The sequence below is a fragment of the Lithobates pipiens genome, unplaced genomic scaffold (genome assembly GCF_037356315.1).
Source record: "Lithobates pipiens isolate NorthernLeopardFrog02 unplaced genomic scaffold, aLitPip1_a1.2 Scaffold_22, whole genome shotgun sequence".
NCBI classification, from domain to species: Eukaryota; Metazoa; Chordata; class Amphibia; order Anura; family Ranidae; genus Lithobates; species Lithobates pipiens.
Window position 1 is genome coordinate 194,079,015 of NW_027507784.1, and position 72,089 is coordinate 194,151,103.

General features: G+C 43.0%; 2 protein-coding genes across 2 annotated transcripts; both read left to right on the forward strand.

Annotated features, from left to right (window-relative positions):
- The first annotated feature begins 1,988 nt into the window (after positions 1 to 1,988).
- Positions 1,989 to 31,311, forward strand: MRPL28 (mitochondrial ribosomal protein L28). Its single transcript, XM_077448779.1, has 6 exons — positions 1,989 to 2,127; positions 9,914 to 10,212; positions 17,057 to 17,209; positions 19,334 to 19,468; positions 28,690 to 28,776; positions 31,074 to 31,311. Exons 2-6 carry the CDS (start codon positions 9,925 to 9,927, stop codon positions 31,170 to 31,172), a joined length of 762 nt encoding a protein of 253 aa, XP_077304905.1. The 5' UTR covers positions 1,989 to 2,127; positions 9,914 to 9,924; the 3' UTR covers positions 31,173 to 31,311.
- A 7,971-nt stretch (positions 31,312 to 39,282) lies between these two features.
- LOC143925706 (uncharacterized) lies at positions 39,283 to 53,893 on the forward strand. The gene is made up of 3 exons (XM_077450165.1): positions 39,283 to 39,676; positions 53,300 to 53,548; positions 53,631 to 53,893. The coding sequence occupies exons 1-3, from the start codon at positions 39,283 to 39,285 to the stop codon at positions 53,822 to 53,824; spliced, it is 837 nt and encodes a 278-aa protein (XP_077306291.1). The 3' UTR covers positions 53,825 to 53,893.
- The last annotated feature ends 18,196 nt before the right edge of the window (positions 53,894 to 72,089 follow it).

Below are 72,089 nucleotides of genomic sequence, written 5' to 3' on the forward strand. Positions count from 1 at the left end.
CCTCCTCTTCCTGATCCAATGCCAAGAGTGGTTGCGCATCGGAAATGTCTTGATATGGATCGGAAAATAATTCCTGTGACTCAAGCGGAAGGTATACGGTGGTGGTGGTGGTAATGTCTTTGGGGGTGCACACAGCAGAGAGTGAAGAAGAGGGTGCAGATCGAGAGGATGAGGAGGGTGCAGAAGACTAAGGCTGAGTGAGCCACTCAGCCAAGTCTGGTGCATCCTTTGACGTAATCACACGCACCTTCTGCAATTTGCCACTTTGGCTCAAGCCTGTTGCTCCTGCCCTACCCCTACCACCCCTGCGGAAGGGCCTGCCTTTTCCTCTGCTTGTCATTTTTTAAATGACCCTGTGACAAAAGTCTCTAGAGAAGTGTAGTATGTATGTGGAAGAAGGTATATAACATCCCGCTTCAATCTGTCATTTTTGGGGGCCACTGGTCTATCACACCAGTTATAATACTTTTTTTTTATTGCGTTTGTCACTCTTTGTAGTATCGCTGCAGAACCGCTCAGCAGTCACAATGCTGCACAGTGGAAATGCACTATACTATGCTTTCTATATGTGCAAGTATTTTATACGTGTATTACACACCTATATACTGCACACCAAATAGTACACCTATACCAGTCCTTACAAGGACCTTTGTGGACCTAGTAGCTAGTGATTTGCAGACTGTCCCTCAGTCTCTACACTGATAAAAGACTTCTGCAGAAACCAGCAGTAATCTGCAGCACAGCCCTGCACCGGCACCCTATATATTGTACACCTATACCAGTCCTAAAAAGGTTTTTTTTTTTAAACGCACCCTGTAAAGCAAAGGCATAATGAGCTAGTATGCATAGCATACTAGCTCATTATGAATAACTTACCTGAGAACGAAATCCCTGAAGTGGTCCTTCGTCTTCCTCTTCGCAGCTGCCATGTATCGCGGCGCTGTGATTTGCCGGAGCCACGATGTCGTCACTCCCGCGCATGCGCACGGGAGCCGACACTCGCGGCATAGTGCCGCTATCTGCAGCCTGCCCAGTGTGCCGCTATCTATGGCGCATGCGCCATAGACAGTGGTGGCTGTCTTCAGGTAAATATCTCCTAAACCGTATAGATTTAGGAGATATTTCTTGGAGCTACAGGTAAGCTTTAATCTAGGCTTACCTGTAATGTCAAAGTTGGTTGTAAGGGTTTACAACCACTTTAACCCCTTGATCACCACTAGTGTTAACCCCTCCCCTGCCAGTGACATTTATACAGTAATCAGTAGCTATTTTTATCTCTGATCACTGTATAAATGTCAATGTTGCCAAAAAAGTGTCAAAAGAGTCTGATCTGTGAGTCACAATCTCACAGTCCCATTAAAAATCGCCGCCATTACTAGTAAAAAAAAAAAAAATAATAAAAATGCCATAAATCTATTCCGTATTTTGTAGATGCTACAACTTTTGTGCAAACCAATCAATATACGCTTATTGCGATTTTTTTCACCAAAAACATGTAGAAGAATACATATTGCCCTAAACTGATGAAGACATTTTTTTGGGGATATTTATTATAGCAAAAAAGTTTTTTTTTTCTAAAATTGCCCTTTTTTTTTATAGCACTAAAAATAAAAATCACAGAGGTGATCGAATATCACCAAAAGAAAGCGTTATTTGTAGGAAAAAAAGGACATACGTTTTGTTTAAGTACAACGTTTCACAACCGCGCAATTGTCAGTTAAAGTGGTGCAGTGCCGTATCACAAAAAATGTTCTTTAAGGGGCAATTCGTTCCGGTCCTTAAGTGGTTAAAGTTCTTTTAAAAATAAAAATGGTGGAGTTGTGAAGGGCATGTTTCCTGGTGACAGTGGAGCTCCAACTGCAGAGATTCACCAAAAAGTTCAGGGGGGAAAAAAAAGAGTGGAGTGGAGGTCACATGTTTCCCTGTCAACTGTGGAGCTCCACTCTGCAGTCACACCCTCTTGCTTAGAAAAGCTGCTACTTCCGGCTCATGTGTAATATGTAATAGCAGCGCGACACAAGCGGAAGTCACATGACCAGCTCCGGGTCACCTTACTTGCCAATGTAAGTAAGGGACCGGCGTGTTCAGCGCCCGAAGACGAGGCTGGTGTGTTCCTTCCTGGACAAGGTGAGCGTCAGGCAGACCCTACCTTCCTCTGCTGTGCTGCGTCTGCATGCCGCATGCCTGACATTGAGATCAGCAGTCTCCCCGACGATGGAATCATTTCTTTACTTCACATTGAATGTTACTCCAATAAATATACATTGCTTGTACGATCAGCAGGCAGGCCCATGGATTGTACAGTGTGGCTAAAGGATGTGAGAGGTTTGCTGTAGTGAGACATACTGTACACCAATCATTTATGTAATAATAGTCATTGTATACCTTCTTTTTTCACCCACTTGCCCTCCAGAAGGTTTTTACCACCCCCCCCCCCTTCATGACCGATTCATATTTTGCTTTTCAGCACTGCGCTACTTTAACTGGTAATCGCTCAACCATGCAACACTACGCAAATTATCCACGTGACTTCCCGAAAGGTTTAAAGCCCCCACCCCCCTGCATGACCAGGCCATTTTTAGCGATACGGCACTGCGTTACTGTAACTGACATTGGCGTGGTTGTGTGCGACACAGTGCCTAAATAACATTTAAGTCCTTTTCCCCCCCACAAATAGCTTTTTTTTTTTTTTGTTCGTGTTTGATCACGTCCTTTTTTTTTTTTATATTCTGCACTATAAACAAAAATAAACATAACAATTTTAAAAATCTGCAGGTGCTGGTGCACATCCAGTACCTGGTACCTGCCAATCGGCTCCCGCTGTGTGCCCCCTACTCATAAGTAGGGAATCATATGTGTGTGTATATATATATATATATATATATATATATATATATATAGTGTGATCCTGGGCACAGCTGCTGCCCTGTAGCAGTAAAACTGCTATAGGGCGGTCAGCAACCAGTTAAGTTTGATCCTTTTTTTTTTTTTGTTTTACACACAAATAGAGCTTTCTTTCGGTGGTGTTTGATCACTGTAGGCAGTCCCCAAGATAGGGTTTGTAGGTTTGTTCTTATGTTGAATCTGTTTGTAAGTCAGAACAGGTACATTTTTTTAAGTGTAGCTCGACCGAAAAACAACTTTTCAGCTTTTTAGATGGCATAGGGAAGGGTTAACCCCCTGTAACATTTGTTTTGCTGTCTGTGCCCCTGTTCAGAAGATTTCACCTCACTTTCTGTGCCAATGATAATTGGATTTTGAAAATTGTGGGTTGTTGTGGAAACATGGCCTGGCGATAAAGCATCAGTGGAGGTACCTTTCCCATAATAACTCTTACAGGAGTGAATTTCCCTTCCTAGGGTTAGATTTCCTCTCACCTCCTGTTGTCTCCCTCCGTTTGTAAGTCGGATGTTTGTAACCGCCTGTACTGTATTTTTTATTATATAAACAAAAAAACCCATACGTTTTGCGGAAAAATAACAGTATTTTCTACTTTCTTTTATAAAACATGTCCAATAAAATCAGATTTCGTCATAAATTTAGATCAAAATGTATGCTGCTACAAGTGCTGATGGTGATCGTGGCTGATCCTGCTAACGCTGCGCTTTTGGTGATGCTATACTGTTGGGTATATATATATACATACAGGAAGGCACTATACTAGTAATGCAGGGGTTGACAAATTTGGTTTGAATTTAGGAGCCAGTTAAAAAAGTTAGGAGCCAGTTTTTTTTAGAGAGTTTTAGAGTGGTAGGGATTGTCAGCTCCCGGGGTACGGCCACTCATTTTCACCCCCTATCCCTAACTCACAATGGAGCACCCAGTCAATAACTCCATTGAAATGCTGTTACATCAGGGTTATGGGCTGACCAGAAAGAGTAAGGCTGGCAACAGATGGAACTGGCTGGCACTGGCAGGTGGCACTGGTTGCCACTGGCAGGCACGTGGAACTGCTAGATGGAAGTGGCAGGTGACACTGGTTTGGAAGTGGCAGGTGACACTGGTTTGGAAGTGGCAGGTGACACTGGTTTGGAAGTGGCAGGTGGCCCTGGTTGGCGGTGGCACTGATTGGCGGTGGTAGTGGCAGGTGGCACTGATTGGCAGTGGCACTGGTTGGCACTGGCAGGGGGCACTGATTGGTGGTGGCAGGTGGCACTGGTTGGTTGCAGGTGGTATTGATTGGCGGTGGCACTGGTTGGCACTAGCAGGTGGCACTGATTGGTGGCAGGTGGCACTGACACTGGCAGGTGGCACTGATTGGCGGTGGCACTGGCAGGTGGCACTTGTTGGCGGTGGCAGGTGGCACTGGTTGGCGGCACTGGTTGGTGGAAGGTGGCACTGGTTGGTGGTGGCACTGATTGGGGGTGGCCGGTGGCACTGATTGGCGGTGGCACTGATTGGCGGTGGCAGGTGGCACTGATTGGCGGTGGCAGATGGCACTGACTGGTGGCACTGGTTGGTGGTATTGATTGGCGGTGGCACTGGTTGGCACTAGCAGGTGGCACTGATTGGTGGTGGCACTGATTGGCGGTGGCACTGGCAGATGGCACTGGTTGCTGCTGGCAGGTGTCACTGGTTGGCGGTGGCACTGGTTGGCGGTGGCAGGTGGCACTGGTTGGTGGTTGCAGGTGGTATTGATTGGCGGTGGCACTGGTTGGCACTAGCAGGTGGCACTGATTGGTGGCACTGGTTGGCGCTGGCAGGTGGCACTGGCAGGTTTCACATGGACAACTCTGTTACTAAAATGTAACAGAGGAGCTGTCAGAATTGAGCTTAATGTCTGAATGGGCGGGACCCAGCCGGGGTGTGAAACTGACAAGTAACAGAGAGGCGGATATGTCAGATTTGAGCTTGATGTCGGGGTGGGCGGGGCCCGGCCGGGTGGGCACGACTCAGCAGCTATCAAACACCAGCCAACGATTGGGCTGCTTAAGAAAAGGGGCGGGCCACATACACGTAGCGGCCCGCCCAGATCCCATTGGCTGGTGTTTGATAGCTGTTGGGTCCCGCCCACCCCGTCCGGGTCCCTCCCACCCCGACATCAAGCTGAAATCTGACAGATCCTCCTCTCTGTTGCTTGTCAGTTTCACACACTTAGCGTGGCGCCGCTGAGTGTGGAGGAGGGAGGAGGACGGCGGCAGTCAGTATTAATGCTGCTGCATGTCTGGGGCATCAATAGTGAGTGGGCTGGTGGCAGCTTAGGCGCCAGGTTGCGATTTCTGGTCGCATTGGCGACCTGGCGCCTGGGGTTTGTCGAGCCCTGTAGTAATGAAGATAATCAATGACTTTTATTGCAACTGTGAGTGCGGCGGACAATCTAGCACTGACATTGGCTGCAAAGGACACTGACATGATTCAGTGATAATACTGTACGCTGACACTGTTCTAATGGCACTGGATAGGTGACAGGGGATCAGGAGGACAATCAAGGGGGTAAACTGTGTCTAACAAGTCTATGTGTGCTGTTTGTACTCTTGCTGGGTTTCTCTCCTTGCCTTAATTTCCAAAAGGAAAATCCAGCCAGAGCCTGTGTTTACAAGCACAGAGATCTGTACTGTGATTGGCCACAGCGGCTCAGCAAGTATACAGCATAAATGATTGACTGTAACCTGCTGGCAGACTCGTGCACTGTCCAATCACAGCACAGGTCAGCAGGAGGTGCACACACATTAAGGCCCCCGTAAACCATCAAGTACAACCTGGCTGTGTTGTCTACTTACTGTTAAATGTACTGTGGGCAGACGGCATGTGGCTAATTTACACCATCTTTCCCTCCTATTTACACACCAATCAAAGTACATAGTTAATTTGGCTGAAAAAAAAGACAAAAGTTCAGTTCAACTCACAGAAAAAATATACCAAAACACACACAGCTCGAAAACCCTCCATATACACAATCCGTTAGCATCGTACAACTTGACAAATTGGTGTGATTCAAAATGAATGGGCTCAAATTGCACCCCACTGAATGGCGCAGGACTGTGATGTGGTTCCTGTGCGATTCATTTGCGGTGTACAGTGTGAACCAGGGCATGCATGATCCAAGTTCCTTCCTGATCCCCCAAGAGGCAGTCGCATATTCCCTGGATCAACTTTACCTATAAATATTAGTATCCAGTTATATTATGTACATTTAGGAGAGAATCCAGGCTTTTCTTAAAACAGAGGATGGCATGCCGCCATAGTGACTCCCCTGCCCATTCAAATGGACAGGGAATGCAAACCCTGAAGAAAGACCGGGTGAAGATGGAAGTACAGGCAGTAGTGACAGCTCAGCACTGGAGGGCTTTGTTTGGAAGGTATATCTGTCATAATGTAATAGTACACAATGCATACTATGGTAAAAACCTGCAGGGGGCCCAAAAAAAATATTTTAAAAAACGTAGTAGAGTTTACTACTACTTTAAGCTGTATAGCAAAAGTGACAGATGTTGGCTCAAACTGGCTTTTTCAGGGTGTACATTCCCATAGTTTATAGCTAAACTCTGGGAAACCTGAAAATTCTCCCTTGCAGTGGTGCTACATCTGCAATGCAAGGGTTTGCTGCTCATTTAGTCTAGGGCAGGGGTGGCCAACCAGACGAAGACCAAGAGCCACATTTTTTACCGAGTTACCGCAAAGAGCCACATCATACGCATGGGCACACATGAACATCACCCGATCCCTTCCTCATACACACATACTTTCACACACACACTTCACACACTATTTTAACACTACAAAGACCACAGGCCAGTCATTTCATCAAGTCAGTAATCTTCCTTTGAAAGTACATCCATGTGACAGAAGACAGCAGCTCATCTAATTTCCAAAATACAAATTGTCTTACAAACAGTGAACTGGTCAGGATAACAATAAACAGTTAATGGGTCTTCTAGCCTGAACTAGCAGTAAATTCTTCCAAAAAACATCACAGAAAGCATGCAGCACACACAGAGCTCTGGATAAATAAGTGAAAAGAAGCTGAAATGGTTAACAGCCAGCCGTGTGTCACACTATCAACAGACAGAGAATGTGCTGAGCAGATCTTATCAGTGTTCAGGTGAAACAGTTATTAAAAAAAACAAAAAAGTACAGAGCAAGACAGAGGGAGAAGGGAGGACAGATCAGTAACCTGCACACTTGTGGTCATACCTTCTTGTATCTCATCGGCTTCAGATACAGCGTGTTTCTCCTTCCTCTGCCCCCCTTCAGCCTCACTCCAGCGCCTATGTATTCAAATGTGGCGGGCTGGGGACACTACATGCTGATTGGCTGTTGATATGTGGGAGGAGCGGAGGAGTGCAGAGACTCGGGCTGCCTGTCACTAAACCAGCCCACTGAACCATCGGCCCAGTCCGAACTCAAGGGCCGCAATGAAACAGCCCGAACGCAAAAGCCGAATGAACCAGCCCGAACGCAAGAGCCGCAGGAAACCGATCAAAGAGCCGCATGCGGCTCGAGAGCCGCTGGTCTAGGGGATAGTAGAAACAATTTTACTTATCTGATACTCCTGTTCATCCAGCAGATGGCACTCCCCCATGCTCTGGCAGTGGATTGTCCCTTAGCATTGTAAAATCCAGTGCAAGGTTATGGACCAGACATTGGTCTTGAAGTTGCAAGAGGACCTTAGATGGCAGGAGAATGGGGGAGAATATGTTGTAGGACCAGTTTAGCAGAGTGAAGGATCAGTTACAGCTTATTTTCCATACCCCCAAACCTAAATAAGCAGTTAATCTTTCCAGTGCAGGTGTAACCCTATTGCAAGAGAGAATTGTAAGAGTTTCCTAGAGTACAGCTTTAAGGCCCAACTCTGTTTTAGTGAACTTTTAGGAGTTAGTTTAGACCAAGGTGATCCAAACAATTTCTTTCACTAACCCATGTAGTGGCTATCAGCACTGTATGAACGTATGTAGCCTCAGCTACATACAGCGCTGCATTCTGGCACCAAGATGGGGACTTCTCCCACTTCCAGAACAAAATCAGGTCGGCTGAGCACCGTCAGTCATTCACAGGAAGCCTTGTAGTTTATGACTGAATACAAGGCTTCTTCTGATTGTCATCTTCCCACCTCTCTGCCTCAGTCTTCATGGAGGGGGCATTTCATGTTCCCATTGGGTGTCAAGGGAGAGAAAGGAATGTAAGTAAGTGCAGGTTTTTCCCTGCCTAGTAGCAAGTAAAACAAGACTATCACCTAGGAGCAAAATAAAAGGCAATGACGCTCCATTTATAAAAAGCAATAAGTAAGGTTTTACTAGTCCATTCAGTGCACAGACAGGTTCACCTCAACCCCCAGCCGCTAACGCAGTTCAGTCAATGCTCATAATAATCGTAGAGACAGTGGCAAGTTTGAAAGATTTCCCTCTGCTTTTGATTACAAAATTGCGTGAAGCAGAATGGTATCAGTAAACTAAATTTTTAATCATCTCCTGGTTTTGTAATAACCATTTGACTGAAATTTTGGTGGAAAGTAACGAATCTTTTGACTAAATTTGTAAGTTACCAAAGTTTTCAAGTGTACAGGCAAATAGAGAAAATATAACTGGTCCTTACTCCTCGTGGTCTTGGAGTCTATTTTTTTTTCTATTTTCTATCTATTTTTTTTTGTTTGGGTTGCCTTATGTAGATTGTGTTGTTTATAATCTATTTGCTGCTTCTTAATCCTTAAAACTAGGGTTGCACCGATACTAGTATTGGTGCCGATACCAAGTATTTGCAAGTATCGGTGCTCGAGCAAATGCTTTCAGGCTCGGCTCTTTGAGCTATCAGTGGGTCTCCCCAGTTTTAAAGAAGTCCAGTAATTGGAGCTGGCAGAAAAAGGCAATGTTTATCATTGTTTCTTTTTATATATTTCTGTTTCTTCATCTGCAGATCAAAGGGATGAACAAATGTTTCACTAGTTAACCCCTTAATAACTCTTAATTTACTCTAATCGGCCTTAATTATCTCCCTATTCTCCTCCATTTAATTATTATTTCCTGCTTTTTTTCACGTCTATTTTATAAATCATAAACAATCGACTTTTTTTTTTTTTGGTTTACCTTGTTAGTGTGTGTGTATATATATATATATATATATATTATTTTCACTAATATAAAAGTGGTTGTAAACACTTACAACACACTTTGACCTACAGGTAAGCCTAGATTAAGGCTTACCTGTAGGTCCAAGAAATATCTCCTAAACCTACACGGTTTAGGAGATATTTGCCAAAAGACAGGCACCGCTGTCTACGGTGCATGCGCCGTAGACAGCAGCGCACCGAGCACGGCATCGTCAACAACGAAGATGCCGCGCGTGTTGGCCCCCGTGCGCATGCGCGGGAGTGACGTCATTGCAGCTTTGCCGAATGACAGCGGCGGAGCAGCGAGACCCCACAGAGAAGATGAATGCGAATATTCTGCATAGTAGTCCATTATGCTTTACCTTTGCAGGGAATGAAAGAGGAAGTAAACTCATCAGGGTTTACTTTCTCTTTAACATATATTTACACATTTCACATTGAAAAAGCGCTAAATTTAAAAAAAAATCTATTTATTTCATTTGTAAATAATTTTTCAATGCTTTGTACTATTGCTCACAGCTGAAGTTACTACGAAACAACAGTTGCAGTAGGTATCGGTAATTGGTATCAGCGAGTACTAAAAAAAATAAAAAAATAAAAAGTATCAGTACTTGTACTCGGAAGAAAAATGGTATCAGTGCATCCCTGCTTAAAACGGATCAGAATGAAGCTTCACTGTAAATATCATGTCTTATTTACAAATGGTTTACGTCATCGTCTAGATTGTAAGCTCTAACGAGCAGGGCCCTCTGATCCCTCCTGTATTGATTTGTATTGTAAGTGTACCGTCTGCCCTCATATTGTAAAGCGCTGTGCAAACTGTTGGTGCTATATAAATCCTGTATAATAATAATAATCTTATATTTTTAGTTTCTTACGTGATGCCACTGCATAAATATCCACCTGCCATCTGGAAATCTCTGAAGTTGAAGGAAGGTATTTATGCACGCCTGCCTGCCCATTTTCTGAAATCCCTAAATGAGACAGAGAAGCCCGCTGCAGTACATTGGAAACCACATGGACTTAAATACAGGATGAATCCAAAAACAGGAGAGCGAGAGCGTGTTGCTGATGTTCCAATACTTCCGTACTTTCCTCCAGAAGCCAATGAAGGACTTTGGGGTGGAGAAGGCTGGATCACTGGCTATCGTTATGCTAATAATGATAAGGTAAAATATTCTGTTTAAGGAAGAAAGAGAGAGGCCCCTGGAAGTCGCATATCTTTGGTGTCCTAAAGAGTTGAATGGAGTGGCAACCTCAGCCTGAACTCCGACAGGCCACGCCCCCAGAAGTCATCTCTATAGGACACCAACGATGTGCAATGTCCAGGGGTCTCTCCCTTTCTTCCTTGACCTTTTGCAGGAGCCAGGATGGGCTCCATCCCCTGCCATCACCCTAGCAGCAGCTGCATATGCGCTGCCTACATCAGGGCTCGACAAATCCCAGGCGCCAGGTCGCCGTTGCGACTAGAAATTATGCCCTGGCACCTAGGTTTTTGTCACTGACAGGTGCCTCTACAGGGCTGGCTGTGAGGTCTTGGCTGGGAAAGTGGAGGCCCTCCAGACACAGAGCACTGTCTGGTAGTCAGGATGGAGCAGGAAGAGAGCAGTTCAGCGGCCGCTGACATCCTCCTCCCTTCTCCACACATTGTTAGCAGAGCAGCGCTGCACCGTGTGAAACTGTATGTAGAGAGGAGCTGTCAAAATTGAGGCTGGATGTCGAGGTGGGTGGGACCCAGCTATCCAACACCAGCCAATAGGATCTGGGTGGGCCGATACATGTACGTGACCACGCCCCTTAAGCAGCCCAATCATTGGCTGGATAGCTGCTGAGTCCCACCCACCTCTGACATCACGCTGAATTTGTCAGCTCCTCTCTCCTTAGTTTCATACGCTGCAGCACTGCAGAGAGCATTCAGTTTCAGTTACACTATCAGCTGTGAAACCTGTCAGTGCAATCCAGTGCCACCTGCCAGTGCCATGTGCCAACCATTGCCACCATCCAGTGCCATCTGCCACTGCCAGTTAGTGCCAGCTGCCAGTACCAACAGTGCAATCCAGTGCCACTTGCCAACCTGTGCCGATTAGTGCCAGCTGCCAATGCAAAGCAGTGCCATTCAGTGCCACCGGCCAATGCCAGTTAGTGTCACCTGCAAACCATTGCCACCTGCCAATGCCATCCAGTGCCACTTGACAACCTGTGCCAGTGTCATATGCCAACCATTGCCATCTGCCAGTGCCAACCTGTGCAATCCAGTGCCACCTGCCAATCAGTGCCAACCTGTGCCACCTGCCAGTGCCAATCAGTGCCACCTGCCAATACTAGTTAGTGCCATCTGCTAATGCCAGTTAGGGCCACCGGCCAGTGCCAGTTAGTGCCACCTGCTAATGCCAACCTGTGCCAGTGCCACCTGCCAGACATTGCCACCTGCCAGTGCTGCCCATCAGTGCCACCTGTCGGTTCCCATCAGTGGCACCTCAGTGCTGCCTATTGGTGCCAATCGGTGCCACCTGTCAGTGCCCATTAGTGCAGCCTATCGGAGCACATCAGTGAAGGAGAAAAAAACTTATTTGCAAAATCTTATAACAAAACAAGTGTTTTGTTTTTTTTGTTTTGTCCTTTTTTCTCTTGGCATCAGGCATGAGCAATTCTTATTGCCCGATGCCCCAGACATGCAGTTCTGGGCGCTGGGCAGATGATTTAAATAACTGGCTCCTAACTTTTTCAGCTGGCTCCTAGAGTCTAAGCAAATTTGTCAAGCCCTGGCCTACATACCCCCTCTTTATCGAGTTTGAGCCGCACACAAAAGTACTTTGGTGCAGTGTTTTTTAGCCAGTATGCAAAAGTAGACTCTTCTTAATGCAAGAGCAATAGCTTACCTCCCGTCATTAAAGGGAATGTATAGCTTTTTTTTTTTTTTCTTCATGTAAATATGGAATATTACATATAAGTTCAGGGCTTCTTTTCATGTGTTTTTCTAAGCCATACATGAATTGCCTGTTTAAAAATGTATAAACTTTATACCAGGGGTCAGCAACCCATCGATTGTGATTTACTAGTCGATTGCAGACAAGTGACTGGTAGATTGCACCCTGGACTGCCGACCCAATCAGTGCCACCCTGGGCTGCCGACCCCACCATCCGAGAGCATCAAAGCGGAGGGTCTATTTGTATAACTGAGCCAGCGTTGGCTGCAGAGGAAACAGATGCCCACAGTTGGAGCAGACGGCCACATAAGCCAATACTTACTCTGTAGTGCTGGCTGCAGTGTCGGGTGGAGTGATATCAACTGCACTCCTCCTTTTATGCCTGCAAGCAAGCACACAGAGCGGCACCAGCAGCATCTAACACACAGAAAAGTAGATTTGCTTCTTAAGCAGTTCAGTGGGCATAATTGCTATTAGGCTGCTTTCACACTGATGCAGTGCAGTATACCTGCAGGTTAGCTGTACTTAGCCATAGACTTCTATTTTATTCTGCGAGTTAGGTGTACTTTTATAAAGCCATCCAAACCTACAAGATATAATAGAAGTCTATGTATCCTCAGTGCAGGTAACTCACAAGGCATCCGTGTGAAACAGCCTTATAGGGGGCTCAGGACAATAAGGGTTAATTTACCATTTGTGTTTTTTTTTTTTTTTTGGGGGGGGGGTCAGTAAAACACCATAGGTGAGCCTGTTTTTACCACCACCCCCTTTAGCTGCTTTGGCCAGGGGGGTACACATGTCGCGGCTGCAGCAGAAGTTATATGCCCTGTTGTGCTTGGTGGGTGTAGCACCAGCCATGCATGACCCATTCAAGTGACTGAGCCCACTCTGCAAGCGCCCTGCAACCTTAACTAATACAGTTATCTTATATCCTAAACTTTTTCATTAAAGCACAGTGGGATTAGAAGTTTTGTGTATGTATGTATGTGTGTGTGTGTATATATGTGTATATATATATGTGTGTGTATACACATATATATATATATATATATATATATAAATAAAATATTAAACAAAGATAGTTTTATAGAGAGTATTTTAACTGACAGTATGGGGGTCCAGGATCTATTTTATAGTGTATATATACACGTCTCTGTTTCCAAAAGTGTATCGGAAATTTCTTTGTTCCCAAGAGGTTGCACTTGAACTTACTATGGATACACTATGGCTTTTATGGGTACCAGATTATTTGCCCAGCCAGGGGCTATTATACTGTCTATTTGCTATTATATAGTGTAATACCTTCATGTGTATATACTAGATCATACAGCTCAAATGTCTGCATCTCCAATAGTGTATACTACAATAGCCGTTTATGTGAAAAAATCAGTGATACCCAATTGTATATAATTAATATTCCATGATAAAGTGCAAAAATGCTTAAAAAAGTGCTTAATAATAAAGTGCAAAAAGTGCTTGAAAAGCTTATATACCCTAAACGTGCTAAAATATAGTGCAGTAATCAAATAAGAACAGCAATAAGAACCCTAGCCTATAAAGAAAAAAAATTGTGTGAATGCCCTATATAGGACAATTAATATTGAATAATTAAAGGCAATAAAAATAAAAAAGCAAGCAAAGCAAAAATAAAATTAAGTTAATGTCCACAAAACATAGTTCTTTGTGCAAAATCCAACAGAAGAATATTTTCATAAAGTGACTTTCGTGCTCATGTACTCTTTAAAGCGGAGGTCCACCCTAAAGTGGACCTTCCGCTCATTGGAATCCTCCCCCCCTCCGGCGCCACAATTGGCACCTTTCAGGGGGGAGGGGGGTGCAGGTACCTGTACAGTACAGGTATCTGCACCCATTTCCGGGATAGCTCTCTGCGGAAAGGGGCGTAGATTACGCCCCTTTCCGAAAGTCCCCCGCTGCCTGCTGGGAAACACACAGATCCCAGAGGCAGCGGGTCCATCCTTATTGCGCAGCGCGACTCGCGCATGCGCAGTAGGGAACCCGGAAATGAAGCCGAAAGGCTCCACTTCCTGATTCCCATACCCAAGATGGCGGCGGCAGCACCCGAGAGACGATCGAGAGATCGGCTTTGGATGCCGACATCGCGGGCGCGCTGGACAGGTAAGTGTCACTATTTTAAAAGTCAGCAGCTGCAGTATTTGTAGCTGCTGGCTTTTTAAAAAAAAAAAAAAAACTCGGACTCCCGCTTTAAGTGACTCGAGTGCTCCCCCACAGGCGTCCCCACTCACCAGATGTCTACACCCCTACAAGGGTAGTGTGCATGTAAATCAGCTCCTTTAAGTGTATCAACTCGGCTCTCTCGGCTTCAAGCACCATGTGATTCCAGGAGTCAGATCCAAGAAAGGTATATTCCTCCTTATAAATATCAAACTCAATAATCCTCCAGTGTTTTTCCTCATAAAAAAAACAAAGAATGGCTTCCATAGTGTAGCAGTTGGAACAAACCATTTCTCATTTATTAAAAACGTTAATCAAAAACAGATACAAAAACAAAAAAAATCCAGATATTTTGACACTAATTATTGGTGAAGCAAAAATTATATGAAAAATTATAAGAATATAAAAAAACGAAAAAAAAAATTAAAATAATTAATTAAAAAGACTCTCTTCTCTTATACAGAAAAAACGTCCCCTCAGCTCATGTATCCGTCTTAGTACGGAAATACAATGTTTTAAAACTATTCCAGTGTATCAGTCTGGATAGTTTATATATCCATTTTGAGCGGAGCCATAAAATCAAAGTTTTCCAGAGGAAGAAATAATATATGACTTATAGTCACCTCTAGTTATGTCTTTATGGGGCTCGGTTGGTGGATGCGCAGCGTGCACTCCAACTGCGCTCCACACACTCGAGCTACCTGGAAGTGACGTAGTGTGCGTGGCTCCATCGTACGTGTTTCGTCATAGACGTCTTCAGCGGCGGTGCCACGCCACCACACACTATGTATTTTAAAGAAGAGGAGAGCATAGTATACAATTCACATCCCCTTTATTTTAGCCAATCAAAATTAAAAGAACAGAAGCAGGAGGGACTTTGTAACATTAATAAATAAATGTTATTAGTAATAAAGGGGGCATGAATTGTATACTATGCTCTCCTCTTCTTTAAAATACATAGTGTGTGGTGGCGTGGCACCGCCGCTGAAGACGTCTATGACGAAACACGTACGACGGAGCCATGCACACTACGTCACTTCTGGGTAGCTCGAGTGTGTGGAGCGCATGCTGCACATCCAACGACCGAGCCCCGTACAGACACATAACTAAAGGTGACTATAAGTCATATATTATTTCTTCCTCTGGAAAACTTTGATTTTATGGCCCCACTCAAAATGGATATATAAACTATCCAGACTGATACTCTGGAATAGTTTTAAAACATTGTATTTCCGTACTAAGACGGATACATGAGCTGAGGGGAAGTTTTTTCTGTATAAGAGAAAAGTGTCTTTTTCATTTTTTTTTAATTTTTTTTTATTAGAATTCTTCATATAATTTTTGCTAACTAACTAATTGCTTCACCAATAATCAGTGTCGAAATATCTGGATTTTTTTTGTTTTTGTATCTGTTTTTGATTAACGTTTTTAATACATGAGAGATGGTTTGTTCCAACTGGTACACTATGGAAGCCATTCTTTGTTTTTTATGAGGAAAAACACTGGAGATTATTGAGTTTGATATTTATAAGAAGGGATATACCTTTCTTGGATCTGACTCCTGGAATCGCATGGGGCTTGAAGCCAAGAGAGCCGAGTTGATACACTTAAAGGAGCTGATTTACATGCACACTAGCCCTGTAGGGGTGTAGACATCTGGTGAGTGGGGACCCTTGTGGGGGAGCACTTCGAGTCACTTGAGTACATGAGCATGAAAGTCACTTTGTGCAAAATCCAACAGAAGAATATTTTTTATAATCAAAGAACTATGTTTTGTGGACATTAACTTAATTTTATTTTTGCTCTGCTTGCTTTTTTGTTTTTATTGCCTTTAATTATTCAATATTAATTGTCCTATATAGGGCATTCAGACATAATTTTTTTTCTTTTTAGGCTAGGCTTCTTATTGCTGTTCTTATTTGATTACTGCACTATATTTTAGCACGTATAGGGTATATAAGCTTTTCAAGCACTTTTTGTACTTTATTATTAAGCACTTTTTTAAGCATTTTTTGCACTTTATCATGGAATATTAATTATATACAATTGGGCATCACTGATTTTTTTTCACATAAACGGCTATTTTAGTATACACTAGTGGAGATACAGAAATTTGAGCTGTATGATCTAGTATATACACATGAAGGTATTACACTATATAATAGCAAATAGATAGTATAATAGCCCCGGGCTGGGCAAATAATCTGGTACCCACAAAAGCCATAGTGTATCCATAGTAGGTTCAAGTGCAACCTCTTGGGGAACAGATATTTCTGATACACTTTTGGAAACATAGAGACGTGTATATATACTATAAAATAGATCCTGGACCCCCATACTGTCAGTTAAAATACTCTCTATATCTCACAAAACTTCTAATCCCACTGTGCTTTATTGAAAACGTTTAGGATATAAGATATAGGACCATTTACCAGGTAGCGCTAATTACCCCACTTTAGCACATTAAATAATCTTTTGTAGAGACTCCAGTTGGGAGTTTTTATCTTTAGAGGAGGCTGCATGCAATTTTGTGTGACCCAAGAGCGGCTTTCTAAGAAATAAAAAGTTAACTAATACAGTGACCAAGAGGTTAAAGCAGTCGGTGAGGAGGAACCCCGCAGAAGCATGCAGCTGCAGTGTGCTTACAGAGTGGCCTAATTTATTTGAATGGGTTGTGATTGGCAGGAGGAAGTGGAGATCTTTGATTTCTCCCAATTTTTTTCAGGTAGATCTCCACCTCTCTAAGGTTGCCTACCCGTCTTTATACCATTGTATTTTCCTTTTTGCAGGTAACCTAAATTGGATGGAAAACATGTATTTGTAGAGGTAATCTGCAGTGAAAGTCAGAGGCTGGCATAGTTTAATTATGTTTTATGTGATTTCTACTTTGTAGCTCTCAACCAGATTAAAAGTTAAGTGGAAGCCTCAGCTCTTCATTCGTGAACTGTACAGTGAAATACTGGACAAAACATTTTCTATAAAGGTGACAATGAGAACTTTGGATCTTATTGATGCTGCTTTTGGATTTGATTTTTATATAATCAAGGTAAGAATATGAAACCCACTACACGTATAGTATATATTGTTTGTTGAAAAAGATTGCTCAGGTTCCTCATTTAAATATAAATATATACACAGTATCTCACCCCTCACATTTTTGTAAATATTTTACTATACCTTTCTTTGTGACAACACTGAAGAAATGACACTTTACTACAATGTAAAGTAGTGAGTGTACAGCTTTTATAACGGTGTAAATTTGCTGTCCCCTCAAAATAATTCAACACAGCCATTAATGTCTAAACCGCTGGCAACAAAAGTGAGTACACCCCTAAGTGAAAATGTCCAAATTGGACCCAAAGTGTCAATATTTTGTGTGTCCACCATTATTTTTCAGCGCTGCCTTAATCCTCTTGGGCATGGACTTCAGAAGAGCTTCACATGTTTCCACTGGAATCCTCTTTCACTCCTCTATGATGACATTGTGTTGCTGGTGGATGTTAGAGATCTTGCACGCCTCCATCTTCCTTTTGAGGACGCCCCACAGATGCTCAATAGGGTTTAGATCTGGAGACATCATTGGCCAGTCCATCACCTTTACCCTCAGCTTCGCTAGCAAGGCAGTGGTCTTGGAGATGTATTTGGGGTTGTTATCATGTCTGAATACTGCCCTGCGGCCCAGTCTCTGAAGGGAGGGGGTCATGTTCTGCTTCAGTATGTCACAGTACATATTGGCATTCATGGTTCCCTCAATGAACTGTAGATCCCCAGTGACGGTAGCACTCATGCAGCCCCAGACCATGACACTCCCACCACCATGCTTGATTGTAGGCAAGACACACTTGTCTTTGTACTCCTCACCTTGTTGCCGCCACACATGCTTGACACCATCTGAACCAAATAAGTTTTTCTTGGTCTCATCAGACCACAGGACATGGTTCCATGTCCTTTGTCTGCTTGTCTTCAGCAAACTTTGCGGCCTTTCTTGTGCATTATCTTTAGACGAGGCTTCCTTCTGGGACGACGGCCATGCAGACCAATTTGAAGCAGTGTGCAGCGTATGGTTTGAGCACTGACAGGCTGACCCCCCCACCCCTTCAACCTCTGCAGAAATGATGGCAGCACTCCTACGTCTATTTCCCAAAGACAACCTCTGGATTGACACTGAGCACGTGCACTCAACTTCTTTGGTTGACCATGGCGAGGCCTGTTCTGAGTGGATCCTGTCCTGTTAAAGCGCTGTATGTTCTTGGCCACCATTTTGCAGCTCAGTTTCAGGGCCTTGGCAATCTTCTTATAGCCTAGGCCATCTTTATGTAGAGGAACAATTCTTCTTTTTTTTCAGATCCTTAGTTCTTTGCCATGAGGTGCCATGTTGAACTTCCAGTGACCAGTATGAAAGAGTGAGAGCGACAACACCAAATCTAACACACCTGCTCCCCATTCACACCTGAGACCTTGTAGCGATAATGAGCCGCATGACAACGTGGAGGGAAAATGGCTAATTTGGACATTTTCACTTAGGGGTGTACTCACTTTTGTTGCCAGCGCTGTAGACATTAATGGCTTTATTTTGAGTTATTTTGAAGGGACAGCAAATTTACACTGTTATACAAGCTGTACACTCACTACTTTACATGGTAGCAAAGTGTCATTTCTGTAGTGTTGTCACATGAAAAGATATAATGAAATATTTACAAAAATGTCAGGGGTGTACTCACTTTTGTGGGATTGTGTGTGTGTGTGTGTGTGTGTGTGTGTGTGTATAATATATATATATATACACACACACACACACACACACACACACACACTGGCCACTTTATTAGGTACACCCCCTTTTTGCCTTCAGAACTGCCTTAATCTTTGTGGCAATATGTTCAACAAGGTGTTGGAAATATTCCTTCCATTCCATATTGACATGATAGTATCACGCCGCGTGGCCGGCTTAAAATAGGAAAGCGGAGGGACTGGCGGGATCACCAGGTATTTCACAAAAAGGAAGCAATACAAACCAATAAAGATACTTTTTAATACAAGTGCATGGTATGACATACCCCAACATTTCATATTCCTGATATGCGTAACGTATTCTTTAATATACTACCCTTAATTTTATGTGCTCTGTTTGTTTTTCTTAATGTTTTTTTTTTTTTCTTAATATGTTTAGACGCCACAGAGGGATTTATGCTCCAAGTTAGGAATGGAGCTAAAAAGAGCTATGTTGATACGTCTTGCAAAAAAAGACCCAGATCTTCACCCTGATGATCAAACCAAAAGAGAACAGATTTACAACAAGTACAAGGTTTGTTTTTTTCTTTTATATGGATATTTAGCTTGCAGAGTCGTCAGCTCCTCAGTTTTCACAGCGAGGGAGTCATACAGCTGTTGTTTTTTTGTTCTTATAAAAATTGAGCTTGGATTTATTATACCAGTGCCTAGTATGTTTAAAAAACAAAACTGATTGACCTCAATGACACGGAAATGTATGAACTAATTCTATTAAACCATCCAGCTCTGGAATTACTTTATCTGAAGCTATGCCCATACTGGTCTCCTATTACAGATGGTAACCATACATGATGTAACCAAATTCATATCTTAAGTTTTTTTGATAGAAAATGACTTGGAACCCCCAAACATAATATTTTATTTATTTATTTATTTAAAGCAGAGGCCCTAGAGGATAAATTGGTGGGTTTTGGAATTTTTTAATGTTACACGGTTTTTTGTGCAGCTGTTTTTTTTTTTTTTATGCAATTTTTTAAGAAAAATACACTATTTGCATCTAAATGCAAAAAAAAAAATACATAACCCATTTTTTTTCAAGAAATAAAAGATGATGTTACGCAGAGTAAATAGATACCAAACCTGTCACGCCTTAAAATTGTGCGCGCCCATGCAGCAGCAACAAACAATGTAAATTTTACTATCCATAGGCGATGCTTTAAAAGCATTCACAGGTTACTTTAGATATACAGATGGTCTGGTGCTAGAATTGCTTGCCATGATCTGACGTTCATGGTGATACCTCACATGTGTGGGACTATCACCGTTTGCTTGCGTGCGGGACCGACGCATACGTTTTCCTTTGCACGCAAGCACAGGAGGGTGCTGGCAGTTGAATTTTTTTTTTTTTGTTACACTGTTGCTTTCATTTTATATTTTTTAATCACTTTTATTGCTGTCACAAGAAATGTAAACATCCTTGTGACCACAATAGGCAAGTGACAGGTACTCTTTATGAAGGGATCGAGGGTCTATAACCCCAAATCCCTCTTCTGCCCTTAAAAGATATGAGACACAAGATGCACCCTAGGATTCTGGTAAGGGGGCAAATACAAGTAGATGTATGCTCTCATGCTGCATTTTACACCCTAAATATTGGTAACATGTAAAACGTAACATGAAGCAAAAGATGAAGTTATCCTTTAATACTTTCTCATTCACTGATCTGGAGCAGGAACTTTTACCAATATATATTTCAGGCATGCAACAAGTGTCCTGTTTAACAAAAGCAGAATTCTCTGCGTCTGTGTCACAACTTATAGGACAGGATACAGCTTTAACGCAGCCATCTTTGTCGAGCTCAAAAACAAACGGAAAAAACAGCGCCAACCTAAGTGCAGTATAATCAAACACAGATAATTATTCACAAGGTAATCCACTCACTCTCTATTGGAGTAAATCGGGCACATCTTATGTATGGTCATCAGGTACATCACAGGGTTCCCTGGGGTAAGCTGTCCTCTTTGGCTGTGGATTCTCGTCCGGTGGCGCCGGTGGTTCCCAGCGTCTCCGGCTCGGTATCACATCGTTACGGGGGTCAGCTGATGGATCGTTCGGATCGTTCCGGGTCGCGCTGTGATGACGTAGTTGCGCACGCGTTCGGAGCATGCGTGCTCCTTCATCAGGCATACCGACCACCATGTTGGTAGTGGTCAAATAGGGAAGGGGCGGTGTTGATTGGTCAGTGTGCTGACAGTACCTCCCCTATGTGGGGCGGGGTTATCTCGCCCAGAGCTTAGTGTTTATTTTAGTAAACTATGTTACAGGCTGGCTGGGGATAACGTGGGGCCGAACTGTGTATATCTATGTGTAAACATCAGCTAGAAAAGGTTCTTTTTCATATGTGAAGGTTAAAAAATGAAATTTTATTTATTTAAAAGCTAAAAGAATTAATTAAAAAGAAAAAATTAATATAGTATATTAAAAAAAAAGGGAATGCAAATGTCATAGAATAAAAGAATGGGTCGATGGTAAAAAGATGAGAGTATATATGGAAAAAAGAGGAAGGAATTTTTTTTTACAGGGATTTTTTTTTTAAAAAAGGAAGGAAAATACAAAATGCAGAATGAAAAATATATAAAAAAATATAGTAAAATTATAAATTTTAATTAAAAAAAATTATATACATTTTTATATATATATATATATATATATATATATATATATATATATATATATATATATATATATATATATATATATATATATATATATATATAGTATATGTGTGTGGAATAAGAGAGGATATATGAGAAAATATATACGAAAAATAATAATGCTATTAAGAAAATTGAAGAAAATGATTTTGATCATTAAGAGATATTTTTTCAATGAGTAATAGTAAAATCTCGAAAGAGAACGATAGACCCAAATTATTGGCGTTACAATGGGATACGAAATTGTCTATGGGTGGTCCGGTACTGTCCCATATGACGATAATATCGTCTATGTAGATTATGTTCTCTAAGTAGGGGTTACTGTTCCAGATGTATAGATGTTCCCAGAGGCCCATTGTCAAAATTGCATAGCTGGGCGCAAAATTGGCGCCCATAGCTGTCCCTTGGGTCTGTAGATAGAATTTTTTTATTAAAAGTAAAGTAGTTGTGAGTGAGGAAAAAATTTGTGGAGTTTAAGATAAACTCTGTTTGTACAGCTTTTAGGGATGGGTCCAGGGCTAGAAAATGTTTTACCGCTCGGAGGCCTACATCATGAGGGATGGATGTATATAGAGAGTTGACATCCAGAGAGACCCACTGATAAGTGGGCTCCTAGGAATAGGTTTTTAGGATGTCTAGCAGATGTGTACCATCGCGTATGTAAGTTTGTAGGTTGTGTGCCAAAGGTTGCAAGAAATGATCGATATAAATGGAGAAGGGGCTGTTTATGCTTTCCATCACGGCTACAATAGGTCTACCTGGGGGATTTGTGGGGTTTTTGTGTATTTTAGGGAGATGATAGAAGTATGGGGTGTTGTAGTATGTTTTGGATAGAAAGGAGGCTTCTGCTTTCGTGATAATCTGGTCCCTCAGGGCTTGTTTTATGAGTGTTTCAGCTTCTAGAGAGAAGAGGGGGAGTGGGTCGCTTTTCAAGGGTTTATACGTGTTTTTATCGGAGAGTAGTCTGTTGGCTTCATTTACATAATCATCGTAATTTTGGATTACCACACCACCCCCTTTGTCTGCTGTTTTGATGACAATAGAGTTGTTTTTCGTTATGAAGGGCCTTGGATTCTTGGGGAGTGAGGTTATTTTTACAACGCTGTGAGGAAGAGGTAGTTTTACAAAGACGTTTTATGTCTGCATATACAACCTGATAGAAACTTTGTATATGGGCCTTTAGCTTGACTGGGGTTGAATATGGATTTTGGCCGAAATGGAGTTTCACTGGAGGGGAATCTAACTGATAATGTGTGGGATAGGGAGTGTCTGAGACCATGGTGGTGGTGGCATCGTCTTCATTCATATTGTACAAATCTTCTAAGATAGCTAAACAAGGATCATCTGTATCTACATTTGTTGTAGACAAGAGTGAAGTGTTATTAACAATCGGGTCTGTGATATTGGTGGGATTCTCTTTTTTGGATTTGATATTAAAGAAACGTTTTACTGTAAGATTTCGTACAAATTTATTTAGATCTACAAATAAAGTGAAAGGATTGGGATTTGTGGTAGGTGCAAAATTGAGTCCTTTGTTTAACAGGGAGATCTCATCTGGAACTAGGGTATGAGAAGAAAGATTAAAGATTTTTATAGTTTGACAATCTTTTCTTTGGGTTCTGTTTCTTCTGCCCCCTCGTCTGCCTCTTCTAGTTTTCTTTTTTGTGCAGGTTGAGGGGTTAGGACTAAAAAAGACTGATCATCAGTTGGTATGGGAAGATGGTTGCATGATGGTTGAGGATGGGTTTTAGACTGGACAGCTGTAATGTTACCGTCCTGTAAATCTTGGGAAGGTTGTTCTATAGAAGGTTGTGAGATTGCTAAAATATATAAAGGTGCATACAAAACTAGTGCTAAAAATATAATTAACTAATTAGTTGCACGTGGCGCTGTTACCTGTGTGCCTTTCAGTCAACACTCCCTAATCTTCTAGAAAATCATATCCCACATCATACAAAATGTGATAAATAATAAACACTTAGGTAAATACCCAAATTTACATTTAGATTAAGTGTACAGTGACATAAATGAACAAACGTGAATATAGTCCATCCGCCAAATACCAAAAAAAAATCTAAAATGTATAGAAAAATATATTATCTATAAAAATAAACCAAAAAAAAATTATATATAATATCCAAATAATAGAGAGTCTTTTTATAAAAGCGTGAGCAAATCTCCAGTGTTTAAGTCTCCTTATACACGTGACTCCTTCACCACACCATCCGTGCTTAATGACCCCCCTTCGTGAAAAAACTCACCAAATGCTAAGCCTTACACTCTCGTGTGAGGCAAAAGGGCTTGCAACAGATCTCTCAAGATGTAATTTGGATATCAGCACATCCGATTTTATCTTCTCCAATTGCGTACTTCAATGTGTATATATGAATACCTCAAAGAAAAATCACAGAGGGAGACCCCAATAGTGTAATACTGCAATCACTCTTTAATGTAAAAAATCGCACTCTTTATGCACTCACATGAACTTAAAAGGGTAAAATCACTTCAAAAGGATAAAGAAACTTGCTTCACAAATCCACTCCACAACAGCATTCTGAATACGTCGGGGCATTGGTGGTCACAGCGGACTTATTAGATACGGTACTGGATCACTTAATCTCACCCCTCCTCGTGCGTCCCGCCTGGTCCCACACAGCAGGTCCGTTCGAAAAAGGCGCCTTCAGATCAGATGATTCAGTTCACTTAGTCCTGTACCTCCTTCCCAGCTCCGTGTATGTCAGCTCAATGTTCACCAGATAGCCACGCCACTGATCAGAAAATGGGCATTTTGCAAGTTTCAGCTCACATTGATTTCAGTGAGGTTCTGGTTTGGCTTCCGAACGTCTTTGAAGTTCGCCGAATGAGGCTCAGACTGAACCCAGGGTAGTTTAGCTCATCTCTAATTGTGCAATACTCATGAATGAGTATTGCACAATTAGAGATGAGCTAAACTACCCTGGGTTCAGTCTGAGCCTCATTCGGCGAACTTCAAAGACGTTCGGAAGCCAAACCAGAACCTCACTGAAATCAATGTGAGCTGAAACTTGCAAAATGCCCATTTTCTGATCAGTGGCGTGGCTATCTGGTGAACATTGAGCTGACATACACGGAGCTGGGAAGGAGGTACAGGACTAAGTGAACTGAATCATCTGATCTGAAGGCGCCTTTTTCGAACGGACCTGCTGTGTGGGACCAGGCGGGACGCACGAGGAGGGGTGAGATTAAGTGATCCAGTACCGTATCTAATAAGTCCGCTGTGACCACCAATGCCCCGACGTATTCAGAATGCTGTTGTGGAGTGGATTTGTGAAGCAAGTTTCTTTATCCTTTTGAAGTGATTTTACCCTTTTAAGTTCATGTGAGTGCATAAAGAGTGCGATTTTTTACATTAAAGAGTGATTGCAGTATTACACTATTGGGGTCTCCCTCTGTGATTTTTCTTTGAGGTATTCATATATACACATTGAAGTACGCAATTGGAGAAGATAAAATCGGATGTGCTGATATCCAAATTACATCTTGAGAGATCTGTTGCAAGCCCTTTTGCCTCACACGAGAGTGTAAGGCTTAGCATTTGGTGAGTTTTTTCACGAAGGGGGGTCATTAAGCACGGATGGTGTGGTGAAGGAGTCACGTGTATAAGGAGACTTAAACACTGGAGATTTGCTCACGCTTTTATAAAAAGACTCTCTATTATTTGGATATTATATATAATTTTTTTTTGGTTTATTTTTATAGATAATATATTTTTCTATACATTTTAGATTTTTTTTTGGTATTTGGCGGATGGACTATATTCACGTTTGTTCATTTATGTCACTGTACACTTAATCTAAATGTAAATTTGGGTATTTACCTAAGTGTTTATTATTTATCACATTTTGTATGATGTGGGATATGATTTTCTAGAAGATTAGGGAGTGTTGACTGAAAGGCACACAGGTAACAGCGCCACGTGCAACTAATTAGTTAATTATATTTTTAGCACTAGTTTTGTATGCACCTTTATATATTTTGACAGTTTGTAACAAGTGGCAGCTAAGGTGTAGAATTTGTGTCATTTAAGCGCTGTGGTGATACACTAGGTAAAGGGTTCGGTGTGTGTGTGTATCTTTAATAATTGTGAGATTGCTAGGCCCAAAGTTTCCTAGTTGTTGTTATTTATTGGGTGTTTTATGGGGGTGCTTTCATCCCTATTGGGATTGTTATTGTTTTTTGTTTTGATAGGGATGTTTGCTAGATCGGTATTAACTAAATTGTCAGTGGGGAGGATCGTGGAGTGTTGATTACTCTGTGAAATTTGGATATTTCTTTTTGGTTTTCGGTACCGTTTGGGTTTTGGTTGTGAGACATGAGTTATATTCCTGTGTGGGCTGTGGGCGGTGGATTGATATATGCTCTGTTGATTGGTTGTTCTGTTTTGGGTGTGGATTTTGGGAGGCATGTGCTACTGAGTGATAAGTTTTGGAGGGCCGAAAAGAAGGGGGAATTGAATTTGCATTAAAGGCACTGGGGTAGAATTTTTGGGTTTCCACTGGAAGACTCTTTTGTTGTTATCATCTACATCTCGCCTCATTTTTTGAAGTTTTTTATTTTTATTAATTTGTCTTCATCCAATTTTGTTTTTCTTTTTAGTATATCTAGCAATGCACTGGGAAGATTCGGTGTCTCATTAGTAAGATTCAATATTTGGTTTTTTAATTTTTCTAGGAGTGACACGCTTTTTAGATCTCGCTGTTTAATAATGATATTAATCCATTTTTGGGAACAAAATTCAGAGATATGTTCCCATTCGGTTTGGAGGTCTAGTGAAAGAAAGGCGCATCTGGTTTTGATTCTAAGGCCCCTTGGGGGTAACTTTAGAAGAAAGGTACTCTTGAAGAAAAAACTTGTCCCATTTTTGATGATTGAGTGTTATAATAGAATCTTCAATTTTTCTGAATAATGTGCATAATTTTAAATAGATGTTCTCTCTTACTTCAAACTTTGTTTTAAAAAATACTTTCGGAAAATATGAGAATAATTCATCTAAAAAGACATATTTGGAATGTTCCACTGATTGGAGCATGTCCATGGTAAAAAAAAAAAAAAGTTTGTTTTTGTAGGAAACTAGGGAGCAAAAAAGATAAGTATACATGTAAATGTGTTATAGGGAAGTTCGGAGATATATTTGGAAAAAGGGATGTGCTTGTATATTTCTCTGATGTGAGTGGTATATGATATATATATATATATATATATATATATATATATATATGTATATTATCTGGTAACCAGAGCTGCATACAAAGACTTCTAATGTATATACAAAGTAAAAGAAAGCAGATTTTTTTGTTGCGCTGCTGGTTTACATAAATCCCAGGGTGGAGGGAGACTAATGGGGGGGCAAAAAGAGGGGGGGAGGGGAAGGGACAGGACAGACAAACAAGAAATGGCGTGGAGGTTGGGTTCTGTGGCAGTAGTATTACAAAAGACAAATCCACAATGTACTGTAGTTCTTAATAAGCAGTGTCAGATAATAGTCAATAGTATATTGTGCAATTATTAGCAGAAGATGGTAGATTATAGTCACAGGGAGAAAAGGATTTCTTAGCAAATACAGGGAGGCAGCATGTTCAAAGGTAGAAGGCACCTTTAGGAGATATACAAACAGAAAAAAACAGCGCCAACCTAAGTGCAGTATAATCAAGCACAGATAATTATTCACAAGGTAATCCACTCACTCTCTATTGGAGTAAATCAGGCACATCTTATGTATGGTCATCAGGTACATCACAGGGTTCCCTGGGGTAAGCTGTCCTGTCCTCTTTGGCTGTGGATTCTGTCTGTCCTGTCCCTTCCCATCTCCCCCCCCCCCCATTAGTCTCCCTCCACCCTGGATTTATGTAAACCAGCAGCGCAACAAAAAAAATCCGCTTTCTAGAGCTCAAAAACACCTCCCTTTTTCTTACTTCCATTTCACAACCAAAGTAAAACCCTGATGGTGCTAGACCTGAAAGAAGCTGAATCGGAGGGAAATGTAGAGGAAGCTGCATAATATTTCTCTCCTAATCAAGCATCTCACTGTACGCATTGAAGGTGTTCTATCATTTAAAGACTCTGTGGACTCAGCCACAACGTCATATCACACCCTAGACCAGCATTGCTCAACCCTTTAAATATATGTAAAGTCTCAAGGCACCCCAGTTTAAAATGTATATGGTACTTGTCAATGGGAAACCTGATCCTGAGACCATATACGCAACCTGCCTAGAAAACATTTATCTCACATCAAATGGCATCCTGGTTGAGAAGCACTGCTCTAGACCATCCTTCCTTCCAAAGTGGTTTCAGCTTTCAATCTCATTGAGGATATTGTTCTGTCATCCTTGTGCCTTGCACCTAAGTATCCAAAGGAAGTTTCTTTACATTGCCTAGAAATTGTTTGTTATTAAAGTGCACCTAAAAGCTACTGTATTTATTAGACAGACTTTGTCCTTTCCCTGGGTTCTTACAGGTGGCACATGCGCCAAAATCCACCAGTGCTAGGCGGATAAAGAATTTGATTACTAGAGCTTATGTTCTTGCATGATTTTGCGCATACTCCACCAGATCTGTTGGAACATCTTGGGCCTTTAGGCACCAAGCCTCAGTCTCCCAGCTCTGAATGGCTGCCACCTGCTTTTCTGTTCATACTTTTTCAAGATTTTCCTTGTCCATATTTAGTCTTCTGCTGATGTAGTTTGTGGCCCAAGGTTCTTGCAGCACTACTCTGAACCTTGGCTTTTTAACCCTGTTTTTGGGCCTGCTGGCACTGCTCTGTTGCCTAGTTGTTGCTCCCCTTTGTATTTATTGCTTTGGGTCATCCCATGCTGTAGGAATAATTTGCCTGTGTCCTGTACTGTGCGATTAAGATAAGAATTTTACCTGTAAATTCCATACCACAGAGGACTCGGAATGCGGTAGGGTTATAGGGTTGTGACTTGTATTGTGCACCAAGGTATGGAATTTGCAGGTAAGTCAAAGTTCCTCTTTTTTCATTACACAGCTAAAACTAAGTTTTTTATTTTGACAATACTAACGCTACCATTCAATCCATCAGGCATTTGAGATTCCACTTGACGAAGCAGAGTGGGTTGGCTTAAGTTTAGAAGAAGCTGTGGAAAAACAAAGACTTCTAGAAAAGAAGGTACCACTTTTTTTTTTCTTTTCTTTATGGGAACTAAGCCGGAGAACAAAATGTAATATACTGCAACTTACCAGTCCTTAGATGAGGTGGCTGCATTGAATTTTTGAGGTAATCCTGCCAGGATACAGAACATCTCCCTCTTTAGTCATCTTCATAACCGAGAGGGGGGAGCTGAGATGTATTCCTAACACACATTAACACACATTAAAGAGAAACTGTAGTCAAGCATGTATAATCCCCAAAAATTCAACAGTATGCAGTTCTAACATTTTAAAGCTTAATTAGGAATTAGCATTGTTTTTATTTTTTTCTTGCAAGAGTCTGTGTTGCTCCGCCTTGACGGCCCATGAAATCTTATGCGTGCGCAGTACAATGCCTCCTGGTCACGCATGCAGAGTGCATACAATGTGTACAGGTTACTATAGCAGCGGCAGCGAACATCCACTGTGGCTCCTATGGCAACATGTACACAAGGGGCTGGAAGCTCATGCAGGTTAAGGACTTGGCTTGGCCGCGCCTGCACAACCGAGATGCAGTGCTTTTAGCCCTTTGGTTTTCCTGTTGCTGCTGCTATAGTAACCTGTACACAACGGATCGGAAACGCTCTGCTTAATGCACATGCGCGACTGGGAGGCATTGTACTCTTCCTGTCTCCGCCCTCATCTGGCCCCCTGCAGCCCTCCTTGGCTTTCCTGTGACTTCCCTCAGCCTTCCTCCACTCTCCCCACCCCCCCTTCCCCTGCTAGAAAATCCACAAAAGAGTGAGAGAAAGAGAAAACGTTACCTGCAATTCTAGCCTGGGAGTCAGCGCCAGTGCTGTACAATGCGTCACACGCCTACGTGAATTACAAGAACAGAAAGTGGAAGTAACCAATATAAGGTATATACTTGCACCAAATAAATGTTTTACTTTCTAAAGTTAACACAGCAAGGGTGAAAGATTTATTAGCAGGAAAGATTAGTAAAAATTTTTTACTTTTTTTTAATTTTTTTTGCCACTTTAACCACTTGCCGACCAGCGCACGACGATGTACGTCGACAGAATGGCACGGACAGGCAAATGGGCGTACATGTACGTCCCTTTAAATTTGCCGCGCTGGTCGGGACCCCCGTGAGTCTGGTCGCGGGACCCGCGGACTCGATCGCCGCGGGCATCCCCGCGATAGTCTCACGGAGCGGCCGAATGGAGAAGTGCCGTTGTAAACAACATTTCTCCATTCTGCCTAGCAACTAGTGATGCTGATCTCTGCTCCATGGGATTGGAGCAGAGATCAGTGTTCACTAAATGAAAGCCCAACCCCCCCACAGTTAGTAACACGCCCCTAGGAACACTTAACCCCTACACTGCCACCCACTGGTTAACCCCTTCACTGCCAGTGTCATTTACACAGGAATCACTGCATTTATATAGCAGTGATTACTGTATAAATGACAATGGTCCCAAAAATGTGTCAAAAATGTCAGATGGGTCCCCCACAATGTCGCAGTCACAATAAAAATCGCTGATCACCCCCATTACTAGTAAAAAAAAATAATAAAAAATTATTAATAAAAATGCTATAAAACTATCCCTATTTTGTAAACGCTATAACTTTTGCGCAAACCAATCAATAATCGCTTATTGCGATTTTTTTTTTTTTACCAAAAATATGTAGAAGAATACGTATCGGCCTAAACTGAGGGAAAAAAAATTTTCTATATATTTTTGGGGGATATTTATTATAACAAGTAAAAAATAATGCGTTTTTTTCTAAATTGTCGCTCTATTTTTGTTTATAGCGCAAAAAATAAAAACTGCAGGGGTGATCAAATACCACCAAAAGAAAGCTCTATTTGTGGGAAAAAAAGGACGTCAATTTTGTTTGGGAGCCACGTCGCACGACCGCGCAATTGTCAGTTAAAGCGACGCAGTGCCGAATCGCAAAAAGTGGTCTGGTCTTTGACCAGCAAATTGGTCCGGTCTGAAAGTGGTTAAGGGCAGGACTGTTAACACAGCTTGTGATTTTAATGTCAGGTGAAGTACTATGCTCTTTGCTGAAACAGAAAGTTAAAAGCTCACTAGATTTGTGGCAGGATCAACACATTTTTTTTTCTGTACATGCAGGGTTTTTTTTATTTTTTTTATTAAAGATCGAGAATGTGTGTGTTTGAAAGATGTACTGGATATTATTTTTTTTGCCCATGCTTACACATATGAGTGTTTTTGATTAAATAATTGTTTTTTACTCGGTAATGTAAATTCTACAAGTGTATTCATAAGGTACTACTACTGTAACTTTACCTGTTTTTGGTTTCAGGACCATACTCCGGTTTTTAAAACTGCTGTAGATGAATTTATTAATAGAATAAAAGCTCAGAAACTGGAAGAGCCAGCAGTCATAGAGAACCGTCCTTGAAGATTTCTCCAGTCACAAACTTGTTACCCATCTTTGGAAGATATATGACCTACAAGGATAGTATGTGTATATATATATATATATTAAACACTGTTATATAAGTTGAATATAAAACGAGATTAAAAACCTTTTGATAGTAGTTACTTGTCTTTTTACTTATGGTAACAACCATTTAAAGGGTCTGTCAATCCACAATATTTCCTAACTATTTAAGTCATCATAAACCATGACATGAAACGTAAAAATAGCTCATCCTTGTCTCTCTCCAAAGCTCTGAGTGTAATTTCTCTGGTTTCAGCATGACCGATAAGCGTCAGCCAAAACAGGTGGAACATGTAACATGTTCCAAAAGTGAGCTTATCCTTTTAAAGGGTAATTTCACTTTCATGGGGGGAAAAATGTAAAAAAAAAATTATAATATAGCATATGCAAGTGATACACATGGAAAAAGTGAAGCGATATGCGGATGCACTTTATTCCTTATTTTATTATGTTACAGCCTTATTCCGAAATTCTACAATCAATACCCCATAATGAGAACGTGAAATAAGTTTGTTTGAAATCTTTGAAAATTTATTAAAAATAAAAAACGAAAAAAAAAATCCCATGTACTTATTAATTATTCACCGCCTTTGGTCAATACATTGTTGAGGCACCTTTGGCACCAATTACAGCCTAAAGTCTTTTTGAGTATGATGCTACAAGCTTGGCACACCTATTTTTTGGCAGTTTCTCCCATTCTTCTTTGCAGGTCCTCTCAAGCTCTCCATCAAGTTGGATTTGGAGCGTAGGTGCATAGCAATTTTCAGATCTCTCCAGAGATGTTTGGGTTAAAATCTGGGTTCTGGCTGGGCCACTCGAGGACATTCAGAGTTGCTTCATAGCAACTCCTTTGTTGTCTTAGCTGTGTACTTAGGGTCATTGTCTTGTTTGAAGATGGACCTTCTCCCCAGTCTGAGGTCCAGATCTCTCTGGAGCAGGTTTACATCAAGGATGTCTCAGTACATTGCTGCATTCATCTTTCCCTCAACCCTGACTAGTTTTCCAGTTCCTGCCACTGAAAAACATCCCCACAGCATGATGCCGCCACCACCATGCTTCACTGTAGGGATGGTATTGGCCAGGTGATGAGTGGTGCCTGGTTTGCTCCAGACATGACACTTGCCATTCAGGCCACAGAGTTCAATCTTTTTGTCATCAGACCAGATCATTTTGTTTCTCATGGTCTGAGAGTCCTTCAGGTGTCTTTTGGCACCTCCTTTTGGAACTCCAGGTGGGCTATAATGTGCATTTTACTGAGTGGCTTCTGTCTGGCCAATCTACCATACAGGCCTGATTAGTGGAGTTCTGCAGAGATGGTGGTTTTTCCGGAAGGTTTTCCTCCCTCCACAAAGAAATGCTGGCGCTCTCTCAGAGTGACCATCATGTTCTTGGTTATCTTCTTGACTAAGGCCCTTCTCCCCTGATTGCTCAGTTTGGCTGGGCGACCCACTCTAGGAAGAGTCCGGGTGGTTCCAAACTTCTTCCATTTACGATGATGGAGGCCACTGTGCTCATTGGGACCTTCAATGCTGCAGACCTTTTTCTGTACCCTTCCCCAGATCTGTGCCGCAATACAATCCTGTCTCCTAGGTCTACAGGCAATTCCTTGGACTTCATGGCTTGGTTTGTGCTCTGACATGCACGGTTAACGGTGGGACCTTATATAAACAGGTGTGTTCCTTTCCAAATCAAAGTTGTAGAAACATTTAAAGGATGATCAGTGGGAACAGGATGCACCTAGGCTCAATTTTGAGTGTCGTAGCAAAGGCTGTGATTACTTTAGTACATGTGATTATTTTTATTTTTTTAAATAAATTTGCAAAGATTTCAAACAAACGTCTTTCACACATTGTCGTTATATGAGAGACATCGCTGGATCCAGGGGACAAGGTAAGTAAACCCCTCCATGGATCCAGCGATACGATCCCGAGTCTGGCTTGGGGCTACCGCTTATGGTAATTAAATCTTACCCCGAGCCAGACTCTGGAATACCGCCTGGGAGGCTACCCCTTTCACTGCCACCGTCTTATACCCCCCCTATTGGCAGATGCACACACAACATAAACATATGTCAGGGATGTAATATTGTGCTACACGTTACATATTGCTGCTCGCACAATTCTACACACATGACCTTCACAGGCTTTTAAAGTGTTGCTTATGGAAAACTTAGGGTGCCAAAATTTGACATTTCACGGATGCACACAATTTCAAGCCCTGACATGTTGGTTATCTGTTTACTCAGTGCAACCTTGTCTTTTATATTTTACCAAAAAAATGTGTAATATATTTTGCGTTTGTGTGCCCTAAGATTAACATTAGTATATTTTTACTGAAATGTTGTGCTTCTAAACCATTAAGGCAAAAAAATTGGCAATCTTTTTACATAAGAAGCAATACACACTGCCCAATCACAAATCTAGAGTTGTTTGCATGCACCTCATTCTACGAGTAAGTCTAAAGGTATGTCGATCTTATTTTATAAGACAACCCCCATCACAATAGGGGAAGATATGACTAACCCAGAAGATCGCACCCTTTTTCTAAAAGGGAAGATAAATGATAAACCCATCACTTTGGCAAACGTATACTACCCCAAACAGACCCCTTTGTAATAAAAATCTATGATATCTTTCAAAGCTTTACAGTCAGCATACTGATACTGAAGAGAGGGGAGACTTCAATTTCCCTCTTGCACCAGTGCAGGACACTTCAACAGGCGGTTTCTTTTTTCCCTACCAAAGCCTAAGGCGGATCAAAAAACAACTCTCAAACCTGTGCTTCCACGATGTGTGGTGTTTTGGACACATAGACACCAATGATTACACACACTACTACTATCCCCACAACAGATGTTCCAGAATATACTACTTCTTCCTAACATCACAAATTGCCCTTTCTCAGAAATTCAACTATTGAACCAATGGTCCTCTGGAACCATGCTCACATCACTTTGTCCTTCTCCATTCCACCTATGGAGAACCCACACACTCTTTTTGGAGTATTCTATGCATTAAGATAAAGTGTTCTGTGTGCAGTAGCACCCCTAATACTTACCTGAGCCCCATTTCAATCCAGTGATGTCTACGAGTGCTGTAGCCACCTGATTGACTGGGACACAGCAGCGGCACCATTGGCTCCCATTGCTGTCATTTAATTTCAGTTGGCCAATGAGGAGAGAGAGAGAGAGCGAGGGTGTTGCCGAACTGTGGCTCCATGTCTGAATGGACACACAGAGCTGTGTGTCCAGGAAAGTATGACATGTTTGCTTTTTTCAAAGAAAGAAAAGCAAGACTTTAGTATTACTTTAACCCTTCTATTGTAATTGTGATTGTAAAGGTAGATTTTTTTAATTAAAATAATAAACCTTGTATGTTTATAGTTTTGCACAGAGCAGCCAGTACCACCTCCTCTGTGGTCCCCTGCTCGCTCTCTCTGCTCCTCGACCCCAAGCCTGATTTATGCCTCCCCCCCCCACTCAAACTTCTACCACGTCTGCTTTGCAGAAGGAATTCCGGTGATTCTGATTGCCCCAGATTGGCCTTGGTGTCCTTGGTACACATACATAGTACGAATGGTGGTGGATGTTCCTTGGTGGCTGCCGATACGAGCGGACCTTCTGTGGCAAGGTCCAAAACTTCATCCTGCTTTACAGTTGCTGGCTTTAATAGCATGGCTGTTAAAAGCCAGGTGCTAAGGGACCGAGGTCTGTCGTATTCGGTAATCTCCACTATGCTGAGGGCACTGAAGTCATCTTTGAAGATTTATCATCGTATGTGGAAGGCCTACATCTCCATGTGTGAGGAGATGGGGTGGCGTCCGTGTACATATTCAGTTTCCAGGATCCTGCAGGTTTTGCAGCAAGGAGTGGATCAGAAACTTGCCTTAAAGTGGTTGTAAACCCCTACAACACACTTTGACCTACAGGTAAGCCTAGATTAAGGCTTACCTGTAGGTCCAAGAAATATCTCCTAAACCTACACGGTTTAGGAGCTATTTACCGAAAGACAGGCACCGCTGTCTACGGCGCATGTGCATGTGCCATAGACAGCAGGATTTTTGTACTCCACCGTAAATTCCTTTTCTCTGAAGTTCATTGGCGGACACAGTACCCACCCCTCCTATGTATGTTTGTACTGCTTTTTGACGAACTGACCTGCTGGATGCAGTGTGAGGGGTTATAGCCAGTAGGACCACCCCCTGTGTGGTACTGTGCAGTTTTTGCTGAAGGTGACGACGATATAACCCTAAGGTTAAGATGAAGATGCTGTGTCTGTCAATGAACTTCAGAGAAAAGGATTTTATGGTGAGTACAAAAATCCTATTTTTCCCCACAAATAGAGCTTTCTTTTGGTGGTATTTGATCACCTCTGTGGTTTTTATTTTTTGTGCTATAAGTAAAAAAAAACGTCAATTTTGAAAAAAAAAAAAAAAAGCAATATTTTTTACTTTTTGTTATAAATAAATATCCCCCAAAAATATATAAAAAAAACATTTTTTTCCTAAGTTTAGGCCGATACATATTCTTCTACATATTTTTGGTAAAAAAAAAATTTGCAATAAGCGTTTGGTTTGCGCAAAAGTTATACGCGTCTACAAAATAAGGGATAGTTTTGTGGAATTTTTATTCATATTTTTTAAAATTTTTTTTTTTTACTAGTAGTGGTGGCGATCTGCGATTTTTTTTTTTTTTTTTTTTTTTTAACGTGACTGCGACAGTATGGCAGACAGATCGGACACTTGCCGCTATATTGGGCCAATTCACATTTATTCAGTGATCAGTGTGATTAAAAATGCACTGATTACTGTGTAAATGTGACTGTCAGTAAAGGGGTTAACCACTAGGGGGCGTTACAGGGGTTAAGTGTGTCCTAGGGCGTGATTCTAACTGTTGGGGGGGGGGGGGGATAGGCTACGCGTGACACGACACTGATCACAGTTCCCGATCACGGATCTGTGATCAGTGTCCTGTCACTAGGAAGAATGGGGAAATGCTTGTTTACATCAGCATTTCCCAGTTCTTCCAGTCCGTGAGACGATCGCGGGTATCCCCGTGGACATTGAGTCTGCTGGACTCTCGATCACACTCGCGGAGCTTGCAGCAGGCGCGCGCTCGCCCACAATGCCGCATCTTAAAGGGCAACGTAGTGTAAGTTAATATGCCAGTACGTGCCCTTCTGTCAACGTATATCGGCCTGAGCCAGTCGGCAAAGGGTTAAAAATATTTAAAAAAAAAAACAACAATCATTTTAGTGTATGTTAAACTATTCAGGTTTAGTAAACCGAATGTTCACAACTAGCGGCCAAATAGAGAATTCATCACCCCAATGTTAAATTCTATGTTTACCTATATGGTTTTAAGATATAATTAAAATGTTATTTTTCGGTTCAAATGTGATTAGTACTACATTTTAAATGGAAGTGTTTTTATATACTACTAATACCGTTCTAACGCACAATGCATATTAGAATAAACTGTGATTCAATACGGGATTTCAATACAGAATTATTGATGGATAGGTTTGAAGAAAAGGGTATGAAATAGAAACATTAAAGTCAAAGAGCAGGTTAAAAACAGGGAAGGAAATCTGTATCAGATTAATTTCAGCACAGTGTTCAACAAACAATTTAAACAAATTGAAAAAGCCATGAAAAAACATTGGCCCATACTAAAAAGGTACCCGATACTATTAAAAACTCTAGTGGATAAACTTAATTTTGTTGATATGCAGAACATGTTCTTTAAACAGGAAAAGGAAAACTACTTGATTTCAGACACCACAGGAAAAATCTATGATCGCTTGAGGGGTTACCCACATCTAAGCTTAATCCTTTTTGGTTGAGCATGACCCTGGGGCTGGAGGAGACGGGATCCGAGTGGGAATTCTGTTTTCAAACCAATCGCAACACAGCACCATTTGAGATAGTTTGGGACTCATTTAAGGCCTACGCTCGTTTATACCTGTCCCAAAAAATCTCTCGATAGAGGAAGGCGTTGACGCGAGCGGTGGTACAAGCGGAAGAACAGTTAGCCATTGCTCAATGGGAATTTACAAACAACCCTTCCCCTACCACAGCAGACCTTCTTAGATTGCAGTCTAGGGTGAAGAATGGTCTCCACTTTGAGAAAGCTGAGAGCAATATCTTTTACATAAAACAGAGGTCATACGAATGCAGTGAGCGTGCTGGACGCCTGTTGGCTTACTTGGCCCACCTGGACTGCAAACCTCCAACTGTGGTCTCCCTACGCAATTTTAATGGGGCTCTAATAACAGATCCGGATGAGGTGGCTGGGGAGTTCAGGACGTTCTTTGCATATCTGTATTCCTCGGCTGTTGCAGACCCTGGAGATGGAATAGCCATGCTCTTAAATTATATATTTTTACCAGTACTTTCACAATCTCAGGCTAAACAGCTGGAGGCCCCCATCACCGTTGATGACATTGCGGGGGGCGATGTCCCAACTTAATACATCAAAAGCGCCCGGCTCGGATGGTCTCCCCCTCGAATTTTATACCACATACGGCGAAACCCTAATACCCAAACTCCAGGAACTTTTCTCACATATATTTGAATCCGAAACTTTGCCCCCTTCTATGCAGGAAGCCTATATCGTACTTATTCCCAAACCCGGAAAAAATGTAGAACTCCCTGAATCATGCCGCCCTATTTCTCTACTCCAACTTGACATCAAGATTCTGGCTAAGGTTTTGGCAATACGCCTAAATGTGGTTATCCCCAAGATTATCCACCCTGACCAAACGGGGTTCATGTCCACCAACAACACAGCGTATAATTTAAGGCAGTGATGGTGAACCTTGGCACCCCAGATGTTTTGGAACTTCATTTCCCATGATGCTCAACTACACTGCAGAGTGCATGAGCATCGTGGGAAATGTAGTTCCAAAACATCTGGGGTGCCAAGGTTCGCCATCACTGATTTAAGGAGACTCCACATGAATATACAGGCACACCACGATCAGTTGGGCTCTAGGGCGGTGGTGTCCCTCGACGCTGCTAAATCCCGAGTGGGGATATCTTTGGGGGTGGCTGACACGTTTCGGTTTTGGACCCCGCTTTATTAAGTGGATTCGTCTCCTATATTGCGGCCCTTGTGCCAGGATCTCGGTTAACGGGAGAATATCTGACCCCTTTACCCTCTCCAGGGGCACACGGCAGGAGTGTTCTCTGTCACCGTTGCTGTATGCAATTGCCGTAGAGCCCCTGGCTTCAACGCTTAGGAAACACTCGAGTATAAGCGGTTTGCGGTGCGGAGATCTGGAAGAGCGGATTAGCTTTTATGCAGATGATATGCTGCTATACCTGGCAGACACGGGTCTCTCTCTGCAAACAGCTCTTGAAATAATCCAAACCTTCGGTAATTACTCCGGGCTTAAAATTAAGTGGGAGAAATAGACGTGGGTGCTCCATCGGTGCTCCAGGCCTCCACTCTGCTCCGCAGAGTCAGCTCCATGAAATATCTAGGTGTCACAATTACCAGAACCCTACGTCAAATTAAACATAGAGCCCCTAATAGCGAATATGAAAACTAGGATTCGGACATGGGCCAAACTTACTCTGGGAGTAATGAGCCGGATAAACTTGATAAAAATGATTCTTCTCCCCGGGTTTTTATATGTTGTTTGGCATGCCCCCGTCTACCTGCCCCTTTAGAGTGTTCAAATCCATCAAAGCTCTACTCAACTCCTTCGTTTGGGGTACCAGTCGGCAGAAACTAACGTGGCACACGTTGAAAAATCCAGCGGAGTGGCCCTACCCAATTTCAACCTGTACTATCTAGCGGCGCAGATTTCCCACCTATACCACCTAGATAAACAGGACAAGGACTGTTACCTAGGGCTTGTCTGCTCCAAGTATGACTAAGCACTCACACACCCATTCCAGGTTATCTTCAGAGACCACGCTGTGACAGGACCACTGGATAGTCGGAGAGGACTGCTTTACCACCACTGCAAGGTCTGGGAAATAGTTAGGCGCCATTTTAAATTCCTACTGACACATATTTACACACCCCTATGGGACAACCCTGGGCCTGCGGGAACTACAGATGTTACCTGACCACGTGCTCTGGCTCAATTATGGGGTGAGATATGTATCCGATGTTTATCAGGGAAATGCGGTAAAATCATTTCAGCAACCTAAAGATGACTTTGGCCTTTGGAACACTATGCATTTTCGCTACCTTCAGCTCCGCCACGTTCTGCAGACACAGTTCCCATACGCCCTACTCACTATGGAGAGCTTGGACATTGTAGATATTATCACGGGACAAGACCCACATAAGTTGACATCAATTTTCTACAGCTCTCTTCTTAGGCCCCAGGTGGTGATACAGGCATATAAACTGAAGGAACGGTGGGTTGGGGATGTGGGGGAGCTGGAGGACGATGAATGGGAGGAGGCACTTGATACTTGTAAGAAGGTCTCAACTAAGACGCGGGGTGAGGTCGCTTCCCCCCTGACAAGCGAACAAAAGCAAGAGGGTGCTTGTGGATTGATTTGGGGGGGGGGGGGGCTCATCGCTGAGCCTAATTATCATGTGATATATCGTGCTGTGGAATATGGACATGTACACCAATATATGGGCTATATGCCAAAGACTGTCTCCCTGTTCTCTGCCACTTGCTCTGTAATTATATTGTCAATAAGATGTACTCGCCCTGCCAGATGTATAAATTGTTGCAAAATTCATGTCAATGTACCCTATATTATTGTATACTCTGTTCACCATCTGAACCTTTTATAATAAACACCACGTTACTTTTAAAAAAAACTAACAAAAGATAAATATACCAGTAATCCACTCAAAATTCGACATGAATTCTGTAGAAAACTTATTACGCTATAAAAAATACAAATTTGATAAATCTCGTTTGACCACACCTTCCTTCTCTCTCCCTATCACACCAAGAAACCATGGACAAACCTATCACAATATTAGAAATCCAGCCCGCAATAAAAACATTGAAGCCCCGTAAACATCCTGGTACAGATGGCTTTTGAGCTACTTACTATAAACGGTTTTCTACAATTTTATCATCACTTATGGTTGAGGTCTCAACTCTCTGCTCACAGGATGATCATTTTGTACTGAATCTCTCACAGCTTCCATCTCCGTGATCCCTAAACCAAATACAGATGACACCTCATGGTCAAATTACAGACCGATATCTATACTTAACCTATTGAAAAGAATGGGGGCAGGTGGGGCATTGGGACTTTGTGTAAACACAACACTAGGGCAGAAAGAGTCATTAATTATAAGTATAATTGATATTTGATATCCAATAGGAGCACAATGCAATAAATGATACAAATATTATAACAATAAATATGGTACAGAGTAGATAAAACATGAGTGGTCTATGACATCATAGTAAAATTAGTAGCATAGTAGACACTGTAGCACATGATTAATAATAGTAGAATCAGCAGTATACCCAACATAGATATAACCAACCAAAATTATATTTAATAAATCTCAAAAAATGACTCAAAGAATCAAAACCCATGGTATGCACATGATAGCTGTAACATGACATCAAGTATGAATACTCGACACGTTTCGTATAAGTTTGTCCACTCATCAGGAGCTGCTAAACAGGGAATACCTATAAGGGATAATAAAGTGGTAATTAATAATAATTCATTACAACAGGAAGAGTAGCAATTTGTTAGGTACAGGGAGAGGTTTCAGTAGTCCCCAGGCCCGATTTCTTGTTGTCTTGCTCCGGATGCACACAGGACAGGAGTTGACATATTTCTTGCAAAATTCTTTCAAGCCAGGCCACCAGAAGGTACGCTGTACCAGTTCCAGGGTCTTGCGAGCCCCAAAGTGTCCTGCTAACGGATGATCATGAAGAAAGGCTAAGACTCTGATTCGGATTCTTTCATGAACAAAAACTTGACTTTCTTTCCACAGACCTTCCCTGAGCGTCAACATAGCTCCTGGTTGTGTGGGTGAGTTAATTGATGCTTCCCTGTGTCTGTGCCAGCAGGTCTGGTTGTACAAGCAAAAAGTTACTTGCAGGTAGGATGGTGTCCGGAGCAGCAAAGTCTTTAGGACAATCATACATACGCGAGAGCGCTTCTGGTTTCACATTCTTTGACCCAGGGCGATACGTAATATGGAAACAGAATTGCGAAAAGAACAGGGCACAACGGGCCTTTCGGGGCTTCAGACGCTTGGCTGCTCTCAGATATTCAAGGTTCTTGTGGTCGGTGTAGATTAACACTGGATGAACCGCACCTTCCAACAAGTACCTCCACTCCTCCAATGCTGATTTAATGGCAAGCACGGTCACTGACATCGTAGTTCCTCTCGGCAGGGGAGAGTATCCGGGAGAAGAACCCTACGGGGTGCATCAGGTTGTTGCGGCCTTGCCGTTGAGACACAACTACTCCCACAGCTACTTCGGAAGCATCAACTTCTAAGTTGTATGGCAGAGAAGGATCAGGATGGCTGAGAATGGGAGCAGAGGTAAAAAGTCTCTTGAGTCTTTCGAAGGCTTCCTGGGCTTCTGGCCCCCAAGGAAAGCGTACATTCTGCTTAGTCAACTGGGTGATGGGAGTGATTATAGCAGAAAACCCCTTAATACATTTCCTGTAAAAGTTTGCAAACTCTACAAATCGTTGTATTCCCTTTTTATCTGCGGGTGGCGGCCAGTCCAGAACAGCGGAAACTTTTTGAGGATCCATCTTGATGCCTGCTGGGGAGATCTCAAGCCCGAAGAATTGAATGTTCTGTTGTTCAAATCTACATTTCTCAGCATTGGCATACAGCCCATGGTGACGGAGACGGAGTAACATCCTGCCCACATGACCCCGATGTTGTTCAAGAGACCCGGAGAAAATCAAAATATCGTCCACGTAGACGATTACAAAAATGTCCAGGAAGTCTCTAAACACGTTGTTTATGAGATGATGAAAGGTGGCAGGGGCATTACAGAGGCCAAAGGGCATGACTAAATACTCGTAGTGCCCGAAACGGGTCCGGAACGCTGTCTTCCACTCGTCCCCGGCCCAAAAGCGGACCAGGTTAAAGGCTCCCCTCAAGTCCAATTTAGTGAAAATTGTGACCGACCTTAATTTCTGTAAGAGCTCCGGTATCAGGAGCAAAGGATAGCGGCTTTAATTGACTGATCTTTTTTAGTCACAAAGACTGGGGAGGTAGAATGGTGAATGAACCCCTTCTCCAAATTCTCAGTGACATAAACTTTCAGAGCCTCTTGCTCCTCCTCATACAGGGGAAAGATGCGCCCAAATGGAATTTCAGCCCTCGGGAGGAGTTCAATGGGGCAGTCGTTGGGACGGTGGGGCGGAAGAGAGTCTGCCCCTCATTTGCTAAAAATGTCCAGAAACTCATGGTATGGTTCGGGCACCAACTGGTATAAGTCCTGATCAGAGTCCAGACAAAGAAGGGTAGTGGGCAGAACAGGGTCCTCGTGTAAGGAGTGTTCTTGACAGTAACTGGACCGGAACTTAATCTCCCGCGTAGACCAGTTGATGCAGGGGTTATGAGCTTGGAGCCAAGGTATGCCCAGGATCACAGGGAACAAGGGAGAGGAGATCATGTCAAGGGTTAGAAGTTCCTTGTGCTGGAAAAGGGTACTGGCTACCAAAGGTAGGGTCTCCGATTTGATGCAGGATCCGTCAACCAAAAATACAGACAGTCTGTGGGTCTATTTCTGAAGGGGCAAAGCTTGAAGGCTGGCAAAGGTGGCATTAACAAAACAACTGCAGGCCCCATAGTCAATGATGGCGCTGGTAGAGACTGTCTTTCCCCGGAACTGCAACGAGAGAAGAGAGAGCAAGGTGGGTTGTGCTGGCTGACATGGATACAGGATTGGTAGACACAGAAGAAAGGCACTTACGTGTCTTAACAGGGCATTTTTTTACATAATGTCCAGACCCCCCGCACTAAAGACACAGGTTCAACTGGCGGCGGCGGGTACGTTCCTCTGGAGACAAAGTGGGGCGCATCAGTCCCAGCTGCATTGGCTCAGAAGTGTCAGGAACAGGGCTGGCAGAGTCTACTTGAGGAGCAGGCTGGTAGCAGGGAGCAGGAGTCGGGACCCTTGCAGTCATCCAAGTTGGACGGTGAAGCTTGGAGGAGTGTTCAGACCGGCGTTCCCGGAGCCGGCGTTCTATTTGGATAGCCAAGGCAATTAGTTCTTCTTAAGTCCCTCTTAGAGGCCCATGCGGAACTGATGCCTTAGAGCGGAGTCATTCCATTGAGTGTCTGCGCTCCAGCATCTAAAGTCTGTAATATAGTCCTCCGCCGCTCTGCGGCCTTGCTGGAGCGCAGGCAGGGCATATTTGGCTGTGGCAGTTCGCTGGGGATCTTCGTAAAGCTGTGCCATAGCCTCAAAGAAGGAAGGAAGGGATTGAGTAAGAGCACTGTCTCCCTCCAGGAGACGATGGACCCAAGTCTGAGGCTCCCCTTGTAACAGAGAGATCACGAATCCCACCTTGGTAGCTTCCAGCGAGAAAGTCCTGAGTTGGAGGGCGAAGAACTGGCAGACATTGCGAAAAGCGCGGCACTTCGATCGGTCCCCCAAAAATCTTTCTGGGATAGGTACCCTAGGTTCAGGTGTGTTGTGAATTCATGAAGAAATACATTTAATATTCACTGTCAGAGATGAGAGATTTCAGTAGGCCTCAAAAAGTGGATGAACTATAATTTTGATATAATCGAACTGTTACCCTTTTGGAGACCTTTAAAACTAAATATATGATCTCACACTTTTTGTTTTTCCAAATGTGCAGGGGAATAGTTATCTGTAACTTTTACAAACTCTGTGTTGAAACTGTGTTGAAGACACTGGGACAATGGTAGTTTTTGTCACCAAACAAAAAGATGTGTACTTATTTTGTTGGTTAGATTGAGAAGACCAAACTTGCATAGGGAATGATCACATGGAAATAACCCTTAACTAGAAAACCCCATTGAGCTCAAGTGAAGACTGTTTGGACAATATACAACCATGAAGACAAAATTCAATAGCTGACACCTTGTCCAACAAAACCTATTGTGTGAATTCTAAGGACTTAAGGGCACAGCTAAGCTATCTAAACCTTTATTGGATTGCTCAAAGTCCATCTCAAAACATGGTGTTAGAGGGATATGCAAGTCAGACATATTTTAAAAGTACTCATACGGTGAATATAAGTCAATCAAATTATATGTGATATTTGTAGGTCATCAAAGAGATATTATAATTTTAGTATCTAATGATCTAAAGAACTTTTTTATAAAGAAAATATATATCAAAGTGTGATCATAAGTAGAAGTGTTTTAGCAACAAATTAGTATTGCGAAAAACATATAATCGTGATTATAACTGTATAAGAATTTAACCTATGTTTAGATAAACAAATATTGATTGGATACCCAAATTATACATGTATCCATATAGATAATAATGTTAGGTAATTTTGATTGATATATATAACCTGTGTCCTTTCTAAATAGACTATATTTAAAGAGGAAGTAAACCCTTCCAAACAACTTGGACCTACAGGTAAGCCTAGATTAAGGCTTACCTGTAGGTCCAAGCAATATCTCCTAAACCTATATGGTTTAGGAGATATTTGCCCGAAAATGGGCACCGCTGTCTACGGCGCATGCGCCGTAGACAGCGGCGCGCAGGCGCACTAAATGCGGCAAATCCATGAATGGATTTGCCAAATTTGTCGACTCCCGTGCGCATGCGCGGGAGTGACGTCATCGCGGCTTCGCCGAGTGGCAGCGGCGGAGCTGCGAGACGCGACTCCCGTGCGCATGCGCGGGAGTGACGTCATCGCGGCTTCGCCGCTGTGATTCGTCGGAGCTGCGAGACGCCACCAGCAACATGGATGCGGCGGACTACAGGGATCAGCAGCGACTTCGCTGGCTCCTGTGTCAGGTAAGTGACACATAATGAGCTACTATGCGATGCATAGTAGTCCATTATGCTTTACCTTTGCAGGGAAAAAAAGAGGAAGTAAACCCATCAGGGTTTACTTCCTCTTTAATAGATATACATATATTATAACCATTTTATACAATGGGGATTATTCAAAATTATGTTAAGCGTATTTTCTATTATATTGGTTACTACCATTCCTGAACACTAGATATATATTCATTAGAACATATATAAAAACGAATGCATATTATAGAAATAAAAAAAATATTAACTTATGCCGCGTACACACGTAGCGGACTATCCGGCGGACTTAGTCTGGCGGACTTCCCGCCGGACTGTCCGCCGGACTTTCCGAACGAGCTACTTGCCCACACATGGCACTTTTTCAGCAGACTAATACGGCGTACTACGTCCGCCGGACTATCTGCCGTACTTTTGAAATTAACGGACTCGCCCACACACGCGGAGGAAAACCCGCTCATTTTGAGAGCGTCTCCAGGTAGCCGGGGCCAGCGAAGGAGGTGGACTTAAAGGGGAACCCCGACGCCGAAAAAATCGGCGTGGGGGTCCCCCCCAGGTCCACATCAGACCCTTGTCCGAGCACGCTACCCAGCCGGCCAGGAAAGGGGGGGACGAGCGAGCGCCCCCCCTCCTGAGCCGTACCAGGCCGCGTGCCCTCAACATGGGGTGGTGCCTTGGGGAAGGGGGGGCTGCACGCCGCCCCACCCCAAAGCACCTTGTGCCCATGTTGATGAGGACAAGGGCCTCTTCCCGACAACCCTGGCCGTTGGTTGTCGGGGTCTGCGGGCGGGGGGCATATCGGAATCCGGAGCCCCCTTTAATAAGGGGGCCCCCGGATAGAGGCCCCCCACCCTATGTGAATGAGTATGGGGTACAATGTACCCCTACCCATTCACCTGTGGAAAAAAGTAAAAAAAACACAACACACAAGGGTTAAAATAGTTTATTGCACAGCTCCGGGGGTCTTCTGTCTCCGGGGGTCTTCTCACCGAACTCCTCCACTATCTTCTGCTAGCTCTTTTGCTAGTGGAGGAGCCCGGCTTTCTTCTTCACCGCCGCCGCCCTCTTCTTCCAACTTCGGGGGTCTTGTCTCCTTCTTCGGGGGTCTTGTCTCCTTCTTCGGGGGTCTTGTCCCCCTCTTCGGTTCTTCTTGCCGCTGTCGCCGTCTTCTGTTCTTCTCTTCTGTTCAGATGTTGCCTCGTCGCTCTCTCTGCTCACAATGACGGGGACAAGGCGCGCAGCGACTTATATAGGGACGTCACCGAATGATGTCCCCGCCCAGTATGATGTCACAGTCCCCCCCGGAGCTGTGCAATAAACTATTTTAACCCTTGTGTGTTGTGTTTTTTTAACTTTTTTCCACAGGTGAATTGGTAGGGGTACATTGTACCCCATACTCATTAACATAGGGTGGGGGGCCGCTATCCATGGGCCCCCTTATTAAAGGGGGCTCCCAGATTCTGATAAGCCCCCTGCCCGCAGACCCCGACAACCAACGGCCAGGGTTGTCGGGAAGAGGCCCTTGTCCCCATCAACATGGGGACAAGGTGCTTTGGGGTGGGGGGGCGCGCGGCCCCCCTTCCCCAAGGCACCCCCCCATGTTGAGGGCACGCGGCCTGGTACGGCTCAGGAGGGGTGGGTGCTCGCTCGTCCCACCCCTTTCCTAGCCGGCTGGGTAGCGTGCTCGGACAAGGGTCTGATGTGGACCTGGGGGGGACCCCACGCCGATTTTTTCGGCGTTGGGGTTCCCCTTTAAGTACAGTGGACTGGCACACACACGGCCGGATTGTCCACCGAAATGCGAGTCCAATGGAAAGATTGGAGTGCAAAACTACTTTCTAAGTCCGCCGTACTTTTGGGTAAAAAAAAAAAAGTCCGCCGGAGGCTACACATGGGGGGATTGTCCGGCGGACTTGAGTCCGCTGGACTTTTCCACCGGATTGTTTGATCGTGTGTACGCAGCATTAAAGAGATAAACACCAAACACATGTGAGACACCTGGTGGTTGAAGGTGCTATTACCTTAAAATCATTAGACTCCTGGGAAAGGTCGCCTGCCAATGAGGAGGGAACACATACCCTTTTGGGCAGAACTTAGTATAATTTTATGATCTTTTTGTTTAAGAGAACGTTTAAGAAACAAGAAAGATGCCATAGGAAGAGAGCTCAGGGACACACCCTGGGGGGGGGGGGGGGGAGGGGATGGACACTGGGAGACTCCCAGACAAACTGACACTCATGCACCATGCATGAATACATATTTTTACATTCACAAAGATGCCTGATCCTTGGAACTCGGAGGTTGCACAAAGTAATTCCTCTGTAAGAGAATCCGTGTTGAAAGCCACGGCAGCCATGTTAAAAATCCTGGTAACCAACAATCCAGACTAGTAGCCATTTGGAATGGGTAAATATGCCATATTGATAATATCTTCTATGTTCTCTTAAATATTGATGTTTTGAATATTCTACTATTGAAAATCGTTCTCCCGAATCAATAACCACATTTTAGATTTATCTCTAAATTAAGTTTTTCATTATAAGTTTCTTTTTGCATAGTTGCCAATTTTATTGACAAACAAATGTCTAATTTATTTCACATTGTTAACCAATTACTTACCTGCAGTATACTAATGGTTGGACGTGTGAAATATAGATGTTCTGTTTAATTGTCAATTATCAAAAGGCAATTGATTCTACCGAGAAGTGATAATGGTGATATAGTCCAAAGTACTACACTCCCATTTTGTGGGTGTTTCCAATAATTGTTCATGTATATCAATATTTTAATTTCATGTAAATATTTGTCTTTTGTCAACCAATAAATGTAACTATTTTGTATGATCACTTGTCTCCGTGAATAAGTTTCATATGTATAGACTGTGTCATATAGATTGATTTTGTATCTTAAAAATATCTTCGTTAAAAATTACTTAATAAATACTGTGCGGGAAACTGTCCTTAAAAAAGCACAACAGGTGGAAGCATCACCACTGCAGGCTGAGAAGCAGGCTGAGTAGCAAGTGGAGGTGGTGCAGAGGTAGAAGGACTGGTACCAGAAAGATGCTGAACCTGTTCTTCCAATCTGGTGTATCCTTCTTGGAGCGATTTCACAGCCTGTGTAAGGACCGCAAGATGGATGCAGATCTCCTTCATGGCAGAAGCTTCTCCCGCAGGCTCAGTCATGGCTGTTTGTACTGTTAGGTACCTGGTGGTGAGCCTGACTTGATGGAAGAAGACCTCTCTTAGGCCGCATACACACGGGCGGACTGTTCGCTCAACTTTGTCCGCTGAACAGTGTTTCAGCGGACAGTCCGCCCGTGTGTGGGCTTTCAGCGGACAGTTTCAGCGAACAGTCTGCTGAACAAGGTTTTTCGGAATTTCCGAAAAACTGTCCGCTGAAACCTTGTTTCAGCGAACAGTCCGCCCGTGTGTAGGCTTGTTCGTCAAACTAAGTTCCGCGCATACTCAGAAAGAATTTACAGGGCGGAAGCGCTCGGTCTTGTAAAACTAGTGTTCGTATTGAAGCTAGCATATTCGTCATGCTGCTAATTTTGTGGTTTTTTAATATAGCCCGTTCTTTTCTTCTTCGTAATGCAAGAAAAGTGAAGTAGCTTTGCTGCTTATATTCACACAGAGTTATACTACATGTTTTTATTCATCCTCATCCTATGATCCTATTTTAGAAAAAAAGAATTTATCTATTACTATATATTTTTGGAACTACTATTGTCATTTTTTTATTTTTTTTATTTTTTTGGTGGGGGTTTTGAAACAAGATGGACTTGCATTTTTTTGGGCCAAGCAGGACTATGCAAGTAGAGATAGATAGATAGATAGATAGATAGATAGATAGATAGATAGATAGATAGATAGATAGATAGATAGATACCCAAACCAGCATTTTAGCCTACACATGATTGCATGTTCAAAATCAGCAGAGCTTCCCCTCATTTCAAATGTTAAGCCTCAAATTTACAGCGACTGCACTTCCAAGTGCACTTGCAGTGCTTTAAAAATTGCACTTGAAGTTAGCATATTTACATGAACGTGTGTTTTGTAAATAACCCCCAGAGTCTTTTGACATGTATCTGCCTACTCACAAATAAAGTTTGTTTTTTAACCAAAAATTATACAAAAATATTGATAAAAAAAATAAAAAAAATAAAAACATACAAGATTTTTTGGAAATAATCATTTTTTATTTTTCCTCAGAACCAAAATAAATCAAGAGGGAGGCAACACTGGAGACAATTTTGACGTTTGTGAAGCCTTTTGTCCCCCAGGCACACATCAAGTGAGTGGACACCAAAATTCCGAACCTGCGTAGCATGTACATAGGGAGCACAACCAGGTCCTAGAATCCCAAAGACCAGGAACAGCAGCAGATGAGATCTATGTCCCCAGACTGTGGTACTACAACAGCCTGCGTCTCCTTTCAGAGCAGACTGAAGCCAGGCAGTCACTTGCGACTCTTCCGTCTAGCCTTCCCTCCACGCGTCGCTGGAGGCTGTGCCTCTGGTGGTGGAGTTGTGGTAGGAGGAGGAGGAGGAGGAGCAGTAGGGTCTGTGTTGTAAAGCCTAGTGGTGGGTGTGAGCTCACCCTTCAGACCCCGTTGTATGGCATCAAAAAAGATTGCCTCACACAAGTTTCTTTGTGGTTTGTCCATTTCTTGGAGCTTGCTAGCCAGATAAGTGGCATAGGCCTCCTCCGGATTGGGGGGTTTGGACAAAATCTGTGTGGCTTGCCGTATCAGCACCAAGGACTCCTCCTCTGTACGGCCCATCCTCCTGGGCCTTTTGCTGGCTAGGCGGAGGGGAGGGACCTGGCTCTCAGTCTGACTCCTGCTGGGCCCAGCTAGCTCTTGTGTGTGGCTGGTCCCGGCCTCCTCCTCCATACCACTGGTCCCGGCCTCCTCCTGGGTGAGCTCATCCTGTGTAAAAAAACAAAGCAATCAATAACTAAAATATGTCTATATTTAGAAATCATCAATCACTAACAATTTTACAGTTCTCACTTGCAAATACATTTGTCTTGAAATACAAAAGGCTATCATTTTGACACCATCATTTTTCCATCAGTTCACCAAGATTTGAGCCACATTTGTGTAAACTACTGTATCCTTCTATCTAATTTAATTTGTGATGAAATCCTAGATTTGGAAGCAATTCAAACATTGAACTTTACATCATTAATATTTGAGCAATCCAAACGTTAGAAACTAAAATATACCTGGCTCCAGCTGGGCGCATCAACTTCGTCCAGCAAGGAAGGGTCTGGATCTTCCAGGGATGGCTCACCTGAGGCGGAGGGAAGGGTGGAGGGACGGGTAGACGGAAGAGTCGAAAGTGACGGCCTGGCTTCTGACGTGTCATCCAGAAAACGCAGCCTGTCATAATACCACAGCTTAGGTACATAGACCTGACCTGCTGCTGCTCCTGATGTTTGGGACTCTAGGATCTTTCTTTGCTCCCGCCTATACACACTACGCAGGTTCTTAATTTTGGCGTTCACAAACTCAGTGTCTGCCTGGGGGACTCGGGTTTTCACAAACGCCAAAACTGTCTCCAGTGTCTTCTTCCGGGCAGCACGGATTGGATATTGGGGGTGTTTTGTATCCCACAGATTGCTGTGCGACTCCACTAAATCTAGAAAGGTTGAGAGGAAGGCCTCCTCTTTAAAGGGGTCTGCAGTATACTTTTGCATTTTCTGAAAAAAAAAAAAAAAAAAAAAGTCAGACCAAATGCACACTATATTGTGACAATGTAGGCGAGACACACACTACTACACACGCTACCCCACACACACACACACACACTACCCCCCCCCACACACACACACACACACACACACACACACACACACACACACACAGTACCCCCCCCCACACACACACTACCCCTCCCACACACACACTACCCCTCCCACACACACAAACACTCCCCCCCTCACACACACACACTCTACACACACTACTGCCCCATACACACACACACATACACACACACACTACCCCCCCCCCCCCACACACACACACACACACACACACTACCCCTCCCACACACACACACTACTCCTCCCACACACACACACACACAGTACCCCCCCCCCCACACACACACACTACCCCTCCCACACACACACTACCCCTCCCACACACACAAACACTCCCCCCCCACACACACACACACTCTACACACACTACTGCCCCATACACACACACACACACACACACACACACACTAGCCCCACCCCCCTATACACCCACCCCCACACTACCACACAAAACACCAAGCCCACTCAACCACCAACCCACATAGAAATCAAGTAAACATCAATAAGAATAAAATTCAATATGCACATCCCTAACGCAGGCTTTAAATTAACCGAAAATAAAATGATAACTATCTTACCGTCGCGTGTAGCACTCGCTGCTTCCGTTCGGACAAGCGTACGGCCTCGTGGTAACGCTTTATATACAGCGCATGCGCTCAGGCTCCGCCTGCGTCGCCCGCCCCTGACGTTTCTTGCGACCGTGTTTCCCCGCCCCTTTTACCCTCCTTCCGCTGTGGGTGTATGAGAGTAGAAAATGGCGGACGCAAATTCGAGGAGCAGCGCGGAGGAAAGCCATGGGCCCCATGCTTCAGGAGCAAGGAGGAGATATAAGGCCACCAATATGGCCTTCGAAGAGATGGTGGAGATGGTGGCTATCTTAAAAAGGGAGGATTATGATGAGGAACATGGCCCTTACCCAAAACCTAATGTCCGGAAAAGCGCCATCTTGGACGAGGTAGTCACAGCCTTGGAGACAAAATTTGGGGTACGAAGAGGAAAGGACCAGCTGCAGAAACGATGGTCGGACATCAAGTCCAGGGAGCCGGACCAATATTACCGCATCAAAAAGGTCCTGAAAAAAAGTGAGTAAACTCCGCGTTTCTCGTGACTGTCGGACATAATCGTTTGATGTGATCGTAATCGTTCGTGTAAATAGTGTATGTAAATCTGGCGGATTTGATCGTAATTGTTCGTGTAGATAGTGTATGTAAAACTGGCGGATTTGATCGTAATCGTTCGTGTAGATAGTGTATGTAAATCTGGCAGATTAGATCGTAATCGTTCGTGTAGATAGTGTATGTAAATCTGGCGGATTAGATCGTAATCGTTCGTGTAGGTAGTGTATGAAAATATGGCGCATATGGTTGTTCGTATATGTGGGCGTAAATAGCATGAATTTGTGTATGGTGTAAATTTATCTGGTGTTGGATTAGATTTTAATTAGTTATTTTTTTTTTTTTGTATTGTTCATGATAAACTGAATTGTCACGCTCAGTTTATAGGATATACATTTTTACTAAAGTTTCATAAATTTATTCAGTGCAATGTAGACTCAATTAAAAAAATGAGATAGATAGATAAAATGCTGGTTCAACATCTGGACTAGGAAACATTTATAAGTGTAGTTTGGGCCTTCATAGAACATTTTTGACATAATCACACACAGGTACTCCTGGCGTTGATTCGAGTGTGTCCGTCTGTGAAACTTGGACAAAAGATATACAGTATCACAGTTTGGTTAAAGGCTAGGTTCACATTGCTGCAATGTACGAGATCAAATGTGATTTGCACCGCACTGCAGTGCAAATCACATGTGATCTCTGTGTGATGCGATTTCAGCCATGCATATAGTATGGCTGAATTTACATCGCATCCGGACCAAACTTGTACATGGCCCTTTTTTTAGTCCACAGCCGAATCGGATCACATGGGTGTTCACACCATGTGGTCCGATTCCTGTCCGAGTTTAAAGATTGCGCTGTGAAATGAGAACTAATTTGGAGGTGTCAATAAAACTTTACACTGATACTCCCAGCAGGTCACATAGGGCAGTGCGAACTGCGCATGCGATGCGTGAAACCACAGTAGATTTGCAGCGTTCGCACATCGCAGCAGTCTGAACACAGCCTAACAAAAAAAAAGTCATTTTAAGGATGTATTAAACTAGGAGCTTGTAATAACCAGCTAATAATTGTACACCACTTCAAACCAATGTTTCATATTCAAATTTCGGAACTCAAATATCACCATGCTTACAAGTATTTATTTATTTATTAATTTTTTTCTTCCATTCTCATAGGGGAACAACAACTCAGACAAGAGGCGGAGCAGCCCAGGACCCCCCGACCTCGCCAGCCTGATTGGGCAATTAGCCCCAGCCCCAGCCCCGCGTCGCTATTGGAGCTGCCCAGCCCAGTGTCGGAGAGGGAGCAGCCAAGCTCGGTATCCTCCGCTGGACCAAGCTCCGTAGCTCCACTGGATGAGCCCAGCCCAGGGCTAGATGTGGAGGAGGAAGAACAGGTGGAGTTACACACCCCACAAAGTGAAAGTGAGTGTCTGACAACCCAGCTTAAGGTAAACAATTAATGGCTGTATATTTTAACCAATTTTTTATCTACACATGTTTTTAGGTGATGATCTGGTTGTGGTTGGAGAAGCCGCGGAGCCATTTTCAGCGGACAGTGCCCAGAGGCTAATTGGTGACATCATGGCCTGGAATGGGCAGATTGACCAGATGGAGAACCAGATTCTCAATATTCAAAGAGAACTGGTCACTATGAGGCAGGGAATGAAGAACATGATCGATGTTTTAGGGAGAATCTAAGCCCCTTTTCCCTAAAACCCAATCGATCATGTTCTTCATTCCCTTGTAAAAACGTTTTTAATGTTTTAAAAACAGAGTTTTTAGAGGCCAAATTTTGAAGATGCACACGGTGTGTCAACATGTGCTATGTGCCATCAGAGGATCGCAATGGACGCATTTGGTGTTTGCAAACCCTTCCTCTAACTAGTATGTGAGAGGAAGGGATTGCACACACCAAACACGTCCATTGATCACTCATGATGGTACATAGCACATGTTGACATTACCAATTTTTGGTGTGCATCTTCAAAATTTGGCTTTACCCCTTGTTTTATGTAAATAGTTAAAAATCTGATTTTATTTTTTTATTGTTGTGATAATTGCATTTTTTATCTATCTATATATTTCTATGTTTACCAAAAAAGAAAAAAAAAACAAAAAAAAAAAAAAAAGAATTTATAAAAAAAAAAATATATATATAAAATTTTTTTTTTTAAAAACCCAATTTCCCAAAAAAAAAAAAAAAAAAAAAAAGGAATTTATATAAAAAAAAAAAAAAAAAAAGACACAAAAACCAAAAAAAATCTAAATAAGAGGCACTGGTTTGAATGTGCACTATTAAAAAATCATTAAAAAAAAAGGTGTGTGTGTGTGTGTCTACTTCTTTCAATGCACAATACCAGTTTGGGAAGTCATTTTGTGTTTTCTGTCACAAAGGGCCTTATTTCCTATTGTCAAAAACCACTTTGCTATACAAATGCACTAGCACAGGAATATGCAATTAGTGGAAATCCAGCTGTTGCAGAACTACAAGTCCCATGAAGCATAGCAAGACTGACAGCCACAAGCATGAGACCCAGAGGCATGATTGACTTGTAGTTTTGCACCAGCCGGAGGTTGGCCAATTGCATATCCCTGAATTAGGAGAATGTAGGATACAAGCAACGTGAAAAGCAAACAAGAACCAAACTTCAAAATTTGAACAGACAAGACATATTTCAAGAAAAAGATTTTTTTATTGGTCAGCTGGCATTGGAATAGCCCCCCTACCATTAAAATAGCTGACATAGCGGTCACGCACCTCACGTGCTGTTTGGGGGGCTAAGCCAGGAAGGGCATGATCCAGCCCTGTCAGTTCTGGAAGCCTGAGTCCGGCCTCAGGCCCAATAGGCTGCAGGTACTGGTTACCGGAAAATTTCCTTAGAAAATTGTGAAGAATGCAGCAGCACAGAATAACATAGTTGAGTTTATATTCTGCCAGGTTGATGGCTGTCAGTAACAGACGGAACCGGCTGGCCATAATGCCAAAGGCACTCTCCACAACCCTTCTTGCTCTGGCCAGCCGGTAATTAAAAATCCTCCTCTCCGGGGGGAGGGTCCTTTGGGGGAAGGGTCTCATGAGATGTTCACTCAGACCGAACGCTTCATCAGCCAGAAAAACAAACGGGAGCCCCTCCACATTTTCGGCATCTGGTGGCAAGTCCAGGCCACCAGTGGTAAGACGGTGGCAGAACTCGGTCTGCCTAAAGACTCCTCCGTCAGACATCCGGCCGTTCTTCCCCACATCCACATAAAGAAAGTCACATTGTGCCGACACCACCGCCATTAGCACCACACTATGGAACCCCTTATAATTCCAATAGTAGGACCCCGAATGGGGTGGGGGCACAATCCTCACATGTTTCCCGTCGATGGCCCCTCCGCAGTTGGGGAAGTCCCAACGGGCAGCGAACTGGGAAGCCACAGTCTGCCATTCCTGTGGCGTTGAAGGAAGCTGGGGAGTCAAACACATGAAACAAAAAAAAAATTAGTCATTAAATAAAAACAATTCATAACAAATAAAATTCAAAAACATTTTGGAACAACAGTTAAACAGAAATCTTGCAAATTTGTTTTCTGCCAAAAAAAAAAAAAAAAAAGTAGGCGGACCAATTCACAGATTAATCAGCCCTCTGATGGACCAGGGGACAAAAATTAGGTGGGTAAGTGGGGCGGGGGGGGGGGACTAATTACTAAGTATACAACCAATTTGAGTGGGGTGGGGGGGGGACTAATTACTAAGTATACAACACATGAAACAAATTTGAGTGGGGTGGGGGACTAATTACTAAGTATACAACACATGAAACAAATTTGAGTGGGGTGGGGGACTAATTACTAAGTATACAACACATGAAACAAATTTGAGTGGGGTGGGGGACTAATTACTAAGTATACAACACATGAAACAAATTTGAGTGGGGTGGGGGACTAATTACTAAGTATACAACACATGAAACAAATTTGAGTGGGGTGGGGGACTAATTACTAAGTATACAACACATGAAACAAATTTGAGTGGGGGGGAATAATTAATGAGTTGACAATCCATATCTCTATCTATATATCTCTATCTATATATCTATATATCTCTCTCTATATATCTCTCTCTATATATCTCTCTCTATATATCTATCTCTATATATCTCTCTCTATATATCTATATCTATATATCTCTCTCTATATATCTATATCTATATATCTATCTATCTCTATATATCTCTCTCTATATATCTCTCTCTATATATCTATCTCTCTATATCTCTCTCTATATATCTCTCTCTATATATCTCTCTCTATATATCTCTCTCTATATATATCTCTCTATATCTCTCTCTCTCTCTCTCTCTCTCTCTCTCTCTCTCTCTCTCTCCACACACACAGGGTGTATACACAAAAAAGGTAAAAAGCTAAAAAAAAATTACACAAAAAAAAAAAAAAACATTTAAAGAAAAAAAAATGACACAAAAAAAAAAAAAAAATTGCATGCATTCATATAAAGGGGACATTCACATCATATTCCTGTCATGGATATTAAAAGTCATGATGAAATTAATACAAACATACAATGCAATATTAAAAGAACAAACTTACCTTCATATATTCCTTCTGCAGGACCCGAATAATGGCAGAACAGGTCTCTGGAATAATGATCCCCAGAGCCTGGGGGGAGATGCCTGTCGAGAACTTGAGGTCCTGAAGGCTTCTCCCTGTCGCCAAGTAGCGCAACGTGGCGACGAGCCTCTGCTCCGGAGTGATGGCTTGCCGCATGCAGGTATCCTGCCTGCTGATATAAGGGGTCAGCAAAGCCAGCAGACGGTGAAAAACGGGGTCCGTCATCCTGAGATAATTCCTGAAATCATCAGGATTATTCTCACGGATCTCACGGAGTAAAGACATATGCGAGAATTGGTCACGCTGGCGCAACCAATTCTTTGTCCATGAACTCCTCCTCACCCTGTTCACAGACTGGGCTCGGATCAAAGTATTAACCCCAACACCAAGCCCCCATATAGCACGAACTCGTTCCCGAGTACGTCCACACTCCATGGCTTTGAAACGGTCGGCTGGACAGACAAGCTCAACTGAACGCACTGAAGAACAGCCAGACCTATGAAGAACGACCTGAAACCCAGAAACGAGCGGACCAGAAGCGCCTAATAACAGGTACAACTGATCCACGCGTACCGAAAGACAGATACAAACCTCACAGGTAGACTGCGCCGCAGTGAACGGACAAATTAAGCTGAAGTCTGAAAAGCGCGAATCGTCTCTAACCAAACTTCTACTAACGCAAAGTCAGCAGAAGGAGCCCAAAGGGTGCTTTGCTGTGTCTTGGACCTCCTATTTCTAGTCCCGTCGTACGTGACATACGTCATCGCGCACGGTTTCAGCAAACTGTTCGTACGTCGTGTGTGGCCATGTCCGTCCATGCTAATTTTGAGCGGACTGTCCGCTGAAACTGTTTGACGAACAAAGTTGAGCGAACAGTCCCCGCGTGTGTACGTGGCCTTACAGCTCTGGTTCAGGGACCACTGGAATAGAGACAGTGGCCCCGTGAGCACAGCGGGGTAGGAGTGTCTGAACTGGTAGCAGCGGCTGGTGCTGAGTGAAGAGATGATCGTCCGGAAACTGGAAACTGCAGGGGATGGCAGAGTGGATGATGGATCAGCAGTCAGTGGTCAGCAGACACAGGAACAGCAGCAGCAGGACCAGGGTGAAGCACAGTACACTTGAAGTGAGCAGAGGGATGGTCAGACAGGCCGGGTCACAACAGATAAGGCAATCAGGTATATTCAGCTGGCTAAAGCGAGGTCACAGACAGGTAGAGGTTCAGCAACAGGAGATGAGTCCAAAGCAAGGTCAGGCAGGCTGGGTTCAGGGCAGGAGAGGTCAGCGAGGTCAAACAAGAACCGGGTCAGAGAATACGATCAGCAGGCAGGGTACAGGAAACTCAGATGCAGAGCTGCAGACAAACAGCACTGAGAAAGTGCTGCTGCCCTCCTTAAGTAAGGCCACTGGCGCCAAACAGCGGTAATGCACACATGTGTGCGCGCGATTTGCACGCACACGCGCCCGTTGTGCACGTGCATGTGCGCGCGCATGTGCGTGCGGCTGGGGTGCGCACCGGTGCACACACGTGCTGATGCCTGGTTTGCCCAGCGGTGCGCATGCGCATTTACCCGCTTCGTGCGGGCAAAGCCCTGACACAATTGGTGTTACCGGTGGGTTGATCCTTTCCTTATTTCCCTGCACTGTCTTATCCCTTTTAGACCAGGTGATTTGCACATAGCCTTTCACTCTTCCCTCACTTATACCAATACTTCATCCTCCACTCTGTAGTTCCCAGTATATTACCCACCTGTTTACCATTACATATTATTATTATGCATTACAGTTACCCCTTCGGGTTCAAGATTCTACACTACAGTGCTGGAAGGGGGATTCTTTCCTTGCATCTATTTCCACACATGGTTTTTGGGTTGCCCTGCCTTGCTGCTGCTTGGTCATCTCCTCTGCTCCCGGGGGGATGTTATATTCATCCCCTGGTGCCTCCCATCATCAAGAATATCATCATTTACTTTACAAATAAAATTTCTACTCATTTACCCATAGGTAAGAGTGTTTGGACCAGAGCTTCTGCCCCCTCTCATCCTGTTGTAATTAATTACCATTAATTAGCACTTTATTATCCCTTATAGGTATTCCCTGTTTAGCAGCTCCTGATGAGTGGACAAACTTACACGAAACGCGTCGAGCATTAATATTTGATGTCATGTCACAGCTATCATGTGCATACCATGGGTTTTGATTGTTTGAGTCATCAATTTTATTTAATATAATTTTAATTGGTTATATCTATGTTGGGTGTACTGCTGATGCTACTATTATTAATCATGTGCTACAATGTCTATTATGCTACTAATTTTACTATGATGTGATAGACCAATCATGTTTTATCTACTCTGTACCATATGTATTGTTATAATATTTGTATCATTTATTGCATTGTGCTCCTACTGGATATCAAATAAATATCAATTATACTTATAATTAATGACTCATTCTGCCCTAGTGTTGTGTTTCACACAAAGTCCCAATGCCCCACCTGCCCCCATTCCCCGTTATTTTCAATCGATTAGGGATGGAGACCAATGTACCGGATGGTCATGGCCTCATATAAAGTCCCAACTATACTTAACCTAGATATTAAAATATTGGCCAGAATTCTTGCAACCCGACTTAATCCCATAATAGGAACATTAATCCACAAAGACCAAACTGGATTTATCCCCTTCAGACAAGCTGGTGACAATATTCATTGAGCTACACTTCTGGCATATACAGCCCACTCTCATCGTATCCCTACCTGTTTCCTCTCATGAGATATATGAAAAGCTTTTGACTTGCTATCTTTGCCTTATCTACATACAATTCTTCAACGTTGGGGATTTGAAACATGTTTCCAACGTTGAATTGATACTGTATATCAACACCCAAAAGCTTATATATCTTACTCAGGATATCGCTCTGACCCCTTTAATATCGAGAGAGGTACCAGACAGGGATGCCCATTATGCCCTCTCCTCTTTTCCCTAGCCATCGAAACCCTAGAACAACTCATTCAATCAAATCCAAATATCAAAGACCTGGAACTTGGAGACCATCATCACAAGCTATGCCTGTTTGCTGATGATGTCCTGATATTTCTTACTTCGTTCCTGTTATCAGCACCACCTCTCATGGACATTCTCTCCAAATTTGGACAAATATCAGGCCTAAATACATTTCCATAAATCTACAGCTTTAAACATTTCCTTATCACTTAGCTCCATACACACTATCAGTTTTTCTGCTGAGTTTTTCTTTCAGATTTACCAAAACCATATAATATGAGGTCAAACCTTAGGAGTTTCAATTTGTATGCAATCAGGCAGGCCCTTGTACTACATGGTTTTGGTAAACCTGAAGGAAAAACTCAGCAGAAAAACTGATAGTGTATATGGGGCTTAACTCTTCAAACTCAACTACATGATTCTCTCGTGTTTGTCTGGTCGACAACACTTATTTCCTATCTAGTTATTAACTTTACAGCAAACCCAGCTGATCTCTACGCAGTTCACTACCCACCTATGCTTACACAACTTACTAAACTCTTAGCGAATTGGTCATCCCTACCATTGGCATGGATGGGTAGAATAACAGAGATCAAGATGTCTATCCTCCCCAAACTTTTATACCTTTTTAGAGTGATACCCATAATATTCCCTTCACATTTCCTACATATATTACATTGTAAAACCATTGAATTCATTTGGGACAAACTCAAACCTTGTTTACCAAAATTAAATTTTTATTCCACCCCCATATTCGAGGAGGTCTTAGTGTACCAGATTTCACCAAATATTATTTTGTAGCTCAACTAGCACAATTACCCAAATATCATGCCACAAAGGCAATTCTACTATGGGTGTCATTGGAGTGAGTTGACTGTGATCCCCTATCTATCGCAAATTTACTATGGTTAACTCTTACACAGTGGAAGAAAATCACATATACTATTACCAAACATAGCCTTCCATTTTGAGACAGATTGAAAACCAGATTTGGACTCCAATCCAAACATAATCCCCTCCTCTCCTTCCTACGTAACCTTTCCTTCTACCCAGCCTGGTCCTCCCCAAATTCATTTTCAGCGTGGTCAGATGTAGATTTGATCAGAGTTCACCATTTCTTCAAATCACAAAATATCATACCCTTCCCAGTCTTATGTGAAGCACATTCTCTTCCATCCACAGAAACCTTTCGATACCCCAACCCCTTCAACCTCTGCAGCAATGCTGGCAGCACTCATACGTCTATTTCCCAAAGCCAACCTCTGGATATGACGCTGAGCATGTGCACTCAACTTCTTTGGTCCATCATGTCAAGGCCTGTTCTGAGTGGAACCTGTCCTGTATAAACCGCTGTATGGTCTTTGCCACCCTGCTACAGCTCAGTTTCAGGGTCTTTGGCAATCTTCTTATAGCTAGGCCATCTTTATGTAGAGCAACAATTCTTTTTTTCAGATCCTCAGAAAGTTCTTTGCCATGAGGTGCCATGTTGAAGTTCCAGTGACCAGTATGCGAGAGTTAGAGCGATAACACCAAATTTAACACACCTGCTCCCCATTCACACCCACGAGTCACATGACACCGGGGAGGGAAAATTGATAATTGGGCCCAATTTTGACATTTTCACTTAGGAGTGTACTCACTTTTGTTGCCAGCGGTTTAGACATTAATGGCTGTGTGCTGAGTTATTTTGAGTTGACACTAAATTTACACTGTAATACAAGCTGTACACTCACTACTTATATTGTATTTAAGTGTAATTTCTTTCTTCTTCAGCTTTGTGAGTTCATTTAGAGAGGAAGCCCAGTCTGTAAGATTACAGTACTGTATGTGTTTTGTGTATTTTGACTTTTTTGAATTTGGCGCCAATCTCCGCTCTGTAACGTTGCAGGGAACGGAGCTCGGCGTCACTCGGCATTGTGTGAATCGAGCGGAGGACGGCTCGCACACACAGCATGGAGGACATCGCTGGATCCAGGGGACAAGGTAAGTAACCTCTCCCTGTATCCAGCGATGCTATCCCGAGTCTGGCTCAGGGTTACCGCTCGTGGTACTGAAATTGCAGCCCAAGCTTGACTCGGGATTACCGCTAAGGAGGTTAAGTTAAAAAACCTTCTGCCTTTACTACTTCTTAAGTTATGTAAGATGCAAGGTTTCTGAATAACTTGCATCCCCTCATCAGGTTTTCCAAATAATTGCTTAGTACATTCAATTAAACACACAGTTACGCAATATTAGTCTTTCAATTATTTTGTTTGTATATATTATAAATGTTCTGAAAAAACATTGTTGTGCATATATATATAAATATTGTGATAGTGTGGTACCCCATCAGTGTTTGGACGCAGGATTCTCAACCAGGCAGGTTGAGGGGCTCCAGTTTATTTGCTTATTTGGGAGGAAACTGGCTTTTCAGTTTCCTCATTGTTTACTAAAGTCCACTTTAGGACCTGGCGATGCAGGTGGGATGAAATCCCCAGTCTTGGGTCTGGGTTTTGAGATCCACCAGCATACTGACTGGTCAGGTGTGTGCTGGGCACAGTTCTGTCGGAGCAGAGTCCAAGCCTGTGGGCTGGAACAGCAAGAAAGCTGGAAAAGAGTGCTGAGGTACAGAGTGTACAGGAACTCTGTTATAGAGCCGAGAGGGCTGAAGCATAAGTCTGAGCAGCAATGCTGCTAAAGAGAGCCAAGTGGCTTGGTATTTTCTGTTTAACTTACATTGTTGCTGAAAACCCTGTGTGGGCAACTCTTCTGTTATCGGACTTGTTTTTCTTTTTCCTTTAATAAATGTGGGCCAAGAAGCCCTTGAACGGCATATCCGGTGTGGACTCAGCTCACTGGTAGGCTCTACACTAAGCTAAACAACCCCCAATGTCATTATCTATCTATCTATATATATATATATATATATATATATATATATATATATATATATATATATATATGGTAAAATAAGTATTGAACACGCCACCATTTTTCTAGGTAAATATATTTCTAAAGGTGCTATTGACCACATGTTCTTCATTTATTTCAAGGAGTGCATTTTTCATATACTACCTTAACACAAAAGTTGGCTTTTTGATATATACAAACTGTAACAGAGGCCATCCATAGATTGACTGCTATACCTGGGTAAATATATTATTAAATTAAGTTTCCATACCATGAAGACAAGTCATTCAATGCTCATAGCCAAGCAAAATGTAGCAAATTTAATTTAGATAAGTTTGTTTCTGGGTCAACCATACATTGAAGTTTGAATTACTCTTGGTGGGAGGTAACAGGCTTAAGATTTTATAAACAGAGTGGTCTGGTATCAGAACTTTCTGCTTATGTAAATGTAATTTACAAATAGGATCTAGGATTTGTACACTCATTGCTGATGACAGTATGCTAGTCTATATTGTATGCCACGTTACACCCTCTTCAGTGTGCAGGAATTAGATAACGTTGTCTTTTCTATGGCATCTTGCACCAAATTCACAGTCAAAACAAAAAAAAAATTTTTTTTTATTGAGCACACTTGCATGGTGCTTCAATGAACATACACATCTGGATTGTAGCTCAACCTCATGGGACTGGCTATTAGATACAGTTGTGCTCAAAAGTTTGCATACCCGGGCAGAAATTGTGAAATTTTGGCATTAATATTGAAAATATCCTTAAATAAAAGACAGTTTTTCTGGCACGATTAGTCATATTTTCAATATTAATGGCAAAATGTCACAATTTCTGCCATGGTATGCAAACTTTTGAGCATGACTGTATCTACCTTTTAATTTTGTTCTAATTATGGGCGGTTCCAAATTATGGAAACTACATTTTATTTTCCTCTACTCAAACAATGTTCAACCGTGTAGGTTTAGTCTCCTCTGGAATGCCTTTTTTCCTTGAATAGGCTCCAATCTGGTAACTCTAGGTCCAAAGTACTTTCCTTGATTTGTACCAGGGGTAGGTAACCTTTTGAGCACAGTGTGCAGATTTTTTTTTTCAAAGAAATTGAGCGTGCCAATTTTATTCCCAAAAAAATGTCAACTTCACACTCTCAATCACGAAAAGGATTTTTTTTAAAGTAAATGCTTTAAACTACTAGTATAGTAGTGAGAAATTAACATCCTGCACTGTCACACAGCCCCCACAGCTGAGGAGAAGTGTGGGGCTCTGCACCACAGGAAAAGTTGGGAGTGATTTTCATTGCGCTGAATACTGGCTGTTGCTTAAAGGGACACAGAGTGCCGGGGTTCAGTAGTAAGTGACGCACAGGTTCAGGAATAATTTCAACAAAATTCCCAGAAGCTCAACGGTAATTCCACAAACTCACCTGATTGTGGTTTTCTCAATCGCAGTGAAATCTATTGTTTCTGAAACTGGTAGTGGCAACCAAGCGAGTCATCTTCTTCTAGGTGGTGGACGGGGTTAGCAGGAATGTGATTGGTTTATCAGTGGCCAATGACAGTCCTCCTCCTCCTGGAAACGGGGACCCAGCCAAACTGAGTGATCCGGGGAGAAGGGCCTTAATCAGGGAGATGACCAAAAACCTGATGGTCACTCTGACAGAGCTCCAGCGTTTCTCTGCGGAGAGAGAAGAACCTTCCAGGAGAACAACCATCTCTGCAGCACTCCTTGATGAAAACCTGCTGCAGAGCACTCTGGACCTCAGACTGGGGCGAAGGTCCATCTTCCAACAGGACAACAAACCTAAGCACACAGCCAAGATAATAAAAGAGTGGTGATGGTACAACTCTGTAAATGTCCTTGAGTGGCCCAACCAGAGCCCAGACTAGAACCGGATTGAACATCTCCGAGGAGATCTGAAAATGGCTGTGCACCGATGCTCCCCATCTAACCTGATGGCGCTTGAGAGGTCCTGCAAAGAAGAATGGGAGAAACTGCACAAAAATAGGTGTGCCAAGCTTGTAGCATCATACTCAAAAAGACTTGAGGCTGTAATTGGTGCCAAAAGTGTTTCAAATAAGTATTGAGCAAAGGCTGTGAATACTTATGTACATATGATTTATTTTTTTGTTTTTAAAAAATTTGTAAGGATTTCAAACAATCGTCTTTCATGTTGTCATTATGGGGTATTATTGGTGGGCTATGGCCCATTTAAACAAAGGGCATTCTGCTGAATACAAGTATATGAGTGTACACAAATTAATAAAAAATATGCAACATACAAAACTATAACTACCCTTATTCAAAAAATAATGTGCAAAGTGCCATAAATATTCAAAAGTCCATCAGCAGTTGATACAAATCACCAAATAGTGAATTCATATAAAAACCATAGTGAGTCAATAAAGAGTCCTTTTAGTAAACATCTTCAGTGCTTTTCATCTTCAATGTGACATCAAATAAATAGACCATCACCGACTGTGAATCATACACCCAAAGTGCTCTGTAAGTAGATTCCACTTACCAGGGGCATATGGCCTCTTTAACTGCTTGACAACCAGCCGCCGTCATTAAACTGTGGCAAGTCGGCATGTTCTCACAAGCCATCGTAGCTATATGTCCGCTCCTTTAAGGTATGCGCCCTGCACTGCAGGGGTTCCGCTGCTCATGGCCGATGGTCGTGATGATTGCCGGCCATGAGCAATCACAGGCACGAGAGGCAGAACAGGAATGTGTGTGTAAACACACAAATCCATGTTCTGTTCTGTGAGGAGAGACAGATCGCGAGTTCCTAATAGCTAGGAACCACGATCTGTCCTCCCCTCTAGTCAGTCCCCTCCACCTACAGTTAGAACACACAGTCAGGGAACACAGTTAACCCCTTGATCTCCCCCTAGTGTTAACCCCTTCCCTGTCAGTGACATTTATACAGTAACCAGTGCATTTTTATAGCACTGTTCGCTGTATAACTGTCGTTCCAAGAATGTGTCAAAAGTGTCCGATGTGTTCGCCATAATGTCGCAGTCACGACAAAAATCACAGATCGCCATTACTAGTAAAAAAATAATAATAATAAAAATGCCATAAATCTATCCCCTATTTTGTAGACACTATAACTTTTGTGCAAACCAATCAATATACGCTTATTGCGATTTTTATTACCAAAAATATGTAGAAGAATACATATCGGCCTAAACTGAGAAAAAAATAGCTTTTTAAAAACAAATGGGGATGTTTATTATAGCAAAATTTTGCGTGTTCACGATTCGCCCGATCCGCGGACTGTTGCCGCTGTTCACCCGGCGGACATATGTGTTTACAGTATGAAAGAACTTTGACCCATGATGACACATCCATCATGGGGTACACGACAGCCAATTGAGACATTTCAGCACATGGACAATTGGACATTCCCCCTACCTTATAAATAGACCTGATCTGGTGGCTATTTTACATTCTGTTTTATTTCAGTGTAGGGAAAGGACGCTGTGTGGAGCAGAGAGAGACTGTAGTGGCACAAATCGCTAGCTATTAGGTCCACAAAAGTCCTTTTAAGGACTGGTATGGTATAGGTGTATTACAGTATATAGGGTTGAGTGCACTGCTGTGCTGGTGATTGCAGCAGCCTGTCTTTTGTCAGTGTAGGGAGGGACAGGACACTGTGTGCAGCAGGGACAGTCAGTTTAATCACTAGCTATTACTATTAGGTCCACAAAGGTCCTTTTAAGGACTGGTATAGGTGTACAGTATATAGGGTTCAGTGCACTGCTATGTTGGTGATTGCAGCAGCCTGTCTTTTGTCAGTGCAGGGAGGGACAGAATGCTGTGTGCAGCAGGGACAGTCAGTTTAATCACTACCTAGCTATTACTATTAGGTCCACAAAGGTCCTTTTAAGGACTGGTATAGGTGTACAGTATATAGGGTTGTACACGTATAATATACTTTCTTCCAAATATAGAAAGAATATTATACTTGACTGCTGCCCTATTCTGCAGCAGTCCTTTATCAGTGTAGGGACTGAGGTACAGTCTGCAAATCACTGGCTACTTGGTCCACAAAGGTCCTTGTAAGGACTGATATAGGTGTACAATATATAGGGTTGTGGTGCACTGCTGCAGATTGCTGCCCTATTCTGCAGCAGTCCTTTATTAGTGTAGGGACTGAGGTACAGTCTGCAAATCACTAGCTACTTGGTCCACAAAGGCCCTTGTAAGGACTGGTATAGGTGTACTATTTGGAGGGTTGTGGTGCACTGCTGCAGATTGCTGCCCTATTCTGCAGCAGTCCTTTATCAGTGTAGGGACTGAGATACAGTCTGCAAATCACTAGCTACTTGGTCCACAAAGGTCCTTGTAAGGACTGGTATAGGTGTACAATATATAGGGTTGTGGTGCACTGCTGCAGATTACTGCCCTATTCTGCAGCAGTCCTTTATCAGTGTAGGGACTGAGGTACAGTCTGCAGTCTATCACGGTGCTGGTGTCAGTGCTCTATATCACGGTGCTGGTGTCAGTGCTCTATATCACGGTGCTGGTTTCAGTGCTCTATATATCACGGTGCTGGTGTCAGTGCACTCTATCACGGTGCTGGTGTCAGTGTACTCTATCACGGTGCTGGTGTCAGTGCTCTATATCACGGTGCTGGTGTCAGTGCTCTATATCACGGTGCTGGTGTCAGTACACTCTATCACGGTGCTGGTGTCAGTACTCTATATCACGGTGCTGGTGTCAGTGCACTCTATCACGGTGCTGGTGTCAGTGCTCTATATCAAGGTGCTGGTGTCAGTGCACTCTATCACGGTGCGGGTGTCAGTGCTCTATATCACGGTGCTGGTGATCATTTCCTGCACCCTCATCATAGCCTACCCTGACCTTTCCTCACCTCCATTGCCTTCATGCGCTCCTGAGTCCTGAATTGTCAAAATTTCACATATAAAAAAATGTCAGTGCTCTCTATCAGTGCTGATGTCAGTGCTCTCTATCACGGTGCTGTTGTCAGATCACTCTATCACGGTGCAGGTGTCATTGCTGTATGTCACGCTGCTGATGTCAGTGCTGTATATCACGGTGCTGGTGTCATTGCTGTATGTCACGCTGCTGGTGATCATCTCCTGCACCCTCTTCTTTGCCTACCCTGACCTTCCCTCTCCTCCATTGCCTTCATGCGCTCCACAGTCCTGAATTGTCACAATTTCACATATAAAAAAAGAATGCTTGTAGTTGTCGATCCCAGATTCACTTCATACATGTGTTATGTCAGTGGCCATGTGGTGGGACTATGTGTGCACAGCTAGTAATTATTTTGTGGCTGGAAATATGACATGTAGGTTTTTAAAGTTCGCCTGCCATTGAAGTCAATGGGGCCCGCCACGAACTTTGCGGTTTGCGAACTTTCGGCCTCGTTCGCGGTTCGTGTTCACGAAACGTCCCGTCGGAAGTTCGTCCATCTCTACTTATAAGCCCTTTGGATGGCTTGAACAATCCAAGCTGCGATGGTTCTGGAAGAGGCACGCAAACCCCTATTTTTCCCATGGAAATAAATGAACAGGTGATCTGATTTCCGGAAAGGAGCTGTGGCTTCTAAGTATTGCTTTAGGACTTCCCCAACATCTACAGGATGAGTACTGGAATTTTACTGGAAAATTGGAAGGACAATTTCTTGATTTTCATGAAATATAGTTGTTACTTTTGGATTTGATCCTAACATAGAAATCAAGACTGCCCGATCTAAAAAAAAAGTGAGAAATGGCTCCTTGCAGCCTAGAGAACTGATCTCGGAAACCCTCTTGGCTGACGTTATGGCTACTAGGAAGGCAGTTTTAACAGAGAGCTCTTTGATAGATGCTTGCCCCATATGCATATCTGAGAAGAAGTCCAATACAAACGGAAGATCCCACTTGGAAAACCTCAGTTTTCTCTGAGGTCTGAGCCTTATTGCTCCTTTGAAGAACTGCCTAGTGAGAGGATGCCTGGCCCAGGAAACCCCTGAGAAGGCAGAGATTGCAGAAACCTGAACCCGCAAGGAACTCACTGATAAGGACAAATCCAAACCCGTTTGTAGAAAACCTATAAAATGCTGTATTTTCGGATCTCTACACAAACCGTTGGTTGTAGACACATAGTCCGCAAACTTTGACCAAATTCTCTGATAAACTTTGTTGGTACCTGGTCTTCTGGCATTTAGTAAAGTAGCAATGGCTGTATCAGGACAGCCCAATGCTTCCAGCCTTTCCCTCTCAAAAACCAGGCCATCAGATGGAGCTGGGATGGGCGTAGGTGATGAGTTGTTCCCTGCAACAAGAGATCCGGTCTGGAAGGGAGAGGAACTGGATCCTGGTAGCTGAGCTGCATCAGGAGTGGGAACCATGGTCTGTTGGGCCAGTACGGAATAACCGCTATTATTTCGACTTCTTCCCACCTGAGCCTCGATAGAAATCGGAGAATGACCAGAACTGGGGGAAAGGCATAAGCCTTGTGGAACCTCCACTGTTCCGTCAGGGCATCCACTCCGAAGGCCTGGGGACAACGACACCTTGTGTAATATTTCTTTAGTGTGAAATTGCACGGGGAGGCAAACAGGTCTACCTCCGGTAGGATTCCCAGAGACAGAATCCAGTTGAACACCTCGATGTGGAGAGACCATTCGTTGTTGTCCAGGGGAAACCTTGAGAGAAAATCCGCCTGGACATTTGAAATCCTGGAAGATAGACCGCCGTCAGATTTATCAAATTCAACTGGGCCCAGGACATGATCGGACTTACTTCCTTCAGTAAGGAGAGACAGCGGGTGCCCCCCTGTCTCTTGATGTAAGACACAGCTGCCGTATTGCCCATCCTTAGCAGAACTGAGGTTCCTGATGTTAGGTGGAGAAAAGCCTGTAAGGTACGAAAGGCGGCACGGAGCTCCAGCACATTTGAGACTACCTTCTGAGATGGGAAATCCCATACGCCTTGGGCTACCTCCTTCAGACTGAGAGCACTCCAACCTCTGCTGCTGGCATCCGTTGTCACTGTTACCCAGGAAATCAGGGCTATCGAATGGCAATTGAGAAGATTTTTCTGCTGTAACCACCAGGGGAGACTCTCCCGCATTGAAGAGGTTATCCGAACAAGATGGTCTCGGGAGCCCGGATCCCACTGTTGAAGAAAACCGTTCTGAAAGGGCTGCATCTTCCATTGCGCCCATTTCACCATCGGAGCTGTGGCCACCATGGTACCTATTATCATCAGGCTCTGAGAAGGGGAGACGACATTGCAAGATAAATTCTGTCGCGAATCACTGGAATCTTCTCTGGAGGTAAGGAGATGGTACTCTTCACCGTGTCTAATTGGGCTCTGAGGAAAATTAGGGACTGAGTTGGGATTAGATGACTTTTCTCCCTGTTCAACAGCCAACCGCATTTCATCAGAGTAGAGATGACCTGATCTCGATGTATCAAGAGTTGGTCTCTGTTTTGAGAAAGTAAGAGTAGGTCGTCCAGGTAATGGTGCAACCGAATACCTCTGACCCTGATTAGAGCCACGACAGCCAGCCAGTAAGAGCTTCGAAAACACCCAAGGCGATGTTGTAAGCCCAAACGGGAGACATGTAAATTGAAGGTGTGTTTGATCCACTGCACAATGAAGGTACTTCTGAAAATCCCTTGCAATTGGAACATGAAAGTAAGCGTCTTTCAGGTCTATGGAAATAAGCCAGTCGCCTGGCTGAATCGTCTGACGTATTGTTAGCAGTGTTTCCATCTTGAATTTTTCTTTCCTTATAAATGAGTTCAGGTGTGTCAAATCGATGACTGGCCTCCAGGAACCATTCTTTTTGAGGACCATGAAAAGGTGGGGGGGGATAAATCCCTTGGAACCTTTCCCCGGCTGGACAGGCTTTATATCAAAAGGACTTGGAAGCTTCCCGTCCTCCGGACGGAGCTGTCTTTGAGGACTTCTGACCAGAGGGCTGATTTCTCCTCCAGTTCTTTATAAATTAGCGTCTAGGCCTGTAGCGACGGGCATCTCTAGCGCACTCTGGATCTTGTCTGGGTTGAGATCTTCTCTGTCCGAAGAGACGGCGATCCTGGGGTAAGAACCCTGATTTACCTCCTGTAGCATGAGTAATGGCTGAATCCAGCTTGTTCCCGAAGAGGGAGGATACCTCAAAGGGAATCCTGCACCATGCCTGTTTAGAGGCAGGATCTGGAAGACAGGGGCGTAGCCACAAGGCACGCTTAGCTGTAACGGAAGAAAGCATAACACGTGCTACTAGGCAAATAATATCAAGGGATGCTTCCCCCAGGAACACCGATGCAAGCTTCAGCTCATGTATTGGTGACTTCCTGACCAAATCTTCAGAAACACTTCCTAGGGCTGCGCCAACATCATCTGTCCAGGACTCCATAGCTTTGGACAATGCTGCCAGGGCTAAGGCTGGTTTACAAGCCATACCTGCTGTGATATAAATACGTTTTAGATCCATATCAATCTTCCTTTCTAAGCCATCCTTGAAGGACACAGTATCTTCCAGAGGGAGTGTAACATGTCTCACTAACCTCATTAAAGCTGCATCAATAAGAGGTGCTGACTCTAGATGCTTTACCTCATCACTCTTAAATGGGTACATTTTCGCTATCTTAGAAATCAAGGAGTTTTTCCTCTCAACTTTACCCCACTCATCCAGTATAATTTCGCCGAGTTCACCCAAGAAGGGGAAGTTTGGGCGTATGCCAAAAAATGCTCTGGTCATTGAGCAACAAATCTTCCGTGGCTGAAGTGGTTAATTAAAAAACACTTTTAATACGTTTGGAAAAGTATTAAACTTGCTCAATGTATTGGAGACTTTTCCTTATTGTAAATCCTTCCTCCGCAAGTCCATGAGAGAGGTATAAAAGAGATAAAAAGGGAACCAATAGCGTAATCCAGTTTTATTCAAATAACTTAAAATACTACACAAAGTGCCCGCTTACATGAGTGAGTGCCTTGTCCCGGCACTAGGGTGACTCATATACTGGCTGGAGCGATGATACCTCCTAGCTCACGCTGACAGGTCGGCGTGTGTTCCACCGCCTAGTACAATCAACCAGGGACCTGCATGTGATGTGATGTGACCAAGAAGCGCCTTGACATACATTTCGTATTGTTACGTCATCAGGAAGCGTTCTTGAGAACGCTTCTTAATGACGTAGCAATACGAAATGTACGTCATACATCGCAATGAAAAGCACCGAGGATGTTTACTAAAGGGACTCTTTAATATATCACTATGGCTTTTATATGAATACACTATTTGATGATTTGTACCAACTGCTGATGGACTTTTGACTATTCATGGCACATTGCACATTATTATCGAATAAGGGTAGTTATTATAGTTTTGTATGTTGTACATTTTTAATAAATTTGTATACACTCATATACTTGTATTCAGCAGAATGCACTTTGTTTAATTGGGCCATAGCACACCAATGACACCCC

Bases quoted from the DNA above. Each gene is read 5' to 3' on its own strand.
- MRPL28 (XM_077448779.1), top strand. From the start codon at position 9,925: ATGCCACTGCATAAATATCCACCTGCCATCTGGAAATCTCTGAAGTTG. The intron at 17,210-19,333 runs GTAAGAATATGA...TAATATGTTTAG, and splicing joins TTGATTTTTATATAATCAAG to ACGCCACAGAGGGATTTATG. The intron at 19,469-28,689 runs GTTTGTTTTTTT...TCAATCCATCAG, and splicing joins AGATTTACAACAAGTACAAG to GCATTTGAGATTCCACTTGA.
- LOC143925706 (XM_077450165.1), top strand. From the start codon at position 39,283: ATGTTACCTGACCACGTGCTCTGGCTCAATTATGGGGTGAGATATGTA. The intron at 39,677-53,299 runs GTGAGGTCGCTT...CCATTCTCATAG, and splicing joins GGTCTCAACTAAGACGCGGG to GGGAACAACAACTCAGACAA. The intron at 53,549-53,630 runs GTGAGTGTCTGA...ACATGTTTTTAG, and splicing joins ACACACCCCACAAAGTGAAA to GTGATGATCTGGTTGTGGTT.